Raw genomic sequence first — 72089 nt, forward strand, 5'->3', positions numbered from 1 at the left:
GGTTGTGATAGAGAATATGAGGTTAATGTCAGATTAGTTTAAATGGGTGGATGTTGGTCGGCACAGACTCGGTGGGCCGAAGGGCCTCTTTCAGTGCTGTATATGTAATTAAAAATATACTTCTGTGAATGTTTGGAACAGATTTGCTCGAACGGTTCCAGGGATGAGATTGTTACAGTTACGCTGATGCACTGCAGAAGCTGGGATATTTTTCCTTAGAGCAGAGTAGTTCAAAAGGAGATTTTTATGGAGGGGTTTAAAATGATGAAAGGCATAAATAGAGTTTGAAAAAATGCAAAACAGTTCTCAATGGCTGTAGGATAGATATGCAAATAGTACAGAATTAATGTGATTGGGAAAAGAACATCATGTGACATGAGGACCAAAATATTTGAAGTGGAACAAATGTTGCAATGCACTGCCGAATAGGGCGGTGGATAAAGATTCAACAGTAGCTTTCCAAATGGAATTAAATAAATATTTGAATGCAGAAAATTGCAGGGATTGGGGAAGAAGTGAGAGAGTGGGATGAGCTGCATTGTTCTTCAAAAGAGCAAGCGGAGACTTGATGGGCCCAATAGCCTCCAACAGTGCTGTACTATTCTATGATGCCATAGCCCTCTTCTGTTCATTATTATTTACATCAGCACACACTTGCTGCTGTACAGTTATTGATATTTTAAAAAACCTTCTTCCCCACAAATCCCCTTGGACTTTTCACTCTGCTCACTCCAGATGGAATTGGATACTAGACAACAAGAAGCAATCAAGAGAGAAAGATTTCAACGAATATTCTTTATGGTCGATTCTCTGTCGTGGGAGAGGTCATCGCAGGCCCTACAGAAAGAAACAGCTTCATACCATTCAAATACTTTTAGTAAATAGAGGAAAGACTGATGTAAGTTTCTGTATGTAATAAAAAGTGAAATGGTCAAACAATTTTGTCCTTATTAATGTACTTATGGTAGAGGCCTGGACTACATTTGACTCCATTCATATATATATATATATAAATTAGAACATAGAACAGTACAGCACAGTACAGGCCCTTCGGCCCAAGATGTTGTGCCGAACCTTTAACCTACTCTAGGATCAAAGTACCTACATACCCTTCATACTACTATCATACATGGGTCTATCCAAGAGTCGCTTAAATGTCCCTAATGTATCTGCTTCTACTTGCACCGCCCGCAGAGCATTCCACGCACCTGCCACTCTCTGTTTAAAGAAACTACCTCTGACATCTCCCGAAACCTCCTCCAATCACCATAAAATTATGCCCCCTGGTGATAGCCCTTTCCACCCTGTGAAAACGTCTCTGGCTATCCAGTCTATCTATGCCTCTCATCATCTTTTACCCCTCTATCAAGTCACCTCTCATCCTTCTTCGCTCCAATGAGAACAGCCCCAGCTCCCTCAACCTTTCTTCGTAAGACATGCCCTCCAGTCCAGGCAGCATCCTGGTAAATCCCCTCTGCACCCTCTCGACAGCTTCCACATCCTTCCTATAATGAGGCGACCAGAACTGAACACAATATTCCAAGTGTGGTTTAACCAGGGCTTTATAGAATTGCAGCACAACCTCGTGGCTCTTAAACGCAATCCCACTGTTAATGAAAGCCAACACACCATCCGCTTTCTTAACAACACTATCAACATGGGTGGCAACTTTGAGCGATCTATGGACATGGACCCCAAGATCCCTCTTTTCCTCCACTCTACCAAGAGTCCTGTCTTTAAGCCTGTATTCTGCATTCAAATTCGACCTTCCAAAATGAATCACTTCACACTTTTCCAGGTTAAACTCCATCTGCCACTTCTCAGCCGAGCTCTGCATCCTGTCAGTGTCCCGTTGCATCCTAAAACAGCCTTCCACACTATACACAACTCCAGCAACCTTCGTACCATCGGCAAACTTGCTAACCCAGCCTTCCACTTCCTCATGCAAGGCATTTATAAAAATCCAAAGAGCAGAGGTCCCAGAACAGACCCCTGCGGAACACCACTGGTCACTGAGCTCCAGGCTGAATACTTTCCATCAACTACCACCCTCTGTCTTCAATGGGCCAGCCAATTCTGTATCCAGACAGCCATATTTCCCTGTATCCCATGCCTCCTTACTTTCTGAATGAGCCTACCATGGGGAAGCTTATCAAATGCCTTGCTAAAATCCATATACACCACATCCACTGCTCTTCCTTCATCAACGTGTTTTGTCACATCCTCAAAGAATTCAATAAGGCTTGTGAGGCATGACCTGCCCCTCACAAAGCCATGCTGACTGTCTCTCATCAAACTATGCTTTTCCAAATAATCATAAATCCTGTCTCTCAGAATCCTCTCTAATAATTTGCCCACTGCCGATGTAAGACTGACTGGTCTATAATTCCCAGGGTTATCCCTATTCCCTTTCTTGAACAAGGGAATAAAATTTACCACCCTCCAATCCTCTGGTACTACTCAAGTGGACAGTGAGGACGCAAAGATCATCGCCAAAGGTGCGGCAATCTCTTCCCTCGCTTCCCGTACTATCCTTGGATATATCCCGTCTGGCCCCGGGGACTTATCTTTCCTCATGTCATTCAAAATTTCCAGCACATCCTCCTTCTTAACATCAACCTGTTCGAGCATATCAGCCTGTTTTACGCTGTCCTCACAAACGACCAGGTCACTCTCACCAGTGAACACTGAAGCAAAGTATTCATTATGGACCTCCCCTACCTCCATTGACTCCAGGCACAAGTTCCCTCCACTATTCCTAATCGGCCCTACCCTCACTCTGGCCATCCTCTTGTTCCTCACATACGTGCAGACCGCCTTGGGATTTTCCTTAATCCTACCCACCAAGACTTTTTCATGTCCCCTTCTAGCTCTCCTAAGTCTATTATTCAGTTCCTTCCTGGCTACCTGGTAACCCTCTAGAGCCCTGTCTGATCCTTGCCTCCTCAATCTTATGTAAGCTTCCTTCTTCCTCTTGACTGGCTGTTCCACATCACTTGTCATCCAAGGGTCATTCACCCTACCATCCCTTCCTTGCCTCGTCGGGTCAAACCTATAGATAGAACATTCGAACATTAGAACATTACAGCGCAGTACAGGCCCTTCGGCCCTCGATGTTGCGCCGACCTGTGAAACCATCTGACCTACACTACTCCATTTGTATCCATATGTCTATCCAATGACCACTTAAATGCCCTTAAAGTTGGCGAGTCTACTACTGTTGCAGGCAGGGCGTTCCACGCTCCTACTACTCTCTGAGTAAAGAAACTACCTCTAACATCTGTCCTATATTTATCACCCCACAACTTAAAGCGATGTCACCTTGTGTTTGCCATCACCATCCGAGGAAAATGACTCTCACTATCCACCCTATCTAACACTCTGATTATCTTATATGTCTCTATTAAGTCACCTCTCCTCCTCCTTCTCTCTAACGAAAACAACCTCAAGTCCCTCAGCCTTTCCTCGTAAGACCTTCCCTCCATACCAGACAACATCCTAGTAAATCTCCTCTGCACCCTTTCCAAAGCTTCCACATCCTTCCTCTAATGCGGTGACCAGAACTGCACGCAATACTCCAGGTGCGGCCGCACCAGAGTTTTGTACAGCTGCAGCATGACCTCGTGGCTCCGAAACTCGATCGCCCTACTAAGAAAAGCTAACACAACATATGCCTTCTTAACAGCCCTATTAACCTGGGTAGCAACTTTCAGGGATTTATATACCTGGACACCAAGATCTCTCTGCTCATCTACACTACCAAGAATCTTCCCATTCGCCCAGTACTCTGCATTCCTGTTACTCCTTCCAAAGTGAATCACCTCACACTTTTCCGCATTAAACTCCATTTGCCATCTCTCAGCCCAGCTCTGCAGCCTATCAATGTTCCTCTGTACCCTACAACAACCGTCGGCACTATCCACAACTCCACCGACCTTCCTGTCATCCGCAAATTTACTAACCCACCCTTCTACACCCTCATCTAGGTCATTTATAAAAATGCCAAACAGCAGTGGCCCCAAAACAGATCCTTGCGGTACACCACTAGTAACTAAACTCCAGGATGAACATTTGCCATCAAGCACCACCCTCTGTCTTCTATCAGCTGGCCAATTTCTGATCCAAAGCTCTAAATCACCTTCAACCCCATACTTCCGTATTTTCTGCAATAGCCTACCGTGGGAAACCTTATCAAACGCCTTACTGAAATCCATATACACCACATCCACTGCTTTACCCTCATCCACTGTTTGGTCGTCTTCTCGAAAAACTCAATAAGGTTTGTGAGGCACGACCTACCCATCACAAAACCGTGCTGGCTATCGCTAATGAACTTATTCTTTTCAAGATGATTATAAATCCTATCTCTTCCAACCTTTTCCAACATTTTACCCACAACCGAAGTAAGGCTCACAGGTCTATAATTACCAGAGCTGTCTCTACTCCCCTTCTTGAACAAGGGGACAACATTTGCTATCCTCCAGTCTTCCAGCACTATTCCTGTCGACAATGACGACATAAAGATCAAGGACAAAGGCTCTGCAATCTCCTCCCTGGCTTCCCAGAGAATCCTAGGATAAATCCCACCTGGCCCAGGGGACTTATCTATTTTCACACTTTCCAAAATTGCTAACACCTCCTCCTTGTGAATCTCAATCCCATCTAGCCTAGTAGTCTGAATCTCAGTATTCTCCTCGACAACATTTTCTTTCTCTACTGTAAATACTGACGAAAAATATTCATTTAACGCTTCCCCTATCTCCTCTGATTCCACACACAACTTCCCACTACTATCCTTGATTGGCCCTAATCTAACTCTAGTCATTCTTTTATTCCTGATATACTTATAGAAAGTCTTCGGGTTTTCCTTGATCCTATCCGCCAATGACTTCTCGTGTCCTCTCCTAGCTCTTCTGAGCTCTCCCTTTAGATCCTTCCTGGCTAGCTTGTAACTGTCAAGCGCCCTAACTGAGCCTTCACGTCTCATCCTAACATAAGCCTTCTTCTTCCTCTTGCCAAGCGCTTCAACTTCTTTAGTAAATCACGGCTCCCTCGCTCGACAACTTCCTCCCTGCCTGACAGGTACATACTTATCAAGGACACGCAGTAGCTGCTCCTTGAATAAGCTCCACATTTCGATTGTGCCCATCCCCTGCAGTTTCCTTCCCCATCCTGCGCATCCTAAATCTTGCCTAATCGCATCATCATTTCCTTTCCCCCAGCTACAATTCTTGCTCTGCGGTATATACCTGTCCCTGCCCATCACTAAGGTAAACCTAACCGAATTGTGATCACTATCACCAAAGTGCTCACCTACATCTAAATCGAACACCTGGCCGGGTTCATTACCCAGTACCAAATCCAATGTGGCATCGCCCCTGGTTGGCCTGTTACATACTGTGTCAGAAAACCCTCCTGCACACATTGGACAAAAACTGACCCATCTAAAGTACTCGAACTATAGTATTTCCAGTCAATATTTGGAAAGTTAATGTCCCCCATAACAACTACCCTGTTACTCTCGCTCCTGTCGAGAATCATCTTCGCTATCCTTTTCTCTGCATCTCTGGAACTATTCGGAGGTCTATAGAAAACTCCCAACAGGGTGACCTCTCTTCTCCTTTTTCTAACCTCGGCCCATACTACCTCAGTGGACGAGTGCTCAAACGTCCTTTCTGCTGCCGTAATACTCTCCTTGATTGACAATGCCACAACCTCCCCTCTTTTACCATCTTCTCTGTTCTTACTGAAACATCTAAATCCCGGAACCTGCAACATCCATTCCTGCCCCTGCTCTATCCATGTCTCCGAAATGGCCCCTACATCGGGATCCCAGGTACCAACCCATGCTGCAAGCTCACCCACCTTATTCCGGATGCTCCTGGCGTTGAAGTAGACACACTTTAAACCAAGTTCTTGCTTGCCAGTGCCCTCTTGCGTCCTTGTAACCTTATCCTTGACCTCACTACTCTCAACATCCTGTACACTGGAACTACAATTTAGGTTCCCATTCCCCTGCTGAATTAGTTTTAACACCACCCCCCCCCCACCCCCGAAGAGCCCTCGCAAATCTCCGCCCCCCCCCCCCCAGGATATTGGTACCCCTCTGGTTCAGGTGAAAACCATCCTGTTTGTTGAGGTCCCACCTACCCCAGAAAGAGTCCCAATTATCCAGAAAACCAAAACCCTCCCTCCTACACCATCCCTGCAGCCACGTGGTAAAATTGCTCTCTCTCCCTATTCCTCGCTTCGCTAGCACGTGGCACGGGCAACAACCCAGAGATAACAGCTCTGTTTGTTCTCGCTCTAAGCTTCCACCCTAGCTCCCTGAATTTCTGCCTTAAATCCCCATCTCTCTTCCTACCTATGTCGTTGGTGCCTATGTGGACCACGACTTGGGGCTGCTTCCCCTCCACCTTAAGGATCCCAAAAACAAGATCCGAGACATCACGAACCCTGGCACCTGGGAGGCAACACACCAACCGTGAGTCTCTCTCGTTCCCACAGAACCTCCTATCTGTTGCCCTAACTATGGAGTCCCCAATGACTAATGCTCTGCTCCTCTTCCCCCTTCCCTTCTGAGCAACAGGGACAGACCCTGTGCCAGAGACCTGTATCCCATTGCTTGCCCCTGGTAAGTCATCCCCCGCAACAGTATCCAAAATGGTATACCTGTTGTTGAGGGAAACGGCCACAGGGGATCCCTGCACTGCCTGCTGGTTCCCTCTCCTTCCCCTGACGGTAACCCATCTACCTACTTCTTTTACCTGAGGTGTGACTACCTCCCCATAACTCCTCTCAATGACCCCCTCCGCCTCCCGAATGATCCGAAGTTCATCCAGCTCCAGCTCCAGTTCCCTAACGCGGTTCTCGAGGAGCTGGACTTGGGTGCACGTCCCGCAGATGCAGTCAGCAGGGACACTATTGGCGACCCTTTCCTCCCACATTCTGCAGGAGGAACATTCAACTGCTTTCACCTCCATTCCCACTGTTCTAAATTCCCAACAAATCTACTGAAAAACCAAAAAAAAAGTCAAAACTTGTTAGCTTAGCAATCCGACGGACAGAACTCTTTAAATAAAAAGCTTACCTTATCAACACACCAGAGTCCTTTTTTTTTGGTTCGAGGAGGAGGTTGGGTGGGAGACACTACACGTGTAGTGACTCAGGTACAGCCACCGCCCAAATATATAGTTTTTACTTACGCAGCAGTCCCCTGGTCCTCCGAAAACAAAAGGGAATTAACTTTAACTTACACTGAAACTGACCTCCCAGCTGCAAGTTCGCTCCGCATCTCCACATCTGTCAAAGCTGCTGCATCCAAAAGAAATTGATTTTAAACCGCCCAAATATATAATTTTTACTTACCCAGCAGTCCCCTGGTCCTCCAAAAACAAAAGGGAATTAACTTTAACTTACACTGAAACTGACCTCCCGGCTGCAAGTTCGCTCCGCACCTCCGCTTCTGTCAAAGCTGATGCAACCAAAAAAAAAGATCCTCCGCCATTTTCGCCACCTCCAGCGTGATGCCACTACCAGTCGCATCTTCCCCTCCCTTCCCCTGTCAGCATTCCGAAGGGATCGTTCCCTCCACGACACCCTGGTCCACTCCTCCATTACCCCCACCACCTCGTCCCCGTCCCAGGGCACCTTCCCTTGCAATCGCAGGAGGTGTAACACCTGACCATTTACCTCCTCTCTCCTCACTATCCCAGGCCCCAAACACTCCTTTCAGGTGAAGCAGCGATTTACTTGTACTTCTTTCAATGTAGTATACTGTATTCGCTGCTCACAGTGTGGTCTCCTCTACATTGGGGAGACCAAGCGCAGACTGGGTGACCACTTTGCGGAACATCTCCGCTCAGTCCGCAAGCAGGACCCTGAGGTTCTGGTTGTTTGCCGTTTCAACACTCCCCCCTGCTCTCATGCTCACATCTCTGTCCTGGGATTGCTGCAGTGTTCCAGTGAACATCAACGCAAGCTCGAGGAACAGCATCTCATCTACCGATTAGGCACACGACAGCCTGCCGGACTGAACATTGAGTTCAATAATTTCAGAGCATGACAGCCCCCCACTTTACTTTCATTTTTAGTCATTTTTAGTTATTTTTTCTTCCTTTTTTTTGCATTCCTTTTTACATTTTTTGCATTTATTTCATTTCATCTTAGTTTGTTCAGTTTGCTTACCCACTGTTTTTTTCAGGTTGTTTTTCTTCAGGTTTGCACTTGCTGATGTTCTATATTCAGTATATTCACACCTAATCTGTACTAATGCTTTGTCTTTCAAAACACAATTAACATATTGTTTGCCTTTGCTCCGTGACCTTTTGGTCAGCTATGTGGCCTGGTCCAATCTGCACCTTCTCCTTTGTTATCTCTTGCCCAACCCCCACCTCACTTGTTTATAATCTGTGACTTTTCTAATATTTGTCAGTTCCGAAGAAGGGTCACTGACCCGAAACGTTAACTCTGCTTCTCTTTCCACAGATGCTGCCAGACCTGCTGAGTGAATCCAGCATTTCTTGTTTTTGTTTCAGATTTCCAGCATCCGCAGTATTTTGCTTTTATTACAAAAAAAAAGATAGATCGATAGATAGATAGATAGATGGATAGGTAGATAGATAGATAGATAGATGGATAGATAGATAGATGGATAGATAGATAGATAGATAGATAGATAGATAGATAGATAGATAGATAGATAGATAGATAGATAGATAGATAGATAGATGGATGGATGGATGGATAGATGGATAGATAGATGGATAGATAGATGGATAGATAGAAAGATAGATAGATGGATAGATATATAGATTGATGGATGGATGGCTAGATTGACAGATATCCATATAAATAAAGATATATATTTACCTGGGTTGGTGGATCCAATCATTTTTGGTCTGAAAAATACCTGTGTACAATTGCTAACTGCTCTGGTTTGATGTGGGTAATATTTATGTTTGAAAGGATGGGGTGAATCTTACAACAATCTCCCAGAGATGAAGTGAGATTGAGGGATTGAAGTAAAGGTCAGCAATAATGCAATGCTCTTTACACGACTTAGTGACCAGCTGTGTTGTGTTAAATTTTACTGATTCGCACTTGTGTTGTACTGACAACTGCTGACAGTTTGTTAACGTTAAGGATTGTTTTTCTTGCAGTATTTTCTGTTGCACCTTCCTTTATTGGCCAATGTATAGAATATTAGAGCAGGGAGATTATGCTAGACATATATAAATCTCTAGTTAGACCGCAGCTAGGGCACTGTGTACAGTTCCAGGCACCACCTTACAGGAAGTATGTGATTGCACAAGAGAGGGTACAGAGGAGATTTACAGAGGATGTTGATAGAAATGGAGAATTTTAGTTGTGAGGAATGATTGGACAGGCTGGGGTTGCTTTCATTGGAACAGAGGAAGCTGAGGGGGAGATTTAATTGAGCTGTATAAAATTATGATGGCTGCAGATTGATTTCCCTTAGCAGAGGGGTCAATAAGCAGGAAGGCTGTTTCATCTTAAACTTGGAAAACCTATGTAAAGGATGGAAGATTTTTATTTTGGAAAAAATATTCTGAATGCTTTACCCTGGCTGGAACGGTAGAGACTTATGCATTTAATTCTACTTTTTCTACATAAAATAGTGTTCCCTTTCTCTAATGTAACCGATGATGACAGCCTTTAAGGTCAGAGCTTGGGTTCCTTCTCTTTCTTTACAAATACCCTGGTTAGAGAATCGCACATCAGGAGTAATACGAAATTGGAGCAGATGTAGGCCATACAATCCCTGGAGCCTATTCCAAGTTTCGTGTCCGCCAATTATTCTGGGTGCTCTTTAGTACAAGAGCCCTAGAGTGCTGGTTTCTTGGCTGTGATTCAGCAAGTGAATAAGCTATGATATTTGCCTTGTCTTCAAGAGAAAGGGAGGCTGGAGAGAGAGGCAAAGAATTGCAATAGGCGCTTCCACACAGCCACTACCAGTCATTGGGAGAGGGACAGTCGGGGTTCCAACCACTGGGAGAGGGGCAGTCGAGGTCCCAGTCACTGGGAGAGGGCAGAAGAGGCACCAGCTACTAAGAGGGGTAGTAGGGGTGCCAGGCACTGGGAGAGGGAGAGAAGGAGCACAATCCACTGGGAGAGGGAGGGGCAGTCAGATCACCAACGACTGGGAGAGGGAAAGGAGGGATGCAGTGAGAATATTAGAAATAATTACAGCACAGAAAGAGGCCATTCGTTCCAGCTGGTCCATGCTGGTGTTTATGCTCCAGACGAGCCTCATCCGACCCCATTTCATATCACCCTAGCAACATATCTTCTGTCTCCATCATGTATGTATCTAGCTTCTGATAAATGAATCTGTGCTATTCTGCTCAACTACTCCTTGTGTTGGTGAGTTCACGTTCTCACAATTCCACTGCAAGGGCTCTGTCAACTGAAAGGGTGCACACCCATGTGAAAAGTCAAGTACCTGCTGTGGATTTATTGGTAAATGAAATGGTGCGGGGTAGTGGGAATGGCAGAATGTGGAGAAATTTTGCACACAGTGAGTTGTTGGGATCTGGAATGTGCTGCCTGAACGGACAGTAGAAGCAGATTCAATAATAACTTTCAAATATAAACTGGATAAATACATGAATGGGAAAAACAAAAACACAAGGCTGTGGGGAAAGAGCTTGGGAGCTGGGATTAATTGGATAGTTATACCAAAGAACTGGCACAGATATGATGGGCGGAATGGCCTCCTTCTGTGGCGTTTCATTCTATGATTATTCTATGGTTAAGTCAGATGAATATGCGCAAATATGCTCCACAAAATATCAACCTTTTGCATCTTCATACTTGTGAGGACAAAAGTGCTTCACTCAAACACCGCCTGTGTTGTGCTTATATGGGCTGATGATACGAAGTTGGGTGGGACAGTAAGCTGTGAGGAGGACTCAAAGAGGCTGCAAAGGAAGATGTACCAGTTAAGTGAGCGGGCAAGAATTTGGCAGCTGGAACATCATGTGGAGAAATGTGAGGTTCTTCACTTTAGTAGCAAGAACAGAAACACAGAACGTTTTTATAAATGGTGAACACCTATTAAATTTTGGTGTGCAGAGGGATTTGGGTCTTCTTTTACACAAAACACAGAGAACTAACATGCAGGTACAGTCATCAATTAGGACGGCAAAAGGAGTATTGGCCTTTATTGCAAAGGGGTTAGATTACAAGAGTGAGGATCTGTTGCTGCAATTGTCCAGGGCTTTGGTGAGCCCACACCTGGAGTATTGTGTACAGTCCTGGACTCCGTACTGAAGAAAGGATATACTTGTCTTAGAGGTGATGCAACAAACATTCACCAGATAATGGCAGAGCAGGCTTGAGGGTATGGATGGCCTAGACCTGTTCCTATTTCTATGTGCTTATGACAGGAAGGGAGAGAACGACAAAGTGGTCCTGAAAGAAGGAAAGGCACAGCAAGTGAGGGGTAGAGGCAGTGGAGAGGCAGCGGGGCAGTGAGGGATATGTGGCATGGTTCACACAGCTGAATAGCTCCCTATTCAGAATTCAGAGAATGATCTCCAGTGTGCAGTCACTGGGATGATGTGCAGATGGATGTGAACACTGTATCCACTGATTTACAGCTGCAAATGTCACCAGTATACAAAAAGTCTCCTCCCAGGTGCCAATGCATTGATGGTTTTATGTTTGAATAAAAGTCATGGTTCTCTCTGGAATCCTATCTCCCAAAACCTTCTACCAGCCTTGTAACGACTCCTGGATTCATGTCCAAAGGAACTGACCAATGGTTCTGGTAGAATTTCCCTCTTTGCTGACGGGTTAATATAACAGATGAGATCCCGGGCTTTATAAACAGAGGTCTAGAGTATAAAAGTCAGGAAGTGATGCTAAATTTCTATAAAATAATAGATGGTCCCCAGCAGGAGCATTGTGTCCAATTCTGGGACCACACTTTAGGAAGGATATGGAGGCTTTGGAGAATACTCAGAAGAAATTTATTGAAAGGATTCCAGGATGAGATTATTATAGTTATGCTATTTGACTGGGGAATCTGGGGGCTTTTCTCCTTGGAACAGAGAAGCTTAAAAGGATATTTGTTAGAGGTGTTTAAAATCATGAAAGGTTTCAATAGAGTAAATAACAGAAACTGTTTCCAATGGCTGAAGGATAGATAACCAGGGAGTACAGATTGAAGGTGATTGGCAAAACAACAGCCAGAGGTAACTCGAGGAAAAAAACGTTTTACATGAAGGTTTCGGATCTGAAAAGAAATGTCTGATAGTGTGTTGGAGACGGATTTAATGGTCGCTTTCAAAAAGAAAATTGGATCAGAAATTGAAAGAGCCAAAACATCACAGACACTTGGAGAAGTTTGAGTCGGGACAGCCAGCATGGATTTGTAAAAGGCAGAAAGTAATTGACTAATCTAATTGAATTGTTTGATGAAGTGACAGAGAAGATTTGATGAAGGGAATGCAATGGATTTCATATGGATTTGAAGAAAGCGTTTGACAAACTAGTACATAAAGTCATGGTTAACAAATCTGAATCTCATGGAAGAGGAGGGCAAGGGGCAGTTTGGATAAACAATTGGCAAAAGGACAGTAATTCGTGGCAAATGGCTGTATTTCAGACTGGAGGATGGTAGAGAGCGGTGTTCCCCAACAGTCAGTGCTAGCGCCACTGTTTTTTTGGATATATGTAAATAACTTGAATTTTGGAACACAGAGTAAAATTTCAATATTTGCCGATGATACCAAACTTGGAGACGATACAAACAGTGATGATGATACCAATCCATTACAGCAGGACATAGATAGGCGAGCAGAGTGGGCAGACAAGTGGCAGATGGAATTTCATACAGAGAAATATGCGGTGATGTATTTTGGCAGAAGGGATAGAGAGAGGCAATATAGACTTAACGGCATATTTCTAGGGAGGGCGCATAGACAGAGAGACCTGATGGCACATATGCATGCATCTTTGAAGATGGAAGGTCATGTTGAGCGAGCAGTAAGCAAAGCATATGCGATCTTGGGCTCTGGTTTGGCCAGAATTAGAGTATTGCATACATTTCTGGTCACCACCCTTTAGGAAGAATGCGAGGATCCATCAGAAGGAGCAAAGGAGATGGTCGTTCCAGGGATGACGCATTTTAGCAAAGTGGAGTGGAGACAGCTACTTGAAGGTCAATCAGTGTCAGAGCAATGAGAGTTCGTGAGAGTTGAGAACAAATATGTTTGCACAAAGACAAAAAATGTGGGACTCCCAAATCTGGAGCCCCTTGGATGTCAAGGATCAAACCACGTAGGATAAAGCACAACAGGGAAGCTTATGTCAGATACTGAGAGCTCAATACCACAGAAAACCGAGACAAATGAAGAAAGTGCAGGGGTGAAATTAAAAACCAAATTAGGAAAGCAAAGAGAAAGCAAAGGCCAGAATAGTATTATCAAGCAGAACCAAGAAAAATGCGAAATGTTTCAGAAATACATTAAGAGCAAGAAGATAACCAAGGATAGAGTATTAGTGACCAAAAAGGGAACGTGTGTATGGAGGTGGGAGCTGTGGGCATGGTTCTCAATGAACACTTTGTGTCTGTCTTCATAAAAGAAGGAGGAGGACAATGCAAACATTGTAGTTAAAGAGGAGGAGTGTGAAATATTGAACGGGATAAACAGAGTGAGATGGAAATATTAAGGTGTTTGGCATCTTTGAAAGTGGATAAATGGTCAGGCCTGGATGCATTGGAATCAGTTCAAAGAAGGTTTACGAGGCTCATTCCTGGGATGAAGGGGTTGTGATGGAATATCGGTATGATAGGCTTAAATAGGTAGAATTTAGATATCGTGAATATATTTTATCTTTTAGAATTAAAGAGTGAATAAAGGGTCAGATTTTAATACTCACTGACATTCCCCTTTAAGAAGGTAGTGTTAGAAATGTCAAGGTCTTTCAAAGTACCTGTTACATTAGAATGTGAACCAGAAACAAGTTGGAAAATCCATTTCAGTGTTTCTGTTGCCAGGGAATTGGAGGATGAACACACATTGAAACATTCTGTGTGACATCAGTAAAGGTCGCCATAAATTTAATTAATGCAAGGCGTTGGTAAATGTAGACAGATTTACCCACAAAGACGCTTCACGTTGCCATGAAACACAATTATAGATAATAAAATGATAATTGATAAAAGTTATTACAAAAACAGATGTCAAGTAAAGGCAAGTATAAACATTTTGACCAGATAAATGCGCACAACTTCAAAAAGAGGAGAATTCCAGAAAAACATTTAGTGAAAATGCTAGTTAATGATAATACCAAATATGGATCTTAAAAGCAGGAAAATCACACACATCAAGGTAACACCTATACGCTAAAAGATCATATGATACCTTAGAAAGAGTACAAACATGAGGGGTTCTGAAGCAAACATTTGAAATGTTGAATTCCTCAGCAATACTTCTCACCCTATGGCTTACGTGGGGAATTTAAGGTAACATTGCGCTTTAAATTTTGATGGATATTCTAAGATATTTTGCAATAACATCAGCAGGGTTAAACCATTGGATTCTATTTTGCGAATAGGATTGTGTTACAGCTCTTCGTAATATTTGATATTGTGATATACTTATCTAGTTATAAGTGTATTGCATGTTAAATTCTTAAATAACTATTTAAAAGTTAATAAATCGTCTTATGTAGTATTCTGTATACAACTACAACAACCACCGCTGTGCCTCTTTAAGTGGAGAGATACGTGTTCAAAAGAGTTTTCCAGACTCTTATAATATCTGGGATATTTATGACTTAGCTATAATTATTAAAATAGGCTATCCGAAAGCTGGTCATATAGTCTGTTAGTTTTCTTTTTCTGAGGGAATCTAGTTCAATTATTTAGACCTAGGTAAGTGTCTATAAGGATTTGTTTGGTTTACACTTAGTTAAAGGAGTTTCATAGGGATGTATGCCTTATTTGGTTTAGTCCCTATAAGGGGTTAAAGTCATAAATCACTTCAGAATCAGTTCAGAGAAGGTTCAGTAGGCTGATTCCTGGGATGAAGGGGTGATCTTATGAAGAGTGGTTTAATAGGTTGGGCCTATGCTCATTGGAGTTTTGAAGAATGAAAGCTGATCTGATTGAACCATACAAGATCCTGAGGGGACATGATAGATAGGTGCTGGGAGGATGTTTCCTTTTGGGGGAATCCAGAACGAGGGGGCACAGTTTAAAAATAAAGGGTTTCCCATTTCGGAGGGAGACGAGGAGGATGTTCTTTTTCTCTCACCGGATGGTTAGATTCTGGAATTCTGTTGGCCAGAGAGCAATGGAGGCTGGGTCATTGAATATATTCAAGGCTGAGTTAGATAGATTTGAGATTGACTAGAGAGTCGAGGATTATGGGGGGCAGGCAGGAGACGGGAGTTAAGGCCACTATCAAACCAGCCATGATCTTATTGAATGGCTCGAGAGGCTGAATAGCCTGCTCTTGCTCTTATTTCTTATAACCCTGTGCAGAAAATAGAGGGTGTTCTGTTTATATGCGTAAAATGGAGGACGGACACAGAGACGCCTCGCCCATTTTATACCACTTTTTACCGCAGAAACAGGGGCATGTGTAATATAAAGAGAAGCGGGGTCTAGTACAGTCCTAACTACAGCACTGATAATTGAGACAAGTGGAAAAAGTATCGAGGATACATAATTCTTAAAATACATTCAGGGGAACTTTCTCAGGCCAGTACGTAGCAAGCTCAACAAGAGATGGGTCAGTTTTACATTTAGCTTTAGGGAATGTATCTGGGCCAGTGGAAGGCGGTTTAGAAAAAGAGGACTGGAAAACACAAATTGAAGGTAAATCCGTGTCATAGCAGTGAGAGTGAATAATTTCATCTTGAAGGATTTATTATTCTGGATTTTGTAATTATTATTTTCTGAGCGATTCAAGTTCACATGAGCCCAATGTAGGATTTGAACTCCTGCTTTTTCAATCATGAGCTCAGGTCTTCAGATTAAAAATTGCAAAGGCATTCACCTTCCTATTGTTCTTGCCTGACTGTCTCAGTTTTTGTACATTGTCCCAACTCTTGTTATTTCCTGCGTCTATAGAAGTTGCTGTTAATCAGACACTGGTAAACCACCTCATTCTCTCAGCACATCTGCTGTAAAGACATTCAAATGTGTATATCTGCAACGGATTCATTCCACAATCTAATTCACACCCTGTTCAATCAACCAAAATCTTCAACTCCATTCAAACACTCCTATATCCTGTCTCTGCACAGATAACTGACAGTTCCACAATGCAAGAATGCCTGAACGGAAAGAAAGTATATCCAAGGATGTTATGGGAAGCAAGGGATGAAATTGCAGAGCCGCTGGCAATGATCTTTTCATCTTCTCTGTTGACGGGGGTGGTACCAGGTGATTGGAGGGTGGCAAATGTTGTGCCCCTGTTCAAGAAAGGGAATAGGAACAACCCTGGGAATTACAGGCCAGTTAGTCTTACTTCGGTGGTAGGCAAGTTGATGGAAAAGGTGCTGAGGGATAGGATTTCTGAGCATCTGGAAAGACACTGCTTGATTCGGGACAGTCAGCACGGTTTTGTGAGGGGTAGGTCTTGCCTCACAAGCCTGATTGAATTCTTTGAGCAGGTGACCAAGCAAGTGGATGAGGGTAAACCAGTGGATGTGGTGTACATGGATTTTAGTAAGGCATTTGATAAGGTCCCCCATGGTAGACTTATGGAGAAAGTCAGGAGGCATGGGATAGTGGGGAATGTGGCCAGTTGGATTAAGAATTGGCTAACTGATAGAAGGCAGAGAGTGGTCTTAGATGGTAAATACTCAGCCTGGAGCCCAGTTACCAGTGGCGTGCCACAGGGATCAGTTCTGGGTCCTCTCCTGTTTGTGATTTTTATTAACGACTTGGATGAGGAAGTCGAAGGGTGGGTCAGTAAATTTGCAGATGATACAAAGGTTGGTGGAGTTGTGGATACCGAGGAGGGCTATTGTCGTCTGCAAAGGGACTTGGATAGGTTGCAGTGCTGGGCTGAAAAGTGGCAGATGGAGTTTAACCCTGAAAAGTGTGAGGTCGTCCATTTTGGAAGGACAAACACGAATGCAAAATACTGGGTTAACGGTAGGGTTCTTGGGCATGTGGAGGAGCAGAGAGACCTTGGGGTCTATGTGCATAGATCGTTGAAAGTTGCAACTCAAGTGGATAGGGCTGTGAAGAAGGCATATGGGGTGTTAGCGTTCATTAGCAGAGGGATTGAATTTAAGAGCCGTGAGGTGATGATGCAGCTGTACAGGACCTTGGTAAGGCCTCATTTGGAGTACTGTGTGCAGTTCTGGTCGCCTCATTTTAGGAAGGATGTGGAAGCCTTGGAGAGGGTGCAGAGGAGATTTACCAGGATGTTGCCTGGAATGGAGAATAAGTCTTACGAGGAAAGGCTGAACATTCTAGGCCTCTTCTCATTAGAACGGAGAAGGATGAGGGGTGACATGATAGAGGTTTATAAGATGATCAGGGGAATAGATAGGGTAGACAGTCAGAAACTTTTTCCCCGGGTGGAGCAAAGCGTTACAAGGGGTCATAAATTTAAGGTGAAGGGTGGGAGATATAAGGGGGATGTCAGGGGAAGGTTCTTTACCCAGAGAGTGGTCGGGGCATGGAATGCCTTGCCTGGGGAAGTTGTTGAGTCAGAAACTTTAGGGACTTTCAAACGGCTTTTAGATAGGTATATGGATAAAGGAGAATGATGGGGTATAGATTAAATTGTCCTTGACAGAGGACAAAGGATCGGCACAACATCGTGGGCCGAAGGGCCTGTTCTGTGCTGTATTTTCTATGTTCTATGTTCTAAAGTACCATGAGCTGTTATTTTAAACATTTAGACTGAAATATTTCAGGGTACTATTCAAACAAGAAGGATTCAGGGAAAAGTCATGATAGGTATTGAAAGCAAAAGACAGAGAGTGAAATGAGAGAGAGAAAGACAGAGACAGAGTCAGCTCTTGTATGTGTAAGGTACACCGTGGTTGAAACTTAAGATTTCTCTGTTCAGGCACCCGTTTTACCATTGTGCCATTTCGTTTATATTGCCTCTCTCACAGTTTTTCTTCCAAAATCCACAACTTCATATTTCTCAGCATTGAATTTAGCCTTCCATGTGTTTGTCCAATTCAGCAGCCTGCCAATAGCTTCCTGAAGTCTGCTGCCATTTGCCTCCGTATTTATTACATTTCCAAAGAGTTGTGTCATCTACAAGCTTTGAAGTTCTGCCCTGTATACCCAACTCAAGTCATTAATATCTATCAAAAAGAGCAGTGGTCCCAATACGAACCTCTGGGGGACACAACTCTATACCTCGCTCGAGTCTGAAACAGCCATTCAGTACTACACTCTGTGTTCTGACCCTTAACTAATTTTGTAACCCTCTGTCACTGCCCCTTTAATCATAGGAGTAGCAATATTGCTAAATGGTCATAAAAGAGGGGGACAATGCAAGCATTGTGTTTAAGGAGGAGGGCTGTGAAATATTGGACAGCATGAACAGAGTAGAATGATACCTGGACTCCAAGGGGTAAGCTGAGAGGGATAATTACAAACAAGAGGGAACAGTTCTTAAATGAGATCGAGGAGTGTTCACTGTGAACTCATAAAATCACAGAATATTCCAGCAGAGAAAGATATCAGTCGCCCAGCGTGCCCGTGTGGGCTCGATGCAGTTCTCCCTGGTGTTCTGGTCAATATTTAACACACAAACAAAATCACTAAAACAAGATACTGCTCATTATCACATTGCTGTTTTGGGAGGTTGCTGTGCACAATTGGATGTACCACTGTACATCTTCACCGAGTCTAAGAAACAACCATTCACATATATTCTCTGCTTTCTGTCTCTTGACCAAGGTTAGGTACAAAGTAAAGCTTCCTCTACACTGTCCCCATTAAATACTCCAGGGAACGCACAACACATGGTTAAATGCAGAGTAATGCTCCATCTACACTGTACACATCAAACACTCCCAAGACATGTACAGCACGGGTTAGGTACAGAGTAAATCTCCATCTATACGTGTTACTAGTGGTGTACCGCAAGGATCTGTTTTGGTGCCACTGCTGTTTGTCATTTTTATAAATGACCTGGATGAGGGTGTAAAAGGGTGGATTAGGAAATTTGCGGATGACACGAAGGTCGGTGGAGTTGTGGATAGTACCGAAGGATGTTGTCGGTTACAGAGGGACATAGATAGGCTGCAGAGCTGGGCTGAGAGATTGCAAATGAAGTTTAATGCGGAAAAGTGTGAGGTGATTCACTTTGGAATTAGTAACAGGAATGCAGAGTACTGGGCTAATGGGAAGATTCTTGGTAGTGTAGATGAGCAGAGAGATCTTGGTGTCCAGGTACATAAATCCCTGAAAGTTGCTACCCAGGTTAATAGGGCTGTTAAGAAGGCATATGGTGTGTTAGCTTTTATTAGTAGGGGGATCGAGTTTCGGAGCCACGAGGGTCATGCTGCAGCTGTACAAAACTCTGGTGCGGCCGCACCTGGAGTATTGCGTGCAGTTCTGGTCACCGCATTATAGGAAGGATGTGGAAGCTTTGGAAAGGGTGCAGAGGAGATTTACTAAGATGTTTCCTGGTATGGAGGGAAGGTCTTACGAGGAAAGGCTGAGGGACTTGAGGTTGTTTTCGTTGGAGAGGAGGAGAGGTGACTTAATAGAGACATATAAGATAATCAGAGGGTTAGATAGGGTGGATAGTGAGAGTCTATTTCCCTGGATGGTGATGGCAAACACGAGGGGACATAATTTTAAGTTGAGGGGTGATAGATATAGGACAGATTTCAGAGGTAGTTTCTTTACTCAGAGAGTAGTAGGGGCGTGGAACGTCCTGCCTGTAACAGTAGTGGACTCGCCAACTTTAAGGGCATTTAAGTGGTCATTGGATAGACATATGGATGAAAATGGAATAGTGTAGGTCAGATGGTTTCACAGGTCGGCGCAACATCGAGGGCCGAAGGGCCTGTACTGCGCTGTAATGTTCTATGTTCTGTATACTGTCCCCATTAAAGGCTCCCAAGGCAGCTAGTGCACAGGAATGGAAGCAGAGAGAAAGGGAGAAAGTTAAATAGAGAGGGGAGAGAGCGACAGAGACCGAAGCAGAGAGATAGAGCATGCCAAAAGACCCTGAGTTGCTATAGAAACAGGGGGAACGGGAGATAGTCTGTGTGGGGATCTGAAACTCAATGCCTGAAAGGGTGGCAGAGGCAGAAACCCTCACTACATTTAGAAAGTACTCGGATATGAACTTGATGTACTGTTATCTTAAATGTAGGAATAAGTCGGGCCGATTAGAGACAAGAAAGTTAACCTGTCGAGCCAGGATCGGTTTTCCGCAAGAGCAATTAGGTTATATTGCCTCTTCTCCTTCCTGCCCATGGAGGCAAAAAATGTGGGCTTGATTCTTCATGAATGCATTGCATCTGTCTTCAAATAGAAGAGATGATGCAGACATTGTAGTAAAGGACAAGGAGTTTGAAACATTCTATGGGATAGACATAGTGATAGAGAAGATATTAAGGGGTTTAGCATGTTTTAAAGCTGATAATTCACCAGGCTCAGACAGTTAAGAAGAGCAAGGGAGGAAACAGCGGAGGCTCTGACCATCATTTTCCAATCCACTCTGCTGACAGTCGTGGTGCCAGAGGACTGGAGGACTGCGAATGTTGTACCGTTGATCTAAAAGAGAGAAAGGGATAGACTGAGTAATTACAGGCCACTCAGCCTAACCTCAGTAGAGGGAAAAACATTGCGAAAAATCCTAATAAATAATATGAATCGTCATTTCGAAAGGTGCAGATTAATCCAGCACAGTCAGCATGGATTTGTTAAGTCAAGGTTGTGTCAGGCTAACTTGATTGAATTTTTCGTGAGGGTAACAAGGAGGCTCAATGAGGGTAGCAGCTCATCACCGTCTTCTAAGGGAAATTAGGCAATAAATGCTGGTCTTGGCAGTGATGCCCAGATCCCGTGAAGAAATTTAATACAGTGTCAACTCACGTACATACACTGTACACAATGGGTACAAGAGAATGATTCACTCCTGTCTCGTACTGTGTGCCTTAGTGTCCCCATGTCTCTGTCTCTGACACGTTTAAAACACTAACGGTACAGTAGTAAGGAGTCAGCCTCTGAAATAAATGTCCCAGTGCTGTGGTAACATAAAATGACCAGCGGGAAAGAAATCAAATGACTGTCTTATGTTTATGGATTTCCACAGATGTTCTAAGAGAGAGACAGTTGACAGACAGAAAGCGAGACAAAGAGGGAGGCACGGACCGTTATGGTGATCGAGACACAGAGAGTGTTAGCAGAATGTCTGTCTTTGGACATAGGTGCAGGAGGAGGCCATTTAGTCCTTCAATCCTGTTCCGTTATTCAAAGAGCTCATGGCTGATCTGTGAGCTCATTCCATGCTCCCGTCTTGGCCCCATATCTTTACACACCTTTGTTTAACAAACATCTCTGAAACTCAGATTTAAAAATTAACATGTAGCTCAGCAGCAATTGCAGGTTCTGGAAGAGATGCTGATACCACACCTGGTGTTGAGGTGTTTCTTCTTTTCACTCCAGAAAGATTTTTAAACTCTCTTTCGATTTTTTGACTATGCCCCCAGGTTCTAGACTCCGCAGCCAGTGGGAATACCAGTTTCCCTTATTGTATTGAAAACGTTGGTCAAATCACCCCTTAACCTTCTAAATTCCAGAGATACAGAGAACAGCTCCATCTACACTGTCCCGTTAAACACTCTCAAGACAAGCACAGTGTTGAGTTAGGCATAGAGTAAGTTGCCCTCTGCACTGTCCCATCAAACACATCCAGGGAATGTGCAGCATGGTGTTAGATAAAGAGTAAAGACTGGGACTATTGAACTGTAAACAGAGAAATGGTCTTGTGCAGTACATACTGAGACCAGGTGAAACAAAGCAGAACCAGAGACCTGGCCGATTGTAACAATCCGAGACGTTGTCTAGTGCAGTAATAATGGAGGCAGGGTCTCATGCTTTACGAGCAGGGACAGGATCTGGTGCAGTAATAACTGAAATAGATTGTTGGTCTTAAACAGATGAAGACAAGGTCGCTAATCGTGTGGCTGTTTGATTGGGGGATGAAAGGATGGAGTGTAATGCATCCAGTCAGCTTATAACACAAATTGAGGTGAGACAGTAAGCTGTGAGGAGGACACAGGGAGGGTATGGATTATGGAGTATGGACTTCTTCAGTGAGTGAGCAAGAAAGTGTCTGATGGAATATACTGTGGTGAAAAGTCAGGTATTCAGATTGGCTGAAAGAAAAAGTCATTGACATTGAAATGATTGTGCTTTATTCAACACATTATTTACATCAGAGTCAAAGCTGCTGATGTAATATATTTGTTCAGGTGAGTGTAACTAATAGCAATAATCAGGGGTATAACCTTGACAGTAGAGACGCATCCCCTGTATAAATCAGGACCCATTGGAATGGATCAGCTCATAGTGCTGGAGCTGTGGGTTCCAGGCTAACAGAAGTCTCTGCTTCTCACAGAAATGGGATATTCAGTAATTTTTCAGATCGCATTCATTTATTATCCTGTACTTGCTGCAATTGGAGTTCCTGGTAAGACTCTACATCAGTTGATAATGGTGTAACTCGATGTTTACTGCGCTGCTGTACTCGGTATATTTATCACTGTGTGTTTTGCACAGCCACCTGTTCTTTACCAGCAAGTCATTAATGGAATCTCCTCATTGTCTACTCTTTCAGTCTTGCAGGAGCTGCATTATATTTAATGGTATTGGTTTTAGTAACCCTGGAATAGTTTTTGGATTATTCCGTTTATTTAATATATTTGAATCAGATGTCTCGGTTAAGATCAAGACAAAGAGCATCAGGAGTTTTTCACACTTTCGTGATGTGCAACTAACCAATGGTGCAATGTTTTCATGATTTTTTTTTCGCTCTTTGATAACAAGACCTCCCACTGTATCAATGCGACAAGGAGGCAGCACAATATTCTCCCAACCCAATAACATGGTTCAGTTTAACAAGGATTTCAATGTATCTATTGGTTATCAGTGTGATAAAATATACTATGTATGACTGACGCTGCTTCAGAGGTCTGGCTACTGAACTGAGTTTGCTGCTGCCTCTTTCACATCTCCTTCTCTGCTTCACTGTGGAGCCTTCAATGTCACTAAACTACATTGTAAAAGAGAAAGTGCTGATGTGATGTTTTATTGGTTTACACTGTATCAGTTGGAATCAAGAGTCTTTCCATTTATATGCAGATTATCAGCTGCACCGCTGGTGTTGGTGTTTTATTAATTTAACAACCCCACATTCTAACGGTGTACTTTATAATTCCAGGAGAATGAATTTCAATGATTGTGAGGTTTGTCTGGAAGAAGCTTTCGATTCTGTTTATTCCATGTATTGTAGATGAAGTGAAGAGTGTAGGTGAACAGGTGGAGATTTGTGTGCTCTGTTGAGACATTAAATTATTCACAGTGGTTTCGCCATTGAGCAAACTGACTCTGAGAATAGAATCATTGAACATGGGGCTGGTGAACAGAATACAGGCACAGAATGTGAGGAACAAATCACATGAGAAATGTGGCATTAAGTAACAGTTTGCAAGGTGTGTGGAGTCCAGAGAGCCAGGGTGAGCAACTTAGAAAAGGAGCAGGGAGAATGAAACAGAGGGAAAAAATTAACCAGAAGGAAAGTGAAAGAGGAATAAGCAGAGGTGTGAAAAAATCACTAACATAAAGTGCTGGAATATCCAGAGTAATTAGTGAGAGAAACTGAGAGTTGAAGTTGTCAGTTGTCAGATTGTGTTAAATTAACTGTTGGACTTGGTCCCTCAGTGTTTATTTCTGTCAGGTCCTCATTTTGTTTTGGAGAAAGTTCCTCTTGCTTACTTGATGGCTGAATAAACATAATAAAGTCAGTTCTTAACTGATGGTAGTTCATTATTTAAATACTGCACTGCAAAATCTCTGTGACCATTGAATTCAATAAAGAGCGAGGCTGATGTCAGAAATATATTTAAATTGACATTTAACTGACTGTGCAAATTTAAATGTGTTGACTAAATTGTATAACCAATGAAGTCTTCACCAGCACCAATAACTATATGTATTATTGTTTGAATGTATTAATTGACTAGTGTTACTGGGATCTATAAATTAGCTTTGTACTAACATTTTTCTGCAGTCTCTCCCTGTGAATCTCAGCCTGTCATGTCACTGTATTGAATCCTCTGTTCATTGCTTCTTTTTCTCCACTTTCCCAGACCATCTGCTCCAGTTTCCTCTCCAGCTCTAACATGTCCTTTTCCTTCTTTGCCGCACAATCAAACTCACTTGTTCCACCTCCAGCTGCCTCTTACAAATAAATTCCAACCCTCAAACTCACCGCTGCTGCTCTCAAACATTTCCCACCTCTCTGAACTCACAGAAACGAACCAGCTGCACATCCCACTGTTCTTAAAACTTCCCAACGGACAGTCTGGGTTTAAATCCCCATTTAACCCATTGCATCCCATCTCTGTAAAACCCCTTCTCATTTCTCCACCAGTACTGCATCCTCACTCAGTGCTTTCAGTAGCTCCAGTGCTGACTTTATTCGCTTTCTTGATCAATTTCCCAAAATTAATAATAATTGTGTTTCAAACATTTCACTGTGGCAAAGAACTGTCCAGGTCAATGAATCAATTTTCACTCCTCAATGCAGCAACAAAGCTGGAATTTCAGCCCAGATCCTGTCAAACTGCTGCTTTGTCTCCAGGTCTGATCAGTAATTTCTCTGTTTCCTTTTCTCTCTCTTCCAGTTAACTTGGTGGCGATTGTGATCCTGTCCCGAGGAAAGTGCTGTCTCTCCAAATGTATCACTTTCTACCTGGTGGGAATGGCAGTGTCTGATCTCCTGGCCGTTATCTCTGGTCCCATATTGTTGTGGAGTGTTTTAATTTATTTCCCAGATTCATTACTGACAATTACTCCCATGTGTTCTCTCATGTCCGTTCTGTTTTCTGCAGCCACATTTATTTCTGTCTGGCTCACAGTCTCTTTAACCTTTGATCGATTTGTGGCAATTTGTTGTGAGAAGTAAAAAACAAAATATTGCACCAAGAAAACGGCGGCTGTGGTTGTTGGAACTGTGAGTGTGCTGGGCTGTTTAGAGTCTCTCCCAATTTCCTTTGTATATAAACCAATCTACTCTATTGATAATGTTCCCATGGATAGTGTTTATAAACCGAGCTTCTTCACTTCCCTCACATGGGCCGCATTTGAATTGCTTGACCTCATTTTAATCCCTTGTGTCCCGTTATTTCTAATTTTGCTGTTCAATATTCTGACGGTCAGACGTATTTTATTCTCCAGTAAAGTCCGCAGGGGATTCCGGGGCCAGAGCAATGGAGAGAATCACAACGACCCAGAGATGGAGAATCGGAGAAAATCAATTATTTTACTCTTCACTATATCTAGCAGTTTTATATTGTTATGGCTGACCCGGGTTGTGTATGTCATTTATAAGCGAATTGCAGATATTCGGGATGAATTCACCGACACTGAGCATCAAGATATCGCAAATTACACATCAATGATACTGCAGATTCTCAGTTCCTGCACCAACACGTCTATTTACGTTGTGACCCAGGCTATATTCAGGCAGCAGCTGAAGTACGCGGTGAAATACCCTCTCAATCTCATTGCTAAATTAGTGAAATCATAGAAAAATCTGAAAGATTTCAAACACTGAAACTAAATCCCATTTCATATTCAATTTCCTAGACTCCCCACAGGACAGAAAGTACATTTTATATTCACAGCACTGAGCCCTGCAATGAAGTTAAATCTGACTCTGAGATCACATTTTACTGATAATCTGATCGATTGAGGTGGGATTTCCTCTGCAGATGATTCATGAATTGTTTTGAAAATGTGTCACTGGAGTGCGCAGCTGAATTCAACTAAAGCACCCCTGGACCCACAGCAAAATGGACAAAGTTGCAAATCTCAGCGATTGTGAGATGGTGAGAGGGGCAGAAACTGCAGTGAGACAGAGACACCAGCAGATGGCGATGGTGAGAGGGGGCAGCAACTGCAGTGAATCAGGAACACCAGCACATGGAGATGGTGAGAGGGGCAGGAACTGCAGTGAATCAGGGACAAAGAACAAAGAACAAAGAAAATTACAGCACAGTAACAGGCCCTTCGGCCCTCCAAGCCTACACCGATCCTAATCCTCTATCTAAACCTGTCGCCTATTATCTAAGGGTCTGTATCTCTTTACTTCCTGCCCATTCATGTATCTGTCCAGATACATCTTAAAAGACGCTATCGTGCCCGCGTCTACCACCTCCGCTGGCAACGCGTTCCAGGCACCCACCACCCTCTGCGTAAAGAACTTTCCACGCATATCCCCCCGAAACTTTTCCCCTTTCACTTTGAACTCATGTCCCCTTGTAATTGAAACCTCCACTCTGGGAAAAAGCTTCTTGCTATCCATCCTGTCTATACCTCTCATGATTTTGTACACCTCAATCAGGTCCCCCCTCAACCTCCGTCTTTCTAATGAAAATAATCCTAATCTACTCAACCTCTCTTCATAGCTAGCGCCCTCCATACCAGGCAACATCCTGGTGAACCTCCTCTGCACCCTCTCCAAAACATCTACATCCTTTTGGTAATGTGGCGACCAGAACTGCACGCAGTATTCCTCATGTGGCCGAACCAAAGTCCTATACAACTGTAACATGACCTGCCAACTCTTGTACTCAATACCCCGTCCGATGAAGGAAAGCATGCCGTATGCCTTCTTGACCACTCTATTGACCTGCGTTGCCACCTTCAGGGAACAATGGACCTGAACACCCAAATCTCTCTGCACATCAATTTTCCCCAGGACTTTTCCATTTACTGTATAATTCATTCTTGAATTGGAACTTCCAAAATGCATCACCTCTCATTTGCCCTGATTGAACTCCATCTGCCATTTCTCTGCCCAACTCTCCAGTCTATCTATATTCTGCTATATTCTCTGACAGTCCCCTTCACTATCTGCTACTCCACTAATCTTAGTGTCGTCTGCAAACTTGCTAATCAGACCTCCTATACTTTCCTCCAAATCATTTATGTATATCACAAACAACAGTGGTCCCAGCACGGATCCCTGTGGAACACCACTGGTCACACGTCTCCAGCGGACACCAGCAGCTGGAGATGGTGAGAGGGGGAACGTAACTGCAGTGAGTCAGGGACACCAGCGGTTGGAGATGGTGAGAGGGACAGTAACTGCAGTGAGTCAGAGACACCAGCAGATGGAGATGTTGAGAGGGGTAGTAACTGCAGTGAGACGGGGGCACAAGCAGATGCACATGGTGAGCAGGGCAGAAACGTCAGTTAGACATGAACACCAGGAGATGGAGATGGTGAGAGGGGGCAGTGCCTGCATTGAGGCAGAGACACCAGCTGTTGGAGGGGGTCAGAGGGAGGAAGTAACTGCAGTGAGACAGGGAAACTATCAGATTGAGGTGGTGAGAGGGGTCAGTAACTGCAGTAAGACTGAGACACCAGCAGGTGGAGATACTGAGAGGGGGACCCTAACTGCAGTGAGCCATTGACACCAGCAGATGGAGTTTGTGAGAAGTGCAGTAACTTCATTGAGAAACGGACACGTACTGTTGGAGATGCTGAGAGGGGACAGTAAATGCTGTAAGACAGGGACACCAGCAGTTGGAGATGGTGAGAGGGGACAGCAACTGCAGTGAGACAGGGACATCTGCAGATTGAGTGATGAGAGGGGGCAGTAACTGCAGTGAAACAAGGCCACCAGCAGATGGAGATGATGACAGGCAGCATTAACTGCAGTAAGATAAGGGTGAGGAAGAAAGAGCTAGAGAGAGAGACAGTGTGACACAGAAAGTGAGAGAAAGAGAGAGGTGTAGACTGAGGAGGCGAGAAGGTGGTATATGTAAACAGAGCTTCACTCCAGCTAACCCGTGTTGTACTTGCACTGGGAGTTTTAGGGAAAGGGTAGACAGAGCTTTGCACTGTATTTATTGTGTACTGCCGCTGCCCTATGCATGTTTGACGGAACATAGTAGAGGAAACTTTACTCTGTACCATAGCTTGCGCTTTACCTGCCCCGGGAAATATGAAGTAGGGAAAGGGTAGACAGAGCTTTGCACTGTATTTATTATGTACTGCCGCTGCCCTATGCATGTTTGACGGAACATAGTAGAGGAAACTTTACTCTGTACCATAGCTTGTGCTTTACCTGCCCCGGGAAATATGAAGAGACGTGTAAATGTAGAGGTCTGGTACCAACTGGCTCATGAGGAAATCATAGCGTTGCCTCATAATCGACCGGTTTGCAAAATGAAATCTCATACAATGAATGAGACATTCACAGAGTGGATACGACATTGGCTAACGTACAGTACACAGAGAGTAGTTTTGAATGGCTGTTTCAGAATGGAGGGTGGTATCTTTATCCAACATAATCTTGTACACGTAATCTTGCACATGTCTATTGAATCATCGCTCAATCGCCTTTGTTCTGAGGAGAAGAGATTCAGCTATGCCAACCTAACCTTGTAGCTAAAATACCTCATCCCTGGAACCATTCTGGTAAAACACCTCTTCACCCTTTCACAAGGATCCTCACCTCCTTTCTGAAGTTTGGGAAACAGAACCGGACACAATACTCCAGTTGAGGACTAACAAGAGCTTTATAAACGTTCAACATAACCTCCCTGCTTTTGTAATCACTGTATACAGTGTACACTGCGGTACAGTGATATTCACAGGGTTTTGGATCGGGACGAAAGATCTTTTTGACAAATATTAATAACTTGGACTTGAGTTTACGGGGCATAACTTCAATATTGTGCCATCTGCAATGTATTAAACAGGATAGTTAAGAGTTGCAGAGTTCAGGAAGATAAAGGCAATTTGGTGAAATGGACAGTCACATGGCAGGATAACTTCAATGCTGAGAAATGTGAAATGATGCATTTTTGAAGGAAGGCTGAGGGGAAGTTATATAACCGAAATGATACAATGTTAAAATTGGTGCAGGGACAGGCTTCTATCTGTCTTAAAGATTCAATTTGGAGCTTGGATTTCTCAGCTGAATCCAGTGTCAGCAAACGTGTTAGGTAATGTGTCATAAGTTTGTTCCATTCAGACATTCCTGCATTGAGGAAGTCATAGAGAGATACAGCATTGAAACAGGCTCTTATGCCCAACGACTCTGTGCTGAGTAATAACCAGCCAATTATACTAATCCTATATTAATCCCATTTTCTCTACCACATCCTCACCATTCTCCTACCTATACTAGGTGCAATTTACAATGGCCAATTTACTTATCAACCTGCAAGATGATTCTCGACAGGAGCGAGAGTAACAGGGTAGTGGTTATGGGGGACTTTAACTTTCCAAATATTGACTGGAAATACTATAGTTCGAGTACTTTAGATGGGTCTGTTTTTGTCCAGTGTGTGCAGGAGGGTTTTCTGACACAGTATGTGGACAGGCCAACCAGGGGCGATGCCACATTGGATTTGGTACTGGGTAATGAACCCGGCCAGGTGATCGATTTAGATGTAGGTGAGCACTTTGGTGATAGTGATCACAATTCGGTTAGGTTTACCTTAGTGATGGGCAGGGACAGGTACATACCGCAGGGCAAGAATGAAAGCTGGGGGAAAGGAAATTATGACGCGATTAGGCAAGATTTAGGATGTGTAGGATGGGGAAGGAAACTGCAGGGGATGGGCACAAACGAAATGTGGAGCTTATTCAAGGAGCAGCTACTGCGTGTCCTTGATACGTATGTACCTGTCAGGCAGGGAGGAAGTAGTCGAGCGAGGGAGCCGTGGTTTAATAAAGAAGTTGAAGCGCTTGTCAAGAGGAAGAAGGCGGCTTATGTTAGGATGAGACGTGAAGGCTCAGTTAGGGCGCTTGAGAGTTACAAGCTAGCCAGGAAGGATCTAAAGGGAGGGCTAACAAGAGCAAGGAGAGGACACGAGAAGTCATTGGCGGATAGGATCAAAGAAAACCCTAAGGCTTTCTATAGGTATATCAGGAATAACAGAATGACTAGAGTTAGAACAGGGCCAATCAAGGATAGTGGTGGGAAGTTGTGTGTGGAATCAGAGGAGATAGGGGAAGCGTTAAATGAATATTTTTCGTCAGTATTTACAGTAGAGAAAGAACATGTTGTCGAGGAGATTACTGAGATACAGCTTACTAGGCTAGATGGGATTGAGATTCACAAGGAGGAGGTGTTAGCAATTTTGGAAAGTGTGAAAATAGATAAGTCCCCTGGGCCAGATGGGATTTATCCTAGGATTCTCTGGAAAGCCAGGGAGGAGATTGCAGAGCCGTTGTTGTTGATCTTTATGTCGTCATTGTCGACAGGAGTAGTGCCGGAAGACTGGAGGATAGCAAATGTTTTCCCCTTGTTCAAGAAGGGGAGTAGAGACAGCCCTGGTAATTATAGACCTGTGAGCCTTACTTCGGTTGTGGGTAAAATGTTGGAAATGGCTATAAGAGATAGGATTTATAATCATCTTGAAAAGAATAAGTTCATTTGCGATAGTCAGCACGGTTTTGTGAAGGGTAGGTCATGCCTCACAAACTTTATTGAGTTTTTCGAGAAGGTGACCAAACATGTGGTTGAGGGTAAAGCCGTGGATGTGGTGTATATGGATTTCAGTAAGGCGTTTGATAAGGTTCCCCACGGTAGGCTATTGCAGAAAATACGGAAGTATGGGGTTTAAGGTGATTTAGAGCTTTCGATCAGAAATTGGCTAGCTGAAAGAAGACAGAGGGTGGTGGTTGATGGCAAATGTTCATCCTGGAGTTTAGTTACTAGTGGTGTACCGCAAAGTTCTGTTTTGGGGCCACTGCTGTTTGTCATTTTTATAAATGACCTGGATGAGGGTGTAGAAGGGTGGGTTAGTAAATTTGCGGATGACACGAAGGTCGGTGGAGTTGTGGATAGTGTCGAAGGGTGTTGTAGGGTACAGAGGGACATAGATAGGCTGCAGAGCTGGGCTGAGAGATTACAAATGGAGTTTAATGCGGTGAAGTGTGAGGTGATTCACTTTGGAAGGAGTAACAGCAATGCAGAGTACTGGGCTAACGGGACGATTCTTGGTAGTGTAGATGAGCAGAGAGATCTTGGTGTCCAATTACATAAATCCCTGAAAGTTTCTACCCAGGTTAATAGGGCTGATAAGAAGGCATATGGTGTGTTAGCTTTTATTAGTAGGGGGATCGAGTTTCAGAGCCACGAGGTCATGATGCAGCTGTACAAAACTCTGGTGAGGCCGCACCTTGAGTATTGCGTGCAGTTCTGGTCACCGCATTATAGGAAGGATGTGGAAGCTATGGAAAGGGTGCAGAGGAGATTTATTAGGATGTTGCCTGGTATGGAGGGAAGGTCTTACGAGGAAAGGCTGAGGGTCTTGGGGTTGTTTTCCTTCGAGTGAAGGAGGAGGAGAGGTGACTTAATAGAGACATACAAGATAATCAGAGGGTTAGATAGGGTGGATATTGAGAGTCTTTTTCCTCGGATGATGATGGCAAACACGAGGGGACATAGCTTTAAGTTGAAGGGTGAAAGATGTAGGACAGATGTCAGAGGTAGTTTCTTTGCGCAGAGAGTAGTAGGGGCGTGGAACGCCCTTCCTGCAACAGTAGTAGACTCGCCAACTTTAAGGGCATTTAAGTGGTCATTGGATAGACGTATGGATGAAAATGGAATAGTGTTGGTCAGATGGTTTCACAGGTCGGCGAAACATCGAGGGCCGAAGGGCCTGTACTGCGCTGTAATGTTCTAATTCTAATTCTAAAAAAAAGTCTTTGGCTGCAGGAGGAAACCCGAGTACCCGGTGGAAAGCCACGTGGACACAGGGAGAACTTGCAAACGCCACACATGTAGTACCCAGAACCTAACCTGGGTTGCTGGAGCTGTGGTGCTAACCACTGCATCACCTGAGCGATTTTTGTAGAACCAGGGAATAAGGGTGTTTTAATGGACTTGCACGTATTGGTTCATAGGGTAATGTGAGAATTTGATTTGTGTCCCTTGCAAATGCACAGAATTGAAGGTATTTATGGTGCACCACATGAAGGAAATAATATACAAAACCAGAGACAGTCAGACAATAGCAGTAGGAAAGTCAGTCTCTTTTTAATGGTTTCAATCTGAAAGCCTCAGCTGATGATTGAAAAAGCCGCAGTTCAAATCCCACTGGGCTGTTGTGAATTTGAATTCCCTTTTTTTTTCTAAAACTATAACATAAATCAGGAGTCAAGGAAAACTCCAAGATGGAGTCACTCAGCTGTCTCCCAATCTCTGGTAATCCAGCTGTGATCACTCAGCTACTTCCCAGTCTCAGGTAATCCAGCTGTGATCACTCATCTCCCTCGCAGTCACAGGTAATCCAGCTGTGATCGCTCAGCACCCTCCCAGACTCAGGTAATCCAGCTGTGAACACTCATCTCCCTCGCAGTCACAGGTAATCCAGATGTGATCGCTCAGATCCCTCCCAGACTCAGGTAATCAGGCTGCGATCACTCAGCTGACTCCCAGACTCCAGTAATCCAGCTGTGAACACTCAGCACCCTACCAGCCTCAGGCAATCCAGCTGGATCACTCAGCTCCCTCCCAGTCTCATGTAATCCAGCTGTTATCACTCATCTCAGTCCCAGTCTCAGGTAATCCAACTGTGAACACGCTGCTGCCTCGCAGTCTTAGGTAATCCAGCTGTGATCACTCAGCTCCCTCCCAGTCTTAGATAATCCATCTGTGATCAGTCAGCTCCCTCATTGTGTGAGGTAATCCAGCCGTGATCACTGAGCTGCCTCCCAGACTCAGGAAATCCAGCTGTAATCACTCAGATGCCTCCCAATCTCAGGTAATCAAGCTGCGAACTCTCAGCTGCATCCCAGTCTCAAGTAATCCAGCTGTGATCACTCAGCTGCCTCCGTGTCTCACGTAATCCAGCTGTGATCACGCAGCTGCCTCCCAGTCTCAGGTAATCCAGATGTAATCACACAGTTGCCTCGCAGTCTCAGGTAATCTAGTTGTGAACACTCAGCTGCCTCCCAGTCTCAGGTAATCCAGCTGTGAACAGTCAGCTGCTTCCCTGTCTCAGTTAATGCAGCTGCGATTACTCAGTTCCCTCCCAGTCTCAGGTAATCCAGCTGTGATCACTCATCTCGCTCCCAGTCTCAGGTAATCCAGCTGTAAACAGTCAGCTGCTTCCCTGTCTCAGCTAATCCAGCTGTGATCACTCAGCTGCCTCCCAGTCTCAGGTAATCCAGCTGTGATCACTCAGCTCCCTCCCAGTCTCAGGTAATCCAACTGTGAACACGCTGCTGCCTCGCAGTCTTAGGTAATCCAGCTGTGATCACTCAGCTCCCTCCCAGTCTTAGATAATTCATCTGTGATCAGTCAGCTCCCTCATTGTGTGAGGTAATCCAGCCGTGATCACTGAGCTGCCTCCCAGACTCAGGAAATCCAGCTGTAATCAATCAGATGCCTCCCAATCTCAGGTAATCCAGATGTGATCACACAGTTGCCTCGCAGTCAAAGGTAATCCAGCTGTGAACAGTCAGCTGCTTCCCTGTCTCAGGTAATGCAGCTGCGAACTCTCAGCTGAATCCCAGTCTCAAGTAATCCAGCTGTGATCACTCAGCTGCCTCCCAGTCTCAGGTAATCCAGATGTGATCACACAGTTGCCTCGCAGTCAAAGGTAATCCAGCTGTGAACAGTCAGCTGCTTCCCTGTCTCAGGTAATGCAGCTGTGATTACTCAGTTCCCTCCCAGTCTCAGGTAATCCAGCTGTGATCACTCATCTCGCTCACAGTCTCAGGTAATCCAGCTGTGACCACTCAGCTCCCTCCCAGTCTCAGGTAATCCAGCTGTGAACATTCAGATCCCTCCCAGGCTCAGGTAATCCAGCTGTGATCAATCAGCTCCCTCCCAGACTCACGTAATCCAGCTGTGAACACTCAGCTCCCTCCCAATCTCAGATAATCCAGCTGTGATCACTCAGCGTCTTCCCAGTCTCAGGTAATCCAACTGTGATCACTCAGCTCCATCCCAGTCTCACGTAATCCAGCTGTGAACACTCAGCAGCTTCCCAGTCTCAGGTAATCCCAGCTGTGAACACTTTGCTCCCACTCAGACTCAGATAATCCAACTGTGATCACTCAGCTGCCTCACAGTCTCAGGTAATCCAGCTGTGATCACTCAGCTCCCTCCCAGTCTCAGGTAATACAGCTGTGATCACTCAGCTTCCTCCCAGTCTCATGTAATCCAGCTGTGAACATTCAGATCCCTCCCAGGCTCAGGTAATCCAGCTGTGATCAATCAGCACCCTCCCAGACTCACGTAATCCAGCTGTGATCACTCAGCTTCCTCCCAGTCTTAGATAATTCAGCTGTGATCACTCAGCTCCCTCCCAGACTCAGGTAATCCAGCTGTGATCACTCAGCTGCCTCATTGTGTGAGGTAATCCTGCCGTGATCATTCAGCTGCCTCCCAGACTCAGGAAATCCAGCTGTGATCCCTCCGTTGCCGCCCAGTCTCAAGTAATCTTGGTGTGATCACTCAGATGCCACCCAATCTCAGGTAACTCAGATGTGAACACGCAGCTCCCTCCCAGTCTCATGTAATGCAGCTGTGATCGCTCAGCTCCCTCCCAGTCTCAGGCAATCCAGCTGTGATCACTCAGCTCCCTCGCAGTCTCGTGTAATCCAGCTGTTATCACTCATCTAACTCCGAGTCACAGGTAATCCAGCTCTGAACACTCAACTGCCTCATTGTCTGATGTAATCCAGCTGTGATCACTCAGCTACCTCCGAGACATTGGTTATCCAGTGTGAACACTCAGCTGACTCCCAGTCTCAGGTAATCCAGCTGTGATCACTCAGGTCCCTCCTAGTCTCAGGTAATCCAGTTGTGATCACTCAGCTCCCTCCCTGTCTCAGGTAATCCTGCTGTGAACGCTCAGCTGCCTTCCAGTCTCAGGTAATCCAGCTGTGATCACGCAGCAGCTTCCCAGTCTCAGGTAATACAGCTGTGAACACTCATCTCACTCCCAGTCTCAGGTAATCCAGCTGTGATCACTCAGCTCCCTCCCAGTCTCAGGTAATCCAGCTGCGAACAGTCAGCTGCCTCCCAAGCCCATCCTCTAGAAGCTGGGAAAAGTCTGGTCTTTGTGCTGAAATGCCTCATCTGATCTCCCGTGGACCCACTGTTCTAATGAAGCAATTTGTATTAAAAGTTAGAATTGGGTGCGGCCCTTAGTGAATAAATATTGCCTTGTTCGGATAGGGTCAGTTGTGAGAAGATTGGATTGGAATCGTTCTCCTTTGAGGAGGCAACTGCGAGCCAGAGGCGGCCACATCATGGAGGAGATGGGAGGGAGGTTGTGGAAAATGAGAGACGGGAAAAGATGGAAGGAGACAGGGGAGAGAGCCTGGAAGTTGCAGAAGGAAACAGGGGCGAGGAACAAGAAGAAACAGAAGTGATTTGGAGGAAAGTATAGGTGGGCTGATTAGCAAGTTTGCAGACGACACTAAGATTGGTGGAGTAGCAGATAGTGAAAGGGACTGTCAGAGAATACAGCAGAATATAGATAGATTAGAGAGTTGGGCAGAGAAATGGCAGATGGAGTTCAATCAGGGCAAATGCGAGGTGATGCATTTTGGAAGATCCAATTCAAGAGTGAACTAGACAGTAAATGGAAAAGTCCTGGGGAAAATTGATGTACAGAGAGATTTTGGTGTTCAGGTCCATTGTTCCCTGAAGGTGGCAACGCAGGTCAATAGAGTGGTCAAGAAGGCATACGGCATGCTTTCCTTCATCGGACGGGGTATTGAGTACAAGAGTTGGCAGGTCATGTTACAGTTGTATAGGACTTTGGTTCGGCCACATTTGGAATACTGCGTGCAGTTCTGGTCGCCACATTACCAAAAGGATGTAGATGCTTTGGAGAGGGTGCAGAGGAGGTTCACCAGGATGTTGCCTGGTATGGAGTGCGATAGCTATGAAGAGAGGTTGAGCAGATTAGGATTATTTTCATTAGAAAGACGGAGGTTGAGGGGGGACCTGATTGAGGTGTACAAAATCATGAGAGGTATAGACAGGGTGGATAGCAAGAAGCTTTTTCCCAGAGTGGGGGATTCAATTACTAGAGGTCACGAGTTCAAAGTGAAAGGGGAAAAGTTTAGGGGGGATATGCGTGGAAAGTTCTTTACGCAGAGGGTGGTGGGTGCCTGGAACGCATTGCCAGCGGAGGTGGTAGACGCGGGCATGATAGCGTCTTTTAAGATGTATCTAGACAGATACATGAATGGGCAGGAAGTAAAGAGATACAAACCCTTAGAAAATAGGCGACAGGTTTAGACAGAGGATTTGGATCGGCGTCGGCCTGGAGGGCCGAAGGGCCTGTTCCTGTGCTGTAATTTTCTTTGTCCTTTGTTCTTTGTTCTTTGATTAATAGTATGAATCCCCAGCCCAATGGGCCAGAAGGTGAGAGTATTTTCCACCACCCCTTCCTCTTCCTTCCCTCTATCTCTCCCCCACTTCTCTCCTCATTTCTCCACCCCTCGTCTGTTTCCCCTTCTCTCTGGTCCGTATCTCCTCCCTCTCTCCTATCCTCCATCACCTCCCTGCTCTCTCATGCCCCTCTCCCCTCTTCCACTCCTTTTTAACCAGCAATCTCCCATCTAAATACCTCCCCGAGAACAGACTCCCATCTAAATACTCACCCGGGAACAGAACCCTATCTCAATATTCCCCCCCCCCCCAGGAACAAAACCCCATCTTAATACCACCCCCAGGAACAGACTCCCATCTAAATACCCCCCACGGGGACAGACTCCCATCGAAATACACCACCCCCCCGGAGACAGACTCCCATCTGAATACATCCCCGGGGACAGACTCCCATCTAAATACCCCCCCAGGAACAGACTCCCATCTAAATACTCCCCCCGGGGACAGACTCCCATCTAAATACCCCCCCAGGAACAGACTCCATTCTAAATAGCCCCCCCCTGTGACAGACTCCCAGCTAAATATCCCCCTGGGAACAATCCCCCAATGCGAACTGGCATTTTGAGCTTTTAACGCACAGGTGGATCCCAGCCCCAGACACGTCCCTCTCTACAGAAAGGTGTTTCACCTGTTCTCGCCATCGGCTTCAGGGAATCAAACAGAGGGAGACACACGCACAAACTCACACGCGCTGACTGGCACAGGGATGGGAGGAGGCCATTCAGCCCTTTGATCCTGTCCCACCCCCAGACAGAGGGACAGAGACACAGAAAACAGATCCAGGGATTAGGACATAACAGAGAGAGAGAGAGAGAAAAATAAATGGAAAGGGAGATGGAGAATGACATGCTGGGTGTCCGAAACCAGTGAGAGAGGAACTGAGAACACAGGGTCAGAAATACCGAGAAGGGCAGAGAGAGAAATGGAGATATACAGAAAGAGAGAGAGCTGGAGGTGCAGAGAGATAATGCAGCAGCGATGTAGATATTGAGAAAGATTCCAGACAAAGAGAGAGATGCAGAGACAGAAAGAAGTGCAGGGGCCGAGATAAAAAGTAAGATGTGTTTACAGAATAGAGAGCGGTGTCCCGGGACAGTGGGGTGGGAAATGCAGAGATAATCTTGCAGGAAAGGAGGAACAGAGATGGAAAGATTCAGGGATTTGGAACTAAGTGAGAGAAGAAATAGACTGAGAGAGAGACAGATAAAGATGCAGAGAGTCGCAGAAAGAGAGTGACAATGGAAACTTGTGAGACTCTGGAGAGGGGCAGAGATAGAAAGGATGTTTAGAGATACAGAGATAGGGATTTACAAACGTGAATAAACAGAGCTGGGAACAAGGAGGAAGGTGCAGGGAACAAGTTGCAGCAAGAGATGGGGAGAGGGAAATCTACCGGATTACATTGACAGTTCTGGAGCAGCGCTTCCCAAACTATTCCCTTCGGACCACCCTCCAGTCCCCTCCCTTGTGGTAAAAAATCCACAGACCCCCGAAAACACAAAATCAAAATACTGCGGATGCTGGAAATCTGAAATACTGAGCATTTCCAGCCTTTTGTTTCTCTATCAGCCTCAAAAACACACAGTATTCTTTTCTGCATCTAGAAATGAATTTGACAATGACAAATATATATTTATTATTATTTTCCCGCTCTGGTTAAAGCTCTCATCTGAGAATTCCACGTGGCCAAAAGATGTTCCCTCTGCATCATCAGAGCTGCAGCTTCCGAAAAGATTCTCCTTGGGAATAAGAGAAATAAAATTGATTCAAACAAAGCAAAGCATTTTTGAACAGAAATAAAACACAGGAATAGCCCAGGGCTCTTTCTCTCACTCACTCACATAAAACAATCTCTCAGTGACTCCCTGTCTTACAAACAGATCCCCTGCCACAGAGCCAGAGACTGGGAAGTGTGGATGTGTTTACACTGTCATTTCCTGCTGTCTCTCTCTCTGTCTCTCTCTATTTCTCTGTATATCTCTCTAAATCTGTTGCTGCCTCACTGTAAAAACACACAAACACTGGTGACCCCCATCCCCTCTCTCCATAGGGAGAGAAATCCACATTCCCATCCCTGAAAAACTGAATTCAAATGGCCCCCAGGTGTTTTAGTTCACTGTCAAATTCAGCCCACAGCCGAAAACACCAGCATTATTCCGGAATGAGAACAAGCCTTTGCAAATCTTCACATTTCACCCATTTCATTGCGAATTCACAGAAGTATTTGACACTCAATGAATTAATTTTTAAAGTGCTCATCAATGTTGCGATGTTGGAAATGCTGTAGGCCATTGGTGCACAGCAAGTTCCCACAAGCAGCAATGTGATCACAGTCGGCTACCCCTCCTCTCCCCCTCTGATTCCCTCCATGTTTCCCTCAATCTCCTGCATCTCTCTCCCTCCTGTTACTCGCATTCAGAGAGACAGATGGAGACAGACAGAGAAATTCACGGCACTGCCCAAAACACCAACATTATTCTGGAATTATACCGGCTTCAAGCTCCGGACATAAATTCCAGGCCTTCAGGAGAGCTTTACACACAAAGAATTCACTTCTAAAATGCAGTCACTGTGACAATGCAGGGATTTCTGCAGGCAAGCTGTGCTCAGCAAGATCCCAACAATGGTGGCACTTCAAAATTCAGTTTACCAAGATTTTGAGTGTGGATTTCTCTCTCTCTCTCTCTCTCTCTCTCTGTCTTTCTCCATCTTTCTCTGCCTTCTATCCCTCACCCACACTCCACCTCTCTCTCTCTCGCTGCATTTAAACTGCCACCTCCAGCATCTCTCACTCTCTTTTTCTCTCCATCTGTTTCTGCCTCAATGTTGTAATGTAAGTATTGTTGCAGGGTATGTATGCACAGCAGGATTCCACCATGTGATAATAGCCAGATATCCCATCACAGTCCTCATAAAATGCTAAACTCCATCTTTAAACTGATAACAAGTCTTTATCCAGCTTCGTGTTCGCTCTGGTAATTATTGTAAACGTCTTGTAAAAACACAGCGAAATCCACACTCAGACCCTCAGGATGTTGAATTTTAAAGTGTCCTCATTGTTGTCATGTAGGAAATGCTGCAGGCCACTAGATGCACAGCAAGATCCCACAAGCAGTAAGCTGATAATAGCCAAATTTCAGGCCCCAGGAAGGGCAAAATTCCCTTTTTAAACTGGGAACAAGCCGCTGATTCTGTCACACCAAATGCACAGCATGATCCCACAAGCAGCAGTGTTATAACAGCTGGCTACCCCTCTGATTCCCTCCATGTTTCCCTCACTTTCCTATGCCTCCCTCCTGTTGCTCTCATTCAGAGTCAGATGGAGAGACGGAGGCAGAGAAATCCACTCTCAGACCCTCACTCTCAATTCAAATGGATGCTGCACATTTCATTTCACTCTCAAATTCACGGCACTGCCCAAAACACCAGCATTATTCGGGACTTATACCGGCTTCAAGCTCAGGACTTTAATTCCAGGCCTTCAGGAGAACTTTACGCACAAATAATTCACTTCTAAAATGCAGTCACAGTTACAATGCAGGGAATTCTGCAGGCAAGCTGTGCACAGCAAGATACCAGCAATGGTGACACTTCAGCATGCAGAATACCAAGGTTTTGAGCATGGATATTTCTCCCTCTCTCTCTGCTTTTCTCCATTTTTCTCTGCCTTCCCTCCCTCACTCACACTCCGCCTGTCTCTCTCTCTCTCTGTGTTTAACCTGCCAACTCCAGCACAGCAAGAGCCCAGGAATTGCCCTCAGTTACACAGACACTCTCTCAGCAACACCCACATACCGACAAACGACAGTTAATAAACCGAAGGATAAAAGGGTTCAGACAGCAACCTCCAACTCTGTGTGTGTGTCTGTCTCTGTATCTCTCTCCCCTGTCTCTGTATCGTTCTCCCCTGTCTCTGTATCTCTCTTCCCTGTCTCTGTATCTCTCTCTCCCATAAGATCATAAGAACTAGGATAAGAAGTAGGCCGTCCAGCCCCTCGAGCCTGCTCCGCCATTCAATAAGATCATGGCTGATCTTTTCGTGGACTCAGATCCACTTACCCGCGTTCTCACCGTATCCCTTAATTCCTTTATTGTTCAAAAAGATATCTAGCTTAGCTTTAAAAACGTTTACTGAAGAAGTGTCAACTACTTCACTGGGCAAGCAATTCCATGGATTAACAACCCTCTGAGTGAAGAAGTTCCTTCTTAATTCAGTCCTAAATCTGCTCCCTCTAATCTTGAGGCTATGCCATCTTGTCCTAGCTTCACCTGCCAGTGGAAACATCCTCTCCACTTGTATCTTATCTATTCCCTTCATAATTGTATATGTTTCTATAAGATCCCCCCTCATTCTTCTGAATTCCAATGAAAATAATCCCAATCTACTCAGTCGCTCCTCATAAGCCAACCCCCTCAACTCCGGAATCAACCAAGTGAACCTCCTCTGCACCCTCTCCAGTGCCAGTACATCCTTTCTCAAGTAAGGAGACCAAACATGCACACAGTACTCCAGGTGCGGCCTCACCAGTACCTTATACAGCTGCAACATAACCTCTCTGCTTTTAAACTCAATCCCTTTAGCAATGAAGGACAAAAATCCATTTGCCTTCCTAATTACTTGCTGTACCTGCAGACCAACCTTCTGCGATTCATGCACGAGGACACCCAGGTCCGTCTGCATAGCAGCATGCTGCCACTTTTTACCATTCAAGTAATAATCCTTTTTCCTGTTACTCCTACCGAAATGAATGACTTCACATTTATTAACATTGTATTCCATCTGCCTGACCTTTGCCCACTCACTCAATGTATCTATGTTCCTCTGCAAAGTTTCACAGTCATCTGCACACTTTGCTCTGCCACTCATCTTTGTGTCATCTGCAAACATTGACACCCTACACGTGGTCACCAACTCCAAATCATCTCTATAAATTGTAAATAATTGCGGTCCCAACACCGATCCCTGAGGCACACCACTAGTGACTGATTGCCAACCAGAATAGCACTCCTTTATCCCCACTCTCTGCTTCCTGTTAGTCAACCAATCATCTATCCATGCTAATACTTTACCCCTGACGCCATGCATCCTTATCTTATGCAGTAGCCTCTTGTGCGGCACCTTGTCGAAGGCCTTTTGGAAATCTAGGTACACCACATCCACTGGGACCCCATTGTCCTCCTTGCTCGTAATGTCATCATAGAATTCCAAAAGATTTGTCAAGCATGACCTGCCCTTCATGAACCCATGCTGCGTCTGCCCAATGGGACAATTTCTATCGAGATGCCCTGCTATTTCTTCCTTGATAATAGACTCAAGCATCTTCCCCACTACAGAGGTTAAGCTAACCGGTCTATAATTCCCCATCTTTTGTCAACCTCCCTTTTTAAACAGTGGAGTCACATCTGATGTTTTCCAATCTGTTGGGACTACCCCAGTGTCCAGCGAATTTTGGAAAATTTCCGCCAGTGCACCTGCTATTTCTCTCGCCATCTCTTTTAGTACCCTAGGATGCATTCCATCAGGGCCAGGAGACTTATCAATCCTAAGCTCCATTAGCTTGCCCAACACTACCTCTTGTGGAATAGTAAGGAGAAAGGATTGGCCCACTAAATGACAAAGGAGGAATGTTATGCTTGGAGTCAGAGAAAATTGGTGAGATTCTAAACGAGTACTTTGCATCGGTATTCACCGAGGAGAGGGACATGACGGATGTTGAGGTTAGGAACAGATGTTTGATTACTCTAGGTCAAGTCGGCATAAGGAGGGAGGAAGTGTTGGGTATTCTAAAGGGCATTAAGGTGGACAAGTCCCCAGGTCCGGATGGGATCTATGCCAGGTTACTGAGGGAAGCGAGAGAGGAAATAGCTGGGGCCTTAACAGATATATTTGCAGCATCCTTAAACACGGGTGAGGTCCCGGAGGACTGGAGAATTGCTAATGTTGTCCCCTTGTTGAAGAAGGGTAGCAGGGATAATCCAGGTAATTATAGACCGGTGAGCCTGACGTCAGTGGTAGGGAAGCTGCTGGAAAAGTTACTGAGGGACAGGATTTATTCCCATTTGGAAGAAAATGGGCTTATCAGTGATAGGCAACATGGTTTTGTGCAGGGAAGGTCATGTCTTACCAACTTAGTAGAATTCTTTGAGGAAGTGACAACGTTGATTGATGAGGGAAGGGCTGTCGATGTCATATACATGGACTTCAGTAAGGCGTTTGATAAGGTTCCCCATGGCAGGCTGATGGAGAAAGTGAAGGCGCATGGGGTCCAATGTGTACTAGCTAGATGGATAAAGAACTGGCTGAGCAACAGGAGACAGAGAGTAGCAGTAGAAGGGGGTTTCTCAAAATGGAGACGTGTGACCAGTGGTGTTCCACAGGGATCCGTGCTGGGACCACTGTTGTTTGTGATATACATTAATGATTTGGAGGAAAGTATAGGTGGACCGATTAGCAAGTTTGCAGACGACACTAAGATTGGTGGAGTAGCAGATAGTGAAGGGGACTGTCAGAGAATACAGCAGAATATAGATAGATTGGTGAGTTGGGCAGAGAAATGGCAGATGGAGTTCAATCAGGGCAAATGCGAGGTGATGCATTTTGGAAGATCCAATTCAAGAGTGAAATATACAGTAAATGGAAAATTCCTGGGGAAAATTGATGTCCAGAGAGATTTGGGTGTTCAGGTCCATTGTTCCCTGAAGGTGGCAACGCAGGTCAATAGAGTGGTCAAGAAGGCATACGGCATGCTTTCCTTCATCGGACGGGGTATTGAGTACAAGAGTTGGCAGGTCATGTTACAGTTGTATAGGACTTTGGTTCGGCCACATTTGGAATACTGCGTGCAGTTCTGGTCGTCACATTACCAAATGGATGTGGATGCTTTGGAGAGGGTGCAGAGGAGTTTCACCAGGATGTTGCCTGGTATGGAGGGCGCTAGCTATGAAGAGAGGTTGAGCAGATTAGGATTATTTTCATTAGAAAGACGGAGGTTGAGGGGGGACCTGATTGAGGTGTACAAAATCATGAGAGGTATAGACAGGGTGTATAGCAAGAGGCTTTTTTCCCAGATGGGGGATTCAATTACTCGAGGATACGAGTTCAAAGTGAAAGGGGAAATGTTTAGGGGGGATATGCGTGGAAAGTTCTTTACGCAGAGGGTGGTGGGTGCCTGGAACGCGTTGCCAGCGGAGGTGGTAGATGCGGGCACGATGGCGTCTTTTAAGATGTATCTAGACAGATACATGAATGGGCAGGAAGAAAAGCGATACAGACCCTTAGAAAATAGGCGACATGTTTAGATAGAGGATCTGGATCGGCGCAGGCTTGGAGGGCCGAAGGGCCTGTTCCTGTGCTGTAATTTTCTTTGTTCTTTGTTCTAATAATTGTTTCCAGGTCCTCACCTACGTTCGTCTCTTTGTCAATTACTGACATGTTATTAATGTCCTCCTCTGTGAAGACCGACACAAAATACCTGTTCAATGCCTCGGCCATTTCATCATATCCCATAACTAAATTCCCCTTCTCATCCTCTAAAGGACCAACGTTTACTTTAGCCACTCCACTGCTCGTCAACTGTCCCACCATAAAATCTTTGTTTCCAGTCTACTTTAACCAAGTCCTCCCTCATTCTATTGTAGTTCCCCTTGTTCAAGCGCAGGACCCTGGTATTGGATTTTATCTTCAAACTCTCCATCTGCATTCTAAATTCAACCATACTGTGATCACTCCTTCCAAGAGGATCCCTAACTATGAGGTCATTAATTATTCCTGTCTCATTAGACAGGAATAGATCTAGGATAGCTTGCTCCCTCGTCAGTTCCATTACATACTGTTCAAGAAAACTATCACGGATGCACTCAATGAACTCCTCCTCAAGGCTACTCTGACTGAGCTGGTTCGACCAATCTACATGTAGATTAAACCCCCCCCACCCCATGATAATTGCCATACCATTTTTACAGGCATTAGTTATTTCTTTGTTTATTGCCCGCCCCAATGTGATGTTATTATTTGGTGGCCTCTCGACGACGCCTATCAATGACGTTTTCTTCTTAGTGTTTCTAATTTCCACCCAAATGGATTCAACCTCATTCTCCATAGAACCTATATCATCTCTCAGCATCGTCCTTGAATATCAGAGCTACACCACCTCCCTTACCTTCCTGTCTGTCCTTCCGAACAGTCTGGTACCCCTGGATATTTAACTCCCAATCGTGACCATCTTGTAACCATGTCTCCGTAATGGCTACAAAATCATATTCATTCGCAATGATTTGTGCCGTTAACTCATCAACATTGTTCTAAATGCTACGAGCATTCAGGTAAAGTGCCTTTTTGCTAGCTTTCTTACCCTCATGATTTCCAACATCTCTAATAATAACTCCTGAGTTATCCTTCCTTTCTGCTTCTTTCATAGTCTGCCTTGAACTTAAACCCTCCTGCACATGTTAACCTGCTGCTTACCTTTTTATTTACCATCATACTCCGTGTCGTTTTCCCTTCCCCTTCCCCCCGACTCACTCGTTTAATGTCCTAGAGACCACCCTATTTATCCGTTTCGCCAGAACACTGGTCCCACATCGGTTCAGGTGGAGACTGTTCCATCGGTACAGATCCCCTCGGTTCCAAAACTGATGCCAATGCCCCATGAAATGGGACCCCTCTTTCCCACACCACTCCCTTAGCCACGTGTTTACTTCCCTAATATTCTTATCCCTAAGCCAATTTGCACGTGGCTCGGGCAATAATCCGGAGATTATGACCCTCGAGGACCTGTTCCTTAATTTCGTTCCTAGTGCTTTATAATCCCCAAACATGTCCTCCATCCTGGCCTTGCCTATGTTGTTAGTTCCAACGTGGACCAGAACAACTGGATCCTCCCCCTCCCGCTCCAATATCCTTTCAAGCCGGTCAGAGATGTCCTGCACCCTGGCAGGCACCACACCATGCGGGTCTCCTGATCCCGCTTGCAAAGGACACGATCTATCCCCTAATTATAGAATCCCCTAAAACTGCCACTTGTGTTTTTGCTCCCCCCTCTTGAATGGCCTTTTGCACCATGGTGCCATGGTCAGTTGGCTCATCCTCCCCGCAGCCCTTTTCCTCATCCATACAGGGAGCAAGTATCTCGTACCTGTTGGATAAGGTCAAAGGCTGAGGCTCCTCCACTCCTGAACTCAGGATCCCCCTACCTGCCTCACTTGCAATCACACCCTGTTGTCCCTGACCACTAACTGAATTTGAATTACTTAATCTACCAGGTGTGACTGCCTCCTGAAACAAAACGTCCAGGTAACTCTCCCCCTCCCGAATGTGCCGCAGTGTTTGAAGCTCAGATACCAGATCATCAACTCTGAGCTGGTTTTCTTCCAGCAATCAACAGTTGCTGCAGATGTGGTCCTTGCCGTTCACAATGGGGTCAGCCAGCTCCCACATCATGCAGCTACAGCACATCACCTGCCCAGCCATCTCTACTTAGTTAATTACTTTATTATTTTATATAAATTTATGAGTTAAATACTTTCTGAAACTTCTCTGCTATGGTCTTTTTCAAATAACCAATTCATAGATAAATCAAAAAAAGAAAGTAAAAAAAAGAAAGTACATTGTTCACCAATCACACAAGACAGAAGAAATAAAAAATCTTACCTGAACAACACACCTGAGTCCTTCTTTTGGTTAGAGCAGGAGGGTGGGTGGTAGACATTGCACGTGTAGTGTCTCGGGCTAGCCATTGCCCAAATATATAGGTTTTTACATACCCAACAGTCCCCATGGTCCGCCGAAACAAAAGATAATTTACTTTAAGCTGAAACTGACCTACCCAGCTGATAACCCGCTCTCCCTGTCTCTGTATCTCTCTCCCCCTGTCTCTGTATCTCTCTACCCCTGTCTCTGTATCTATCTCTCCCTGTCTCTGTATCTCTCTCCCCTGTCTCTGTATCTCTCTCCCCCTGTCTCTGTATCTCTCTCCCCCGTCTCTGTATCTCTCTCTCCCTGTCTCTGTATCTCTCTCTCCCTGTCTCTGTATCTCTCTCCCCTGTCTCTGTATCTCTCTCTCCCTCTCTCTATATCTCCCTCTGTCCACATCTCATTTGTCCCCTGTCTCTCTCTGTCTGTCCATATCTGTTACTGTTTCTCCTCTATTTCATAAGTAATTTTGACTGAAAATAGCTCTGAAATATTTCTGTGTCACCAGTTAAAACAACAACAAATCACACTGCTGTGTGTGTTTTTAACTATTAAAGGTTTAAATGGAAAGACAAAGGGAAAGAAAGCTGGAGAGAGACAGAGAGAGAAATCGAAACTCAGAACTCCAGTAAAATGAATTGAAATGAATCGGGAGCATTTGATACTCAATGACTTAACTTTCAAAGTGGTCGTCATTGTTGCAATGTTGGAAAGTCTGCAGGCTATTGGTGCACGCAAGATCCCACAAGCAACGGTGTGATAACAGCAGGCTACCCCTCCTCTACCCCCTCTGATTCCCTCCATGTTTCCCTCACTCTCCTGCGTCTCTCTCCCTCCTGTTACTGTGATTCAGAGAGGCAGATGGAGAGAGAATCACAGAATAATACTGTGCAGAAGAGGCCCTTCGGCCCATCGAAACTGCACCGATGCATTAAAGACACCTGTTCCGAAGAAGGGTCACTGACCCGAAACGTTACCTCTGCTTCTCTTTCCACAGATGCTGCCAGACCTGCTGAGTGATTCCAGCATTTCTTGTTTTTGTTTCAGATTTCCAGCATCCACAGTATTTTGCTTTCATTACAGACACCTGACCTGTCTACCTCATCCCATTTGCCAGCACTTGGCCCATAGCCTTGAATGTTATGACGTGCCAAGTGCTCATCCAGGTACTTTTTAAAGGATGTGAGGCAACCCGCCTCTACCATCCTCCCAGGCAGGGCATTCCAGACCGTCACCACCCTCGGGGGAAAACAGTTCTTCCTCAAATCCCGCAGTAACCTCCTGCCCCTCACTTTAAACTTGTGTCCCCGAGTAACTGACCCGTCAACTAAGGGGAACAGCTGCTCCCTATCCACCCTGTCCATGCCCCTCATAATCTTGTGCACATCGATCAGGTCACCTCTCAGTCTTCTCTGCTCCAGTGAAAACAACCCAAGCCTATCCAACCTCTCTTCATAGCTTAAATGTTCCATCCGAGGCAACATCCTGGTGAATCCACACAGCACCCTCTCCAGTGCAATCACATCCTTCCTATTATGTGGTGACTAGAATTACACACAGTACTCCAGCTGTGGCCTTAACAAAGTTCTGTACAACTCCAACATGGCCTCCCTGCTTTTGTAATCTATGCCTCGATTGACAAAAGCAAGTGTCCCATAAGCCTTTTTCACCACCCTATTAACCTGCCCTTCTGCCTTCAGAGATCTATGGACAAACACGTCAAGGTCCCTTTGTTCCTCGGAACTTCCCTGTCTCAGGCCATTCATTGAATACTTCTGTGTCACATTACTCCTTTCAAAGTGTATCAACTCACACTTTTCAGTGCTAAATTCCATCTGACACTTTTCTGATCATTTAACCATCCCATCTATATCTTCCTGTAACCTAAGACAGTCACCCTCACTGTCAACCACTCGGCCAATCTTTGTGTCATCCGCGAACTTACTGATCCTACCCCCCACATCGTCATCTATGTCGTTTATATCAATGTCCTCATTGTTGTCATGTAGGAAATGCTGCAGGGAACTACATGCAAAGCAAGATCCCACAAGCTGCAGTATGATAATATGCAGATTCCTGTCCCCAGAAAGGGTGAAACTCCCTCTTTAAACTGGGAACAAGTTGCTGACTCTGCCTCACCATTTCAAATAACGACATTGCTGTGTGTGGTATGTTTTTTTATTTATTAAAGGTTTAATTGGAGAAGGAGAGTGTGAAACAGAGACAGAGAAGAGAAAGCATGGAGGGGAAAGATAGAGACACAGGGAAAGAATGTGGAGACAGAGAGAAAGCTAACCTCAGAACTACAGTAAAATGAATTAAAATGAGGACTGTGCATCTTATTTAACTGTTAGCTTCCTAGCATTGCCCAAAACATCAGCAAACCTCACAGACAGGGCTGGAAGAAGCAAATGGCAAATGGGACTCCCTCCTGGGGCTGCTCCTTTAACCCCAGGCTTTCAATCTGTTTAAAACTCCAGGGCCCCAATCCAACATGAAATGGTTACCCCAGGGCCCCAGAGAGGAAATTAAACCTCGGGCTAATAAACAGACACAACTCACGTGGGCCCTTTGGGTGCAGCCTGTGGACAAGGCCTCAGTCCGTCCCCTCTGGAGGAAGCTCCTGTCCAAGGATTCCTCGTCCCAGACTTTCCCTCTTTTCATCTTCACCATGCAGTTTTCTGAATGAAAATTCCTGAAGGCAAGAGGGAAAGAGGGAAAATTGATGAAAAGGCATTGTTAAACAAAATAGCACAGCAAGAGCACAGGAATTCCCCTCGGTTACACAGACACTCTCGCAGCAACACCCAAATACAGACAAATCACAGTTATAAAACGAAGGATAAGTGGGTTTGAGACAGCAATCTCCACCACTATGCGTGTCTGTCTGTCTGTCTCAGTATCTCTCTCCCTGTCTCCGTATCTCTCTCTGTCCCTATCTCATTTGACCCGCAATCTCTCTCTCTCTCTCTCTGTCCAGATCTGTTTTTGCTCTTCGATCTCAAATGTAATCTTGACTGAAAATAGCTGTGAAATATTTCTGTCTCACCATTTAAACCAACAACAAATCTCACGGCTGTGTGTGTTTTTAACTATTAAAGGTTTAAATAGAGAGACAGAGGTAAAGAAAGCTGGAGAGAGACAGAGAGAGAAATCGAAACTCAGAACTTCAGTAAAATGAATTGTTTGAATCAGGAACATTTGACACTCAGTGAACAGTGAATAGTGCTCGTCCCTACTGCAATGTTGGAAACAATGCATGCCATTTGTGCACAGCAAGACCTCACAATTTCATTTCGCCCTCAAATTCACGGCACTGCCCAAAACACCAGCATTTTTGGGGAATTCTACCGGCTCCAAGCTCAGGACTTTAATTCCAGGCCTTCAGTAGAGCTTTACACACAATGAATTCACTTCTAAAATGCAGTCACTGTTACAATGCAGGGAATTCTGCAGGCAAGCTGTGCACAACAAGATCCCAGTAATGGTGACAGTTCAAAATGCAGTTAACCAAGGATTTTATTGTGGATTCCTTTCTCTCTCTCTCTCTCTCTCTCCATCTTTCTCTGCCTTTCCTCCCTCACCCACACTCCGCCTTTCTCTCTCTCTCTCTCTCTCTCTCTGTTTAACCTGCCACCTCCAGTTGTTTCTCACTCTCCCTCTTTTTCTCTCCATCTGTTTGTGCCTCAGTGATGTACTGTCGGAATTAGTGCAGGGAATGTATGCACAGCAGGATCCCACAATGTGATAATAGCCAGATATCCCATCACAGTCCTCCGAAAATGCTAAACTCCATCTTTAAACTTCCAACAAGCCGTTATCCAGCTTAGCGTTCAGCTCTTGTAATTGTTGTAAAATCTTTCCAAAAACACAGAGAAATCCACACTCAGACCCTCAGGAAGCTGAATTTTAAAGTGTCCTCATTGTTGTTATGTAGGAAATGCTGCAGGGCACTAGATGCACAGCAAGAGCCCACAAGCAACAATTTGATAATAGCCAGATTTCAGTTCCCAGAAAGGGTGAAAATCCCTCTTTAAACTGGGAACAAGTTGCTCATTCAGTCTCACCATTTCAAATAGCAATACATCACATTGCTGTGTGTGGCGTGTTTTTTTTATTTATCAAAGGTTTAATTGGAGAAGGAGAGTGTGAAACCGAGACAGAGAAGAGAAAGCATAGGAGGGAGATAGAGACACAGGGAAAGAATGTGGAGACAGAGAGGCAGCTCAGACCAACAGTAAAACGAATTAAAATGGGCACCGTGCATCTTATTTCACTCAGTTCATGAAGCATTGCCCAAAACATCAGCAAACCTCACAGACTGAGTGCTGGATGGAGCAAGTGGCAAATGGGACTCCCTCCTGGGGCTGCTCCTTTAACCCCAGGCTTTCTATCTGTTTAAAACTCCAGGGCCCCAATCCGACATGAAATGGTTAACCCAGGGCCCCAGAGAGGAAATTAAACCTCAGGCTAATAAACAGACACAACTCACGTGGGCCCTTTGGGTGCAGCCTGTGGACAAGGCCTCAGTCCGCCCCCTCTGGAGGAAGCTCCTGTCCAAGGATTCCTCGTCCCAAACTTTCCCTCTTTTCATCTTCACCATGCAGTTTTCTGAATGAAAATTCCTGAAGGCAAGAGGGAAAGAGAGAAAATTGATTAAAAGGCATTGTTAAACAAAAAAGCTCCGTACATCTTATTTAACAGTAAAGATTCAGAACATTGCCCAAAGGATATGGATTACTCTAGAATTATAACAAGCCTTTAGAAACTGTCACATTTGTGACGGAATTCCAAGCTTTTGACCCTCAATGAGTTAACTTTTAAAGTGGTCGTCACTGTTGCAATGTTGGAAATACTGCAGGCCATTGGTGCACAGCAAGATCCTACAAACAGCAATCGGATAACAGCCGGCTATCCCTCCTCTCCCCCTCTGATTCCCTCCATGTTTCCCTCACTCTCCTATATCTCTGTCCCCCCTGCTACTCTGATTCAGAGAGACAGATGAAGAGAGAGAGAGAGTCTTGCGAGGTGGGCCCCAGAGAGGAAATTGAACGTCGGGCTAACAAGCAGACACAACGCACGTGGGCCCTTTGGGTGCAGCCTGTGGACAAGGCCTCAGTCCGCCCCCCTCGGGAGGAAGCTGCTGTCCAAGGATTCCTCATCCCTAACTTTCGTTCTTTTCACCTTCACGATGCAGTTTTCAGAATGAAAATTCCTCAGGGGAAAGAAGGAGAAAAAAATTGGATTAAAATACAAAGCGAGGACATTTGTAAACAAAATAGCATAGCAAGAGCCCAGGGTTTCCTTTTTCAGTTGCACAGACAATCAGCAATATTCAAATACAATCACATAACAGTTATAAACAAGATTGAGACGGAGGGAGCACACATACACACACAGACACACACAATGAGCCAGACTGGAAAATGTGTCCACTCTCTCTAGAGAGAGAGTGAAAGGTGGGTTTTGTGATTGGAACTGGAATCTTCAAACCCAGTTTATATCCTGAGTGAGCTGTTTGCAAACACCACCCTTTGAGCCTCTGACATGTTGGGCTGTCTCTCAATCTCCTGTTCGGGGGCGGGGGAGGGGGCCTGTCCATTGATATGTTAATCCCAGGACAGGACCTTCCTGACTCTTCCAGTCCATTGATATGTTAATCCCAGGACAGGACCTTCCTGACTCTTCCAGTCTATTGATATGTTAATCCCAGCACAGGGCCTTTCTGATTCTTCCAGTCCATTGATATGTTTATCCAAGCACAGCAATGCTTTCAGCCATCTCTTCGTTAATTTTAAACCTTTAATTCTTTCCCTGCAGTTTGAAAATATCAAACACCGATCCAACACTCACCCCTGAAACCTTCAAACTCAACCCACAATACAGGAGTGGGCAGATAATGGGGATTGTTACTGAGGTTGTGTTTGGGGATTTTTACTTACATCAGAGTGGATTTTAAAGTGTCTCCCCTTCCCTTACTTCTAATGTCTTTCAGGGTTGTTGTTGTGTGCTGACAGGTTTTTCAGTGTCCAGTCCCTTTCAACTTTTAATAAAATCTGTGGAACGCAAATAAATGTAAAGTTTCTCCTACAAGCTGTTTTGTCCTCCCTCTTTCACAGTCTCTCTCTGTCAATCCCTATCTCTCTATTTGTCTCTCTCAGGACTGGGCAGAGACTGGGTATTGTTGCTGAGGTTCTGTTGGCCATTTTTACTGACATCAGCGTGGATTGTAAAATCTGTCTGTGTGAGTGTCTGTGTGTGTCTATGTGTTTGTGAGTGTCTGTGTGTGTGTCTGTGTCTGTGTGTGTGTGGGTATGTATGCGTCTATGTGTCTGTGTGTGTGTGTGTCTCTGTGTGTCCCTTTACGTGTGTGTCTGTGTGTGTCTGCATGTTTGTGTGTGTGAGAGAGATAATCTCAGGGTCACTTCTCTGCATCTATATCTCTGCTTCTCTCCCTGTCACTCCATTACTCTCCTCCTCTCTGTCTCTCACTCTGTCCCTCCATCTGTCTTCCCTCCCTGTCACACCCTCTCTCTCCTTCTCTCTCTGTCTCTCTCTGTCTGTCCCTCCATCTGTCTTTCCCTCCCTGTCACAACTTCTCTCTGCTATCTCTGTCTCTCTCTGTCCCTCCATCTGTCATTCCCTCCCTGACAATCCCTCTCTCTCCTTCCATCTCTGCCTCTCCCTCTCTGTCCCTTCATCTGTCTTTCCCTCTCTGTCTCTCCCTCTCTCTCCTTCTCTCTCTCTGTATCTGCGTCTGTCTTCCCCACCCCCGTCACTCCCTCACTCTCCTTTATCTCTGTCTCTGTCTCTGTCTCTGTTTCTCTCTCTGTCCCTCCATCTGTCTGTCCCTCTCTGTCACTCCCACACTTTCCTTCTCTCTCAATCTCTCTACCTCTATCCTTCCATCCGTCCTTCCCTCCCTGTCACTCCCTCTCTCTCCTTCCATCTCTTCCAATCTCTCCTCGTCTCTCCATTGGTCTTTCCCTCTCTGTCTCTCCATCTCTCTCCTCTTTCTGACTCTCTCTCTCTTCATCAGTCTTCCCCACTCCCTGTCACTCCCTCACTCTCCTTCTAATGCTGTCTCTGCCTCTCTCTCTGTCTCGCTCTCTGTCCCTCCATCTGTCTTTCCCTATCAGTCACTCCCTCTCTCCCCTTCTTTCTCTGTATCTCTCTCTCTATCCATCCATCTATCCTTCCCTCCCTGTCACTCCATCTCTCTCCCTCTCTCTCTGTCTCTCATTATGTCCCTCCATCTGTATTTCCCTCCCTGTCACTCGCTCTCTCTCCTTCTCTCTGTCTCTCTCTCTGTCTCTCTCTATCTGTCCCTCCAACTGTCTCTCTCTCTCTATTTCTCTCCATCTGTCTTTCCCTCTCGACACTCCTCTCTCTCCTTCTATCTCTGTCTCTCTATCTCTGTGCCTACATCAGTCCTTCCCTCCGTGTCACTCCATCTCTCTCCTTCTCTCTCTGTCTCTCAATCTGTCCCTCCATCTGTCTTTCCTTCCCTGTCACTCCCTCTCTCTCCTTCTCTCTCTCTGTCTCTCTCTCTGTCCCTCCATCTGTCTTTCCCTCCCTGACACGCCCTCTCTCTCCTTCTCTCGCTGTCTCTCTCTGTCTGCCCCTCCATCTGTCATTCCCTCCCTGACACTCCCTCTCTCTCCTTCCATCTCTGCCTCTCCCTCTCTGTCTCACCATCAGTCTTCCCCCCTCTCTCTCCCTCTCTCTCCGTCTCTCTCTTTCTGTCCCTCTCTCTGCCTCTCCATCTGTCTTCCCCACTCCCTGTCACTCCCTCTCTCCTTCTATCTCTGTCTCTCTCTCTGTCCCTCCATCTGTCTGTCCCTCTCTGTCACTCCCACTCTTTCCATCTATCTCTGTCTCTCTCTCATTCCCTCCATCCGTCCTTCCCTCCCTGTCACTCACTCGCTCTCCTTCCATCTCTGCTACTCTCTCTGACTCTCTCTCTCTTCATCAGTCTTCCCCACTCCCTGTCTTTCCCTCTAACTCCTTCTATTTCTGTCTCTGCCTCCCTCTCTGTCTCTCCATCTCTCTCCTTTCTCTGACTCTCTCTCTCTTCGTCAGTCTTCCCCACCCCCTGTCTTTCCCTCTAACACCTTCTATTTCCGTCTCTGCCTCCCTCTCTGTCTCTCTCTCTCTCTGTCCCTCCATCTGTCTTTCCCTCTCTGTCACTCCCTCTCTCTCCTTCTATCACTGTATCTGTCTCTATATCCATCCATCTATCCTACCCTCCCTGTCACTCCATCTCTCTCCTTCTCTCTCTGTTCACCATCTGTCCCTCCATCTGTCTATCCCTTCCTGACACTCTCTCTCTCTCCTTCTATCTCTTTCTCTGCCACTCTCTCTGTCTCTCTCTATCCCTCCATCAGACTTTCCCTCTCTGTCTCTCCGTCTCTCTCTTTCTATCTCTGTCTCTGCCTCTCTCTCTGTCTCTCTCTCTCTATCCCTCCATCTGTCTTTCCCTCTCTGTCTCTCCCGCTCTCTCCTTCTAGTCTGGTGTTTTATAGACAGAGGCAGGATCTAGTGCAGTAATAACTGAAACAAGTTGCTGTTCCTGATCAGGTGAAGGCATGGTTGTTAACCGTGGGACTATTTGATTGGGCCAGGAAGGGATGGAGTGCAATGTATCCAGTGAGCGGATAACACCCATTCAGGTGCGACAGTAAGCTGTGAGGAGGACACAGAGAGGGTGTGGAGAACGGAGTCTGGACAGCTTCAGGGAGTGGATAAAAAAGTGGAATATACCGTGGTGAATAGTCAGGGCATGCACTTTGGCTGGAAGAATATAAACACCAAATATGTTTCAATATCATCGAATAGTTACAGCTCAGAAGAATGTTCCTCAAGATGTTGAACACGTCGATTAAAATTCCTTAACCTCTTCTCAGAGGAAAGCAGCCCCAACATCTCCAATCTATCCATGCAACTGAAGTCCTTGATCCATGGAAACATTCTCGTCCATCTTTTCTGCACTCTCTCTGCAGGCTTCACATCCTTTCCAACGTGTGGTGCCCAGAATTTCACACAGTATTCTAGTTGAGGCAAAAAACGGGGACCACGCAGACGTATTTGAGGAGGAAATGTTTGAACTGTTGGATGGGATAAACAGTGAGAGGGGAAATATTAAGGGGTTTTAGTATCTTTGAAAGCTGCTAAATCATCAATCCCGGATGAAATGGATCCCAGGATGGTTGGAGAAGCAAGAGAGGAAATAGCAGAGGCTCTGACCTTCATTTTCCCTTCCTCTTTGGTTACAGGATTTGTACTGGAGTATTGCTGATAACGTACCGTTGATCAAAAAAAGGGGCAACATGATAGACTGTGTAATTACAGGCCACTCAGCCAAAACTCAGTTGTGGGTAATTTATTGGGAAAAATTCAGATATATAATAGTAATCGTCATTTCGAAAGGTACAGATTAATCAAGCTCAGTCAGCAAGGACTTGTTAAGTGAAGACTGTGTCAGACTAACTTGATTGACATATTCGTGGGGGTAACAAGGAGGGTGGATGAGGGGAACAACTGATTACCGCCTTCTCAAGGGCAATCAGGGATGGGCAACAAATGCTGGCCTTGTCAGCGATGCCCAGATCCCGTGAAAGAATGTAATACAGTGTCAGCTCTTGTGCATGTACAATACATAATGGGTGCAAGGGAATATTTCACTCCTGTCTCGTATTGGGTGTCTCGGTGTCTCCATGCCTGTGTCTCTGTCATGTTTAAAGCTCTAGCCTTACATTACTGAGGAATCAGTCTCTGAAATAAATGTCCCAATGCTGTGGTAACATAATGGCCACTATGAACAAACCTAAAATGACTGTCTGTTTTTGTAAAGAATGTTAAATGAGTGAATGGGTAATATTGTGATTGTGTTTTGTTACTGAGGTTCTGAGCATGAATGTATAAAGACGTTCAGAAATAGATAAATACACAGAGAGTGTCAAAGAGTGGCCGAGGGACTGAGAGAGGCAGTGAGAGTTATTGAGGGTCAGAACAAACATGTTCACAACAAGTACCTGAGGCTCCAGTACTGACCTTGCGGCACTCCACTCGTCACAGTCTTCCAAGTTGAAAATACCCTATTTATCTCTACTCTTTGCTTCCTGCCCATAAATCAATCATCCATCCATACTAATATGTTACCCCGAACTCCATGAGTCCTTTACTTCAGTTTAACCTTTTGCGTAGCACCTTTTCAAAATCCAAGAATACAATATCTACTGGCTCCTCTTTATCTGCCCAAATAGTTACATCCACAAGAAACGCAGTTTCTCCTTTGTGAAACCATGTTGACTTTGTTTGATTATTCCATGGCACAGTTCCCAAGAATGTGCATGGACAGAGGAACCTGAAGGTTCACGTGCAGTGATTTTTGAAGACTCCGGGACAGATTGAGAGAGAAATTAGCAAAACATATGGGAACTTTGAATTCAGAGAGACAAGAAGAGAGAGGGAGGGAGAGACAGGCAGAAAGAGGGAGGGCGAGACGAGTAGAAACAGCGACAGAGAGACGGGTCGTAAAAAGGAAGGGAGAGACGGGAGAGACAGGCAGGGTGTAGGAGAAACTTTGCATTGAAACACGTTAAAATATACATTTAAAATTTAAAAGAACTGTGCACTGAAAAATCTGGCAATGCACAACTGCTAAAGTCACACATTATCCTGACTTGGAACTATATCTCCGTTCCTTCATTGTCACTGGGTCAAAATCCTGGAACTCCCTTTCTAATAGCACTGTGACTGTACCAACACCAATTAGACTCCAGTGGCTCAAGAAATTAGCTCACCACCACCCTCTCAAAGGGCAATTAGAGATGTGAAATAAATGCTGGCGTTACCAGCGAAACGCACGTCACACAAATGAATAAAACAAAAATAACAATTTGGCACCGAGTCACTTCTGGAGATATTAGACTGGACGACCAAAAACTTCGTCAAAGAGGTTGGGCTGAGGGATCGTCTTCAAAGAGGGAAGCGAGGTAATGTGGCGGAGAACTTTAGAAAATGAATTTCAGAGTAAGCACCTTGGCAGCTTGAAGGCACGGCCACCAGAACGATTAAACTTGGGGATGCCCAAGAGGCCAGAAATAAAGGATCACAGGTTTTGGAAGATTGTGGAGTTGTCGGAGATTGCAAAGCTTGGGAGGGGTCATTTGTGGAAGACAGTTCCTAAATTCTACCACCCTTAGTGTGAAGTCATGTTTCTAAATTTCACCTTTGAAAGGGATTTCAACTCATGTTAAATTTTTAGATTATGCCCCTCGTCCAAGACTCCCCCAATCAGTTAGAAGTGTTTTTTCTCTGTCTACACTGTCAGTTTCTATTACTATCTTGTAAAATTTGACCCGTTCACCTTTTAACCTTCTAAATTCCATGGATACAGACTGATGCTCCAACTATACTGTCATATCAGATGCTGACATGTCTAGTCAGCTACAGAGTAAATCGTCTCTGTTCTATAAAGTACAGTATGGGGTTAGATACAGAGTAAAGCTGCCTCTCTATGTGCCTCTCGTTCTCCTCCACCATCCAGATGGAGAGAGTAACATTGGGCAAGACAGGGATAGATACGTAGAGAGAATAACAGAGAGGGGGAAGGATAGCAATGGGGAGAGAGTACCAGAGAGAAAGAGGAAGGGATTGGAATAAAGAGCATCGGTCAATGTTCCAGTAAAGCTGCGTGCAGCAGCCTCGGAGGTACCACGCAGGTCTTGGTCTGTGATAAACAATACACGTCTTCAAAGGTTCTTAAAAATGTAAAGGGACTGCGCACAGAAAAAGCAAATGTGGCCTTGAAAAGTAACTAAATTTTCTGGGGAGCATTGGAGCTCAGTGGGTAGTAATCTTGCTTCTGAGCCATAGGTTTGTGGGTTCAGGTCAAGCACAAAACCTAGTCTGATGCCACCCAACCGAAAATGAGAACAGATCAGTGAGACTCAGATAATGAAACTTGTGTTTGAATTTGTGAGCCTCGCTGTCTAGAATGTTTTTGTGTTGGAGAGAATGTTGACCCAGTAAACCATTGCCCCTATGGCATGAGAGTTATCTGAATAGAGATTCTTCATCTTCTTCTTCTCTTCTTTGGCCTCCTTGTTTCGAGAGACAGTTGTTAAAGCCCTGGTTGTGCCCCAACTTGAGAATTGCGTCCAGTTCTGTTCTCCACACTTTAGGAAGGAGGTGAGTGTCTTTGAAAATGTACACATGAGATTTAACAGAATGATTCCAGAGATGGGGGAATTTAGCAGCAAGGTTCGGTTGGAAAAGCTGGCTTTGTTCTCCTTAGAACAAGTGACATTAAGAAGAGATGCAAAGGAAGTGTACGATATGTCAAGCGTTTACCGTCCTCCAGTCTGAAAGAACCATTCAGCACTACTCTCCGTGTTCTGTCCCATAGCCAATGTCACATCCACTCTGTCACTGTTCCTTTCGTTCCATGATCATTCAGTTTGCTAACTAGTTAATTATGAGGCACCGTTATGACCTCCCCATCAGGAAATTGGTCCGAGGTGAGACGGAGAGAGAGAGAGAGAGAGACTGGGAAATCCACTCTGAGAACCTCACTCTCAATTCAAATGGCGGCAGCAAATTTCATTTAACCCTCAAATTCATGGTACTGCCGAAAACACCGGCTTATTGGGGAATTATACATGCTTCAAGCTCAGGACTTTAATTCCAGGCTTTCAGGAGAGATTTGGACACAATGAATTCACTTCCAAAATGCAGTCACTGTGACAATGCTAGGAATTCTGCAGGAAAGCTGCGCACAGCAAGATCCCACAGGCAGCTATGATATTCTGCAGATAATCTGTTTTTAGCGATGTTATTAATATATAACAGTGCTGACCCCACTCACAGACTCTGCATCAAAACTCAGCGTCAAGACCAGGTCCCAGTCAAACTGATTACAAGGCAAGAGCATGTTTAAACAAATTAGCACAGCAAGAGCCCAGGAATTTCCCTCAGTTACACAGACAATCTTTCAGCATCACCCAAATACAGACAAATCACAGTTCTAAACCAGAGACTAAAAAGATTGAGACAGCAACCTTCACCTCTGTGTCCTTGTGTGTCTGTCTGTCTGTCTCTGTATCTCTCTTCCTGTCTCTGTATCTCTCTCCCTGTCTCTGTATCTCTCTCAGCTCCTAACTTATTCTACCCTGTGTCTCTCTCCCTGTCCATATCTCTGTCTATTTCCCTCCATCTCATATATAATCCTGATTGAAATGATCTCGGAAATATTTTTGTCTCACCCTTTAAAACAGCAACAAATCACAGTGCAGTGTTTGTTTATAACTATGAAAGGTTTAAATAAAGAGATAGAGGGAAAGAAAGCTGGAGAGAGACAGAGAGAAAAATGTAAACTGAGAATCTCAGGAAAATGAATTGAAATGAATCGGGAGCATTTGATACTCAATGAATTGATTGTTAAAGTGCACGACACTATTGCAATGTTGGAAATGCTGTAGGCCATTTGTGCACAGCAAGATCCCACAGCAGCAGTGTGATAACAATCGGCTGCTCCCCTCTCCCCCACTGATTCCCTCCATGACTCCTGACTCTCCTGCGTCTTTCTTCCTCTCGCCATTTAACCCTGAACTTCACAGAACTGCCCAAAACACGAGCATTTTTCGGGAATTATACCGGCTTCAAGCTCAGGACTTTAATTGCATGTCTTCAGGAGAGTTTTACACACAATGAATTCAATCCTAAAATGTAGTCACTGTTATAATGCAGGAAATTCTGCAGGCAAGCTCTGCAGAGCAAGATCCCACAGGCAGCAATGTGATATTATACAGATAATCTGTTTATTGATGGAGTCACAGAGTCGTACAGCATAGAAACAGGCCCTTCGGCCCACCGTGTCCATGCTGAACCATAATGCCATCTATACTAATCGGCGGCACAGTGGCGCAGCGGTTAGCACTGCAGCCTCACAGCTCCAGCGACCCGGGTTCAATTCTGGGTACTGCCTGTGTGGAGTTTGCAGGTTCTCCCTTTGTCTGCGTGGGTTTCCTCCGAGTGCTCCTGTTTCCTCCCACATGCCAAAAAATTTCTGGTTGGTAGGTTAATTGGCCATTATAAATTGCCCCTAGTGGTAGGGAAATATAGGGACAGGTGGGGATGTGGTAGGAATGTGGAATTAGTGTAGGATTAGTATACAATGGGTGGCTGATGGTCGGCACAGACTCGGTGGGCCGAAGGGCCTGTTTCAGTGCTGTATCTCTAAACTAAACTAATCCCACCTGTCGGCATTAATTCCATATCCCTCTATGCCTTGCTCATTCAAGTACCTCTCCAGATGCCTCTTAAATGTCGCTACTGTTCCTGCCTCCACCATCTCCTGAGGCAGCTCATTCCAGATACCCACTATTCTTTGTGTGTAAAATGTACCCCTTTGATCCCCTTTAAACCTCCTCCCTCTCACCTTAAATCTATGCCCATTAGTTTTGGTCATCCCAACTATGGGAAACAGACTCCGGCTATCTACCCTATCTATGTCTCTCATAATTTTATATACCTCTATCATGTCCCCTCTCAGCCTCCTTCGCTCCTTGGAAAACAGACCCAGCCTATCCAATCTCTCTTTATAACTCAAGCCCTCCAAACCAGGCAACATCCTTGTGAATCTTTTCTGCACCCTCTCTAGCTTAATCACATCTTTCCTGTAGTGCAGCGAACAGAACTGCACACAGTAATCCAAGCGCGGCCTAACCAACATTATGTACAACTGTAACATGACGTCCCAACTCTTGTACTCAATGCCTCGGCCGATGAAGGCAAGCATGCCATATGCCTTCGTCATGACCCTGTCTACCTGTGTTGCCACTTTCAGAGAACTATGCACTTGTAACCTGTCTGGTTAAAGCTCTAATCTGAGAATTCCACGTGGCCAAAAGATTCTCCATCTGCATCATCACAGCTGCAGCTTCCGAAAAGATTCTCCTTGGGAATAAGAGAAATAAAATTGATTCAAACAAAGCAAAGCATTTTTGAACAGAGGTTAAACACAGCAAGAGCCCAGGGCTCTTTCTCTCACTTACTGACATGAAAACATTTCTCAGTGACTCTCCATGTCACAAGCACTTCCGCCGGCACGGAGCCAGAGACTGGGGAGTGTGGATGTGTTTACCCTGTCATTTCCTGCTGGCCCTCTACCTCCCTCTATTTCTCTGTGTGTCTCTCCACATCTGTTTCTGGCTCACTGTAAAAACACACAAAATTTGGTGACCCCAATCCCCTCTCCCGCAGAAGGATAGAGAAATCCACATTCCCATCCCCGAAAATCTGAGTTCAAATGGTCGCCAGGTGTTTCATTTCACTGTTGATTTCAGCCCACAGACAAAAACACCAGCATTATTCGGAATGAGAACAAGCCTTCACAAACCTTCACATTTCAGCCGTGTAACTGTTGATTCACAGAAGCATTTGACGCTCACCGAATTAATTTTTAAAGTGATCGTCACTGTTGCAATGTTGGAAATGCTTCAGGCCATTGGTGCACAGCAAGATCCCACAAGCAGCAGTGTGATAACAGCCAGCAGCCCCTCCTCTCCCCCTTTCATTCCCTGCCTGTTTCCCTCATTCTCCTGCGTCTCTCTCCCTCCTGTTACTCTCATTCAGAGAGACAAATGGAGAGAGACAGAGGCAGAGACAGAAATCTCACTCTCAATTCAAATGGCTGCTGCACATTACATTTCACCATCAAATTCACGGCACTGCCGAAAACACCAGCATTATTCTGGAATTATACCAGCTTCAAGCTCAGGACTTTAATTTCAGGCCTTCAGGAGAGCTTTACACACAATGAATTCACTTCGAAAATGTAGTCACTGTGACAATGCAGGGATTTCTGCAGGCAAGCTGCGCACAGCAATATCCCACGGGGAGCAATGTGATAATATGCAGATAATCTGTTTTTAGTGGTGTAAGTTTAGAGATCCCAGAGAGAGGAACATTCCTGCCGTTTGAAAATCTCGAACATCCGTCTCCCTGTCTTTTTCCTGCTTCCGCCCGCACCCCGTCCACATCTGTTTCTTTTTCTCTCGTTCTGGGATTTAATCTGGATTGAAACGTCCTCTGTCACCGTTTCAAATAACCACCCCTCACATTGTGGCTCCCATTGATTAATGGTTAAAATAGAGAAAGTGCGGGGGAGAGAAAAGCAGGGGAAGATGGGGAGAAAACACAGAGAAATCCATACTCCGACCCTCAGGAAGCTGAATTTTAGAGTGTCCTCATTGTTGTCATGTCGGAAAAGCTGCATGGTACGAGATGCACAGCCAGATCCCACAAGCAGCAATGTGCTTATAGCCAGATTTCAGTCCCCAGAAAGGCTTAAACTCCCTCTTTAAACAGGGAACAAGCTGCTGATTCTGTCTCACCATTTCAAATAACGACAAATCACATTGCTGTGCGTGGCATTTTTTTGTATTTATTAAAGGTTTAAATGGAGAAGGCGAGTGTGAAACAGAGACAGAGAAGAGAAAGCATGGGAGGGGGGAGATAGAGACACAGGGAAAGAATGTGGAGACAGAGAGAGAGCGAACTTCAGAACTACAGTAAAATGAATTAAAATGGGCACTGTGCATCTTATTTAACTGTAAGCTTCATTGCATTGCCCAAAACACCAGCAAACCTCACAGACAGGGCTGGAAGGAGCAAGTGGCAAATGGGGCTCCCTCGTGGGGCTGCTCCTCTTACCCCATGCTTTCAAACTGTTTAAAACTCTAGTGCACCAATTCGACAGGAACAAGTTAACCCAGGGACCCAGAGAAGAAATTAAACCTCGGGCGAATAAACAGACACAACTCACGTGGGCCCTTTGTGTACAGCCTGCGGACAAGACCTCAGCCCGTCCCCTTGGGTGGAAGCTCCTGTCCAAGGATTCCTCGTCCCAAACTTTCCCTCTTTTCACCTTCACGATGCAATTTACAGAATGAAAATTCCTGCAGGCAAGAGGGGGAGAGAGAAAATTGGTGAAAAGGCACTGTTAATCAAAGAAGCACAGCACGAGCCCAGGAATTGCCCTTGGTAACAAAGAACAAAGAACAAAGAACAGTACAGCACAGGAACAGGCCATTCGGCCCTCCAAGCCTGCGCCGATCTTAATGTCTGCCGAAAGTAATACCTTCTGCACTTCCGGAGCCCATATCCCTCTATTCCCTTCTTATTCATATATTTGTCAAGATGTCTCTTAAACGTCGCTATCGTATCTGCTTCCACCACCTCCCCTGGCAACAAGTTCCAGGCACTCACCACCGTCTGTGTAAAAGGCCTGCCTCGCACATCCCCTCTAAACTTTGCCCCTCGCACCTTAAACCTACGTCCCCTAGTAACTGACTCTTCCACCCTCGGAAAAAGCTTCTGACTATCCACTCTGTCCATGCCGCTCATAACTTTGTAAACCTCGATCATATCGCCCCTCCAACTCCGTCGTTCCAGTGAAAACAATCCGAGTTTTTCCAACCTCTCCTCATAGCTAATGCCCTCCAGACCAGGCAACATCCTGGTAAACTTCCTCTATAACCTCTCCAAAGCCTCCACGTCCTTCTGGTAGTGTGGCGACCAGAATTGTACGCAATATGCTAAGTGCGGCCTAAATAAGGTTCTGTACAGCTGCAACATGACTTGCCAATTTTTATACTCTATGCCACGACCGATGAAGGCAAGCATGCTGTATGCCTTCTTGACTACCTTATCCACCTGTGTTGCCACTTTCAGTGACCTGTGGACCTGTACGCCCAGATCTCTCTGCCTGTCGATACTCCTAAGGGTTCTGCCATTTACTGTATACTTCCCACCTGCATTAGACCTTCCAAAATGCATTACCTAACATTTTTCCGGATCAAACTCCATCTGCCATTTCTCCGCCCAAGTCTCCAACCGATCTATATCCTGCTGTATCCTCTGACAATCCCCACCATTATCCTCAACTCCACCAACCTTTGTGTCGTCCGCAAACCTACTAATCAGACAAGCTACATTTGCCTCCAAATCATTTATATATACTACAAACTGCAAAAGTCCCAGCACTGATCCCTGCGGAACACCACTAGTCACATCCCTCCATTCAGAAAAACACCCATCCACTGTTACCCTCTGTCTTCTGTGACCGAGCCAGTTCTGTTTCCATCTTGGCAGCTCACCTCTGATCCCGTGTGACTTCACCTTTTGCACCAGCCTGCCATGCGGGAACTTGTCAAAGGCTTTACTAAAGTCCATATAGCCAACATCCACCGCCCTTCCCACATCAGTCATCTTCGTCACTTCCTCAGAAAACTCAATCAAATTAGTAAGACACGACCTCCCCTTCACAAAACTATGGTGTCTCTAGCTAATAAGTTCGTTTGTTTCCAAATGGGAGTAAATCCTGTCCCGAAGAATAATCTCTAATAGTTCCCTACCACTGACGTAAGGCTCACCGGCCTATAATGTCCTGGATTATCCTTGCCACCCTTCTTAAACAAAGGAACAACATTGGCTATTCTCCAGTCCTCTGGGACCTCACCTGTAGCCAATGAGGATGCAAAGATTTGTGTCAATTTCTTCCCTTGCCTCCCTCAGTATTCTGGGGTTGATCCCATCAGGCCCTTGGGACCTATCTACCTTAATGCTTTGCAAGACACCCAACAGCTCCTCCTTTTTGATAATGAGATGACTGAGATTATCTGCACTCCCTTCTCTAGGCTCATCATCCACCAAGTCCTTCTCCTTGGTGAATACTGATGCAAAGTACTCATTTAACACCTCGCCCATTTCCTCTGGCTCCACACATAGATTCCCATCTTTGTCCATGAGTGGGCCAACCCTTTCCCTGGTTCCCCTCTTGCTCTTTATATATGTATAAAAAGCCTTGGGACTTTCCTTAATCCTGTTTGCCAATGACTTTTCATGACCCCTTTTAGCCCTCCTAACTCCTTGCTTAAGTTCCTTCCTACTGTCTTTATATTCCTCAGGTGCTTCATCCGTTCCTAGCCTTCCAGCCCTTACAAATGCTTCCTTTTTCTTTTTGACTAGGCTCACAATATCCCGTGTTATCCAAGCTTCCCGAAACTTGCCAAACTTGTCTTTCTTCCTCACAGGAACATGCTGGTCCTGGATTCTAATCAGCTGACGTTTGAAAGACTCCCACATGTCAGATGTTGATTTACCATCAAACAGCCTCCCCCAATCTAAATTCTTCAGTTCCTGCCTAACATTGTTATAATTAGCCTTCCCACAATTTAGCACCTTCACCTTAGGACTACTCTTAGCCGTATCACAAAGTACTTTAAAACTTATGGAATTATGGTCACTGCTCCCGAAATGCTCCCCCATTGAAACTTCCAGCACCTGGCCGGGCTCATTCCCCAATACCAGGTCCAGAATGGCCCCATCCCTAGTTGGACTATCTGCATACTTTTTCAAGAAGCCCACCTGGATGCTTCTCACAAATTCTGCCCCATCCAAGCCCCTAGCACTAAGTGAGTCCCAGTCAATATTGGGGAAGTTAAAATCACCCACCACTGCAACCCTGTTACGTTTACATCTTTCCAAAATCTGTCTACATTTCTGCTCCTCTACCTGCCGCTGGCTGTTGGGAGGCCTGTAGTAAACCCCCAACATCGTGACTGCACCCTTCCTATTCCTGAACTCCACCCATGTTGTCTCGCAGCATGACCTCTCTGAGGTGTCCTCCCGCTGTACAGCTGTGATATTCTCCTTAACCAGTAATGCAACTCCCCCACCTCTTTTACATCCCCCTCTATCCCGCCTGAAGCTTCTAAAGCCTGGAACATATAGCTGCCAATCCTACCCTCACTTTCTAAATACCCCTCCTGCCCTGTAAAAGCCTCCACCCAATTCCCACTCTCTATCATCTCCCTTGTGAACAGCCCCCCTCTGTGTAACTCCCGTCCCAGTGAAATGCCCTCTGTGCAATTCCAACCTCCGTCACTTTCCTGGGTTTGACTCCGTCTCCCGAAAATCTTTAATTCACTTTAATTCTCGTCCAGATAAGCCACTGTAATTCTATCAAATGGCTCCCAGAACCCCGGCACCTTTCACTCGTGTCCGGCCAAACACAGGGCCGGGCATAGAGCAAGAACCAACATAGGGTAACTAGCATTCTGAGCTTTACGTCAGAGCAAGACCCCAGCCCCAGACACATCCCTCCCTGCAGAAAGGTGTTTCACCTGTCCTCCCCATCACCTCCCGCAGCATCAGGGAATCAGACTGAGATACACACACACACACACACACACACACACACACACACACACACACACACACACACACACACACACACACACACACACACACACACACACACACACACACTCACTTGTTGGCACAGTGACAAGAGGAGGCCAGTCATGCCTTTGAGCCTATCCCACCCATGTTAGATCATGGCTAATCTTTCCTTTCAGCCATTGAGCCACAAGAAGACAAGCAGAGACCGTCGGGGAGCAGATCGACAGAGAGACAAAGAAACGCTGGGCTGGACTTGGACTTGGTGTCCATAGTGTAAACCGAGGTTCGGGGGGCGGGTGGTGGGTGTAGGGTTGGTGGTGGATGTGAATCGGCCTCAATTACCTCAATTGGGAGAAAAATGCTGGAGAGATGGAAAGCAGGATCGCGGTTCACACTCACCCTGTACAACACCATGGCAGCGAGTTCAAATACACCCCCAGAGAGAAGAACAGGGACACAGAAAACAGATATCCAGGTATTAGGACAATATTGAATGAGGGAGAGACAGAGAAACAAATGGAGAGGGAGATGGAGAATGAAGGAGAGGCATGGAGTCAGAAACAGTGAGAGAAACAAAGAGCAGAGGGCAGAAATATCAAGAATAGCAGACAGAGAGCGAGATCGATAGAGATGGAGAAATACACAGAGAGATAGCTGGAGGTGTAGAGAGAGAATGGCGCAGCGATGTAGATATTGTTAAAGATCCCAGATAAAGAGAGAGATGCAGAGACAGAAAGAGTGGAGGGGCAGAGATACAAAGTAAGGTGCAGTTTCAGAATACAGAAGGCTGTCTCGGGAAGGGGGATGAGAGATGCAGAGATAATCTTGCAGGAAAGGAGTTGTGGAACCAGGTGACAGAGAAATTGACTGAGAGACAAATTGACTGAGAGACATATAAAGATACAGAGAGTCGCAGAAAGATAATGAAAAGGGAAACTTGTGATGCTCTAGAGAGAGGCAAAGATATAAAGGATGTTGAGAGATACAGAGATAGGGATTTAAAGATGTGAAGAAACAGTGCTAGGAACATGGAGGGAAGGGGCAGAGAACAAGTTGCAGCAAACGATGGGGAGAGGGATATCTATGGGATTACATTGACTGTTATGCAGCAGTGATTACCAAACTATTTGCTTCAGAGGCTCCTCCAGCCCCTCCCTTGTGGTACAAAGCCCCCCCCCCCTAAAAAATTACTGCGGATGCTGGGAATCTGAAATACAAACCATGCTGGAAATTTTGAGCATTTCCAGCACTTTGTTTTTCTATCAGCCACGAAAACACAAGGTCTTCTTTTCTGTATTTAAAAATGAATTGGAGAATAACACATATATATTTATTATTATTTTCCTCTCTAGTTAAAGCTCTTTTCTGAGAATGCCACGTGCCAAAAGATTCTCCCTTTGCATCATCAAAGCTGCAACTTCCGAAAAGATTCTCCTTGGGGATAAGAGAAATAAAAATTGATAAAAACAAAGCACAACATTTTTGAACATAAAACAAACACAGCAGGAGCCCAGGGCTCTGCTCAAATCTCTCAGTGACTCCGCACCTTACAAACACATCACCCGATAAGGAGCCAGCGAATGGGAAAAGATGGGAGATGTGTGAGAGGGTTTTTGGAGCTGAGTACATGCCCATTGTTCTGTTACTCCAGGTAACAGAGCCAGCTCGAAGCAGAGACATGACATGGAGCTGCTTCCTGATCACCTGCAAAGTTTTCACTCCAAACCCCATTGCAGACAACATTGCTGCAATTTACAGACAGACAATTGCAGCAATCAGCTCCATTCTGTTCCCAGAAACTGTGAAATTCTCACCTTAAACTGAGATGAATGTGCCAACACTTAATCACTGCCCAAGCACTTAGTTTAACCAAAAATCAAAACACCCTCAAGGGTGGGAGATGTGGTTTGTGGAGTTGGGGGTTGCGGAGATTCTGTACAGGGGTTGGGAGCTGGGCAGCGACTGAACACTGCAGACCCCCCAGAGCCTGTGTGTCTCCCTCTGTGTTTACCCTATCATTTCCAGCTGTTTCTCTCTCTGTCTCCCTCGCTCTCCCTCCATTTCTCTCTTTAGAATTAGAATTAGAATTAGAATTAGAATTAGAATATTACAGCGCAGTACAGGCCCTTCGGCCCTCGATGTTGCGCCGATCATCTGACCAACACTATTCCATTTACATCCATATGTCTATCCAATGACCACTTAAATGCCCTTAAAGTTGGCGAGTCTACTACTGTTGCAGGCAGGGCGTTCCACGCCCCTACTACTCTCTGCGTAAAGAAACTACCTCTGACATCTGTCCTATATCTTTCACCCCTCAACTTAAAGCTATGTCCCCTCGTGTTTGCCATCCTCATCCGAGGAAAAAGACTCTCACTATCCACCCTATCTAACCCTCTGATTATCTTGTATGTCTCTATTAAGTCACCTCTCCTCCTCCTTCTCTCTAACGAAAACAACCTCAAGTCCCTCAGCCTTTCCTCGTAAGACCTTCCTTCCATACCAGGCAACATCCTAGTAAATCTCCTCTGCACCCTTTCCAAAGCTTCGACATCCTTCCTATAATGCGGTGACCAGAACTGCATGCAATACTCCAGGTGCGGCCTCACCAGAAATTTGTACAGCTGCATCATGACCCCGTGGCTCTGAAACTCGATCCCCCTACTAATAAAGGCTAACACACCATATGCCTTCTTAACAGCCCTATTAACCTGGGTAGCAACTTTCAGGGATTTATGTACCTGGATACCAAGATCTCTCTGCTCATCTACACTACCAAGAATCTTCCCATTAGCCCAGTACTCTGCATTGCTGTTACTCCTTCCAAAGTGAATCACCTCACACTTCTCCGCATTAAACTCCATTTGCCATCTCTCAGCCCAGCTCTGCAGCCTATCTATGCCCCTCTGTACCCTACAACACCCTTCGACACTATCCACAACTCCACCGACCTTCGTGTCATCCGCAAATTTACTAACCCACCCTTCTACACCCTCATCCAGGTCGTTTATAAAAATGACAATCAGCAGTGGCCCCAAAACAGAACCTTGCGGTACACCACTAGTAACTAAACTCCAGGATGAACATTTGCCATCAACCACCACCCTCTGTCTTCTTTCAGCTAGCCAATTTCTGATCCAAAGCTCTAAATCACCTTCAACCCCATACTTCCGTATTTTCTGCAATAGCCTACCGTGGGGTACCTTATCAAACGCCTTACTGAAATCCATATACACCACATCCACGGCTTTACCCTCATCCACCTGTTTGGTCACCTTCTCGAAAAACTCAATAAGGTTTGTGAGGCACGACCTACCTTTCACAAAACCGTGCTGACTATCGCAAATGAACTTATTCTTTTCAAGATGATTATAAATCCTGTCTCTTATAACCTTTTCCAACATTTTACCCACAACCGAAGTAAGGCTCACAGGTCTATAATTACCAGGGCTGTCTCTACTCCCCTTCTTGAACAAGGGGACAACATTTGCTATCCTCCAGTCCTCCGGCACTACTCCTGTCGACAATGACGACTTAAAGATCAACAACAACGGCTCTGCAATCTCCTCCCTGGCTTCCCAGAGAATCCTAGGATAAATCCCATCTGGCCCAGGGGACTTATCTATTTTCACTCTTTCCAAAATTGCTAACACCTCCTCCTTGTGAATCTCAATCCCATCTAGCCTAGTAGGCTGTATCTCAGTAATCTCCTCGGCAACATTTTCTTTCTCTACTGTAAATAATGACGAAAAATATTCATTTAACGCTTCCCCTATCTGCTCTGATTCCGCACACAACTTCCCACTACTATCCTTGATTGGCCCTGTTCTAACTCTTATCATTCGTTTATTCCTGATATACCTATAGAAAGCCTTAGGGTTTTCTTTGATCCTATCCGCCAATGACTTCTCGTGTCCTCTCCTTGCTCTTCTTAGCCCTCCCTTTAGATCCTTCCTGGCTAGCTTGTAACTCTCAAGCGCCCTAACTGAGCCTTCACGTCTCATCCTAACATAAGCCGCCCTCTTCCTCTTGACAAGCGCTTCACCTTCTTGAGTAAACCACGGCTCCCTCGCTCGACAACTTCCTCCCTGCCTGACAGGTACATACTTATCAAGGACACGCATTAGCTGCTCCTTGAATAAGCTCCACATTTCGTTTGTGCCCATCCCCTGCAGTTTCCTTCCCCATCCTACACATCCTAAATCTTGCCTAATCGCGTCATAATTTCCTTTCCCCCAGCTATAATTCTTGCCCTGCGGTATATACCTGTCCCTGCCCATCGCTAAGGTAAACCTAACCGAATTGTGATCACTATCGCCAAAGTGCTCACCTACATCTAAATCGAACACCTGGCCGGGTTCATTACCCAGTACCAAATCCAATGTGGCATCGCCCCTGGTTGGCCTGTCCACATACTGTGTCAGAAAACCCACCTGCACACACTGGACAAAAACAGACCCATCTAAAGTACTCGAACTATAGTATTTCCAGTCAATATTTGGAAAGTTAAAGTCCCCCATAACCACTACCCTGTTACTCTCGCTCCTGTCGAGAATCATCTTCGCTATCCTTTCCTCTACATCTCTGGAACTATTCGGAGGTCTATAGAAAACTCCCAACAGGGTGACCTCTCCTCTCCTGTTTCTAACCTCGGCCCATACTACCTCAGTAGACGAGTCCTCAAACGTCCTTTCTGCCGCTGTAATACTTTCCTTGATTAACAATGCCACACCCCCCCCCCTCTTTTACCCTCTTCTCTGTTCTTTCTGAAACATCTAAATCCCGGAACCTGCAACATCCATTCCTGCCCCTGCTCTACCCATGTCTCCGAAATGGCCACAACATCAGGATCCCAGGTACCAACCCATGCTGCAAGCTCACCCACCTTATTCCGGATGCTCCTGGCGTTGAAGTAGACACACTTTAAACCAAGTTCTTGCTTGCCAGTGCCCTCTTGCGTCCCTGTAAACTTGTCCCCTACCTCACTACTCTCAACAGCCTGTACACTGGAACTACAATTTCGGTTCCCATTCCCCTGCTTATTTAGTTTAAACCCCCCCGAAGAGCACTAACAAATCTCCCCCCCAGGATATTGGTACCCCTCTGGTTCAGGTGAAGACCATCCTGTTTGTAGAGGTCCCACCTACCCCAGAAAGAGCCCCAATTATCCAGGAAACCAAAACCCTCCCTCCTACACCATCCCTGCAGCCACGTGTTCAACTCCTCTCTCTCCCTATTCCTCTCTTCGCTAGCACGTGGCACAGGCAACAACCCAGAGATAACAACTCTGGTTGTTCTCGCTCTAAGCTTCCACCCTAGCTCCCTGAATTTCTGCCTTAAATCCCCATCTCTCTTCCTACCTATGTCGTTGGTGCCTATGTGGACCACGACTTGGGGGTGCTCCCCCTCCCCCTTAAGGATACCAAAAACACGATCGGAGACATCACATACCCTGGCACCTGGGAGGCAACACACCAACCGTGAGTCTCTCTCGTTCC

Source organism: Heterodontus francisci, chromosome 22, assembly GCF_036365525.1.
Source record: "Heterodontus francisci isolate sHetFra1 chromosome 22, sHetFra1.hap1, whole genome shotgun sequence".
NCBI lineage: Eukaryota > Metazoa > Chordata > Chondrichthyes > Heterodontiformes > Heterodontidae > Heterodontus > Heterodontus francisci.